This window comes from Hylobates moloch, unplaced genomic scaffold (assembly GCF_009828535.3).
Source record: "Hylobates moloch isolate HMO894 unplaced genomic scaffold, HMol_V3 SCAFFOLD_5, whole genome shotgun sequence".
Lineage (NCBI taxonomy): Eukaryota > Metazoa > Chordata > Mammalia > Primates > Hylobatidae > Hylobates > Hylobates moloch.
The window spans coordinates 20,409,217-20,481,305 of record NW_026652280.1 but is presented as its reverse complement, the minus strand read 5'-3'; the positions used below and the strand labels follow the sequence as shown (position 1 = coordinate 20,481,305).

Sequence of the window (72,089 nt, the reverse complement as noted above, 5' to 3'; positions counted from 1 at the left end):
TGGCAGAGCCAATGTCAATCAGACTCTGCTTTTCATGCATCTTTGGAAGAATAGGCTGATTAGAGCTAAGACCCTGTATTTGATATCACAGCACAACTGGAGATGGGAAAATGAAGAGCTAGGAACAGAGAACAGAGAGGGAGAGAGCTGATCCCCAGCAAAGGGTGGGGACTGTTTAGGCGTTTGATGAAACTGTGAGGCTTCACTTGACTTTACTGACTTCCTTTGTAAGAACAAGTCAAGAAGACAAAACTGGGGGCCCAGCAGCATCAATAATTGATCCAAGAGGCATCTTCAAGATCACATCTGTCACAGCCACATCCATGCTGAGGGACCGTATGGATGCTGAGAGTGTCCCCTTCCCTGTGAACAGGGCTGTGAGGTTGGAAGGATGGGTGGTTGGGTGTCACTGCTTCTGCTTTTTTGCCCCATCACTTGGGCCTCTTTTCCTGTGTTTAAGGGCTTACTGTTAAGGAGGTGCCATATGAACAGTGTTGAGGATAATTTTTAGTAAGTGCTTGTCCCTTGCTCGATTTTCACTAGTGAATTTAGGAGCTGTTCAGTAACATTTCAAGAGAGGTTCGAGGATTGCCTTGTCTTTTAGAGAAGATGCTGCTGTAGGTAGAAATTTGACCTTGATGGATTCTAAATCCCTTTGAAGCCTTAGATGTTATGATCCTAAAAAACAATTGGCCAACAGCTGGGTGATTTGGACTGCAAATTCACCCATGGCCAAGACACATAGATCATTTTGTTGGAAATATAGGGCTGTTGGAAGAGTGGTTATATTAAGAGTTGCCTCAGTTCTCCACTTTGCTTTGGGTCAGCAAGACTTAAATATTGAACCATTATTTTGAATGTAATTCCTTAAAGCCTAGTCCAACAATATAAGTTTCCCCCTGCCTTCCAGATTCAGTTATTTGTATGACATTGAAAAGTCATTTCTCTCTCTGAGCCTTAGCTCACCATCAGTTAGGTGAAAAAGTTTTACCCATGTGATTTCTATGGTACCTTCTAATTTGACATAGCTTGACTAAAATCTTTTTTTTTTTTTTTTTTTTTTTGAGATGGAGTCTTCCTCTGTCACCCAGGCTGGAGTGTAGTGGCGTGATCTTGGCTCACTGCAAGCTGTCTCTTGGGTCCAGGTGATTCTCCTGCCTCAGCCTCCCAAGTAGCTGGGATTACAGGCGCATGCCACTGTGCCTGGCTAATTTTTGTATTTTTAGTAGAAATGGAGTTTCACCATGTTGGCCAGGCTGGTCTCGAACTCCTGACCTCAAGTGATCTGCCCACCTCGGCCTCCCAAAGTGCTGGAATTACAGACATGGGCTGCTGCGACTGACTAAAATCTTATTGTGTGGGATTAGAATTTAGTTTAGCCTTTCTGGAGGGAAATTTAAAATTTAAATGTTAATGCTGTTTGGCTAAGTGATCCAATTTCTAGGAATTTTACTTACAAAACTACGAAGACACCCCCACCCGCCCCACACCATAACATTGTTTCAAAAGCAACAAGTAGAAACAAATTAATAAAAAGGGAGAGGGGCTAGATCTGGAAGGACACACAGCACACTTCCAACACTGGGAAGTAACTGGGATTGCATTGAGAGTGGAGTGGGGTGAAGGGAGATTTCATTTGTGTGTAATCTGGGTTTTCCATGGGAATATTTATGTGTTACTTGTGTGACTATATGAAAAAAACCCATCCAGCTTATTAAGTCAGTTATTGTATTTGGTGGTTGGAGCAGCTTCTTCAATGATTAGTTATACCAGTCAGGGTGCAGTCAAGAGACAAAGATCACACTAGTAATGTGAACAAAGAAAATTTACTATGTTAATAACTAGCAACTAATAACAGTGGATTAACTACTTAGGGAGTAAAGAGAACTCTAAAGAATACAGGACTAGCAGATACAGGGAGTAGCCACGACTTATAGGGCTGAGGCAGTATACCCAAGAAAAGAACAAACTTGAAAGAGGATCTGCCTCCTGATGTCTGAGATTAGATTTTGAAGCTGTGACTGTGTCCCCTAGATGGTAGAGCAGTTCTCTGAGGTGTGACGGGCTAGGATGGCAAGCAGGAAACTGCCCACGGAAGTGCCAGTGAGATGCACTGGAAGACCATCTGGGGCACTGGTGAAACTCAAAGGGCAGCCAACCTCTGTGCAAACATTGCGACTTGCTGGAGGGTGAGCAGCACTGGGAATCACACGTGCCACTGGTATCTAAATACCACAGGCATCTACATACCACAGGAACGCGGGAAAAGACACACAAGAGCGTGTCTTCCTCTGGTGTCCCCCAGTGCTCTCTATTGGCAAAGCTTAACATTGTGTCAGCTGGCAAAGGAGGAATGTTCACAGGGTTCAGCTCTGTATCACAAAGCAGGGCAAGGAAGGGTAGATTTGGAGAGAGGCCATAAATTGTTCAAAGGCACAGGTCGCTCATTTAGCTAATCAGCTTCCATACGCATCCTCCTATACATGCTTGAACTTCTGGAGAACAATTAAACAACTCTATATTTCCAATGAACAAGCAGCAGCTAACCTTTGAATAAGTGAAAAAGTTCTCACTTTCTCCAAAATGAGGACATATGCAGTCCCAGTCATTGTATCCTTGCTGGCCATATTAGTTATTTTTTAAATTCAGTCACAGTTCCACTGAACATTCTGTTACCTGAAGACTAAATTGTAAAGTTAACCTCCAAGAACTTGCATATAAATGGATAACAGGTAGGAGGAAGAAGAACAAAATGGTTATAACATGCAAATTAATATGTACATATAATAGGCAAAGAAAAAAATGCAGCTCTAATATAGCCCTTATTTCTATAATTGGCCACAAGGTCAATGTGATGATTTTATTCTACCACTACCCATTCTATAGTTCCCTTATTTTCAGCGTGCAACTTGGCTGATATGTATTGTTTATATGGTGAAGTAACCAAAAACTTTGTTTCTCAAAGATCTGAGTCCTCAATAGTTCTTTCTTTTAAAAAATTTTTGGCTGCCGTAGCCTTTTTTAAATTGATCATGAAAGAACTAAAAGACATCCTAGAGTACCCAGATTTCAGATAGAGCTCTCCTTGGCCCCATTTTGTAGTAGCAATCCGATTTTCTTTTGGTAATCAGAATCAATTATTCCAGCCATTTTTCTGCTTTCTGATTCAGTGTATAAGGAGCCCAAGGGGCTAGAGGGTAGTTTTATCCGCCAATTTGATGGAGCCATTGCTGTGTCCCTAGCAGGAGCATTTCCCCTTGGGGAATAAGATTTCCAATTAGCGGAGCTTAAGGTTGCCAAGATGGGAAGCAAATTTTTGAGAGTACATTACTGGGTATAATAGTGAGAGGAATCAATCTCACCTCCACTTTTTTATTTCTGGACTCACGTATTCTGGTTATGGAAACAGCACTACATAATTGTTATCAATTGAAAGCATACACTGCATGCTATAAGACAAAACTAAAATTTTTAGAATTGTCTCCAAATTGGTGTCATTATCAAAGCTTCAGGGAGCCCTCCGACTTTTCAATCAGGCCAGCTGCTTATGAGTGATGAGGTATGTAATAAAAGCAGTTTATTACATAGGCATGAACCAATGCTGAGTATGTTCTTTGCTGTGAAATTAGTTCCTTGACTGGAAGCAATAGTGATGCTGCATGTAATGCCATGAAGCTGGGTAAGGAATGCTGTGAGTCCACAGATGGTGGTGCTAGCAGAAGCATTCGATGCAGAGAAGGCATATCCATATTTGGATATATGTCTATTTCAGTGAGAACAAATCTCTTCCCTCTCCATGATAGAAAATATCCAATGTAATCAACACCTGTGGCCAGCTGGCTGGTTAGCTCAACCAAAAAATTTTGCCATATTGGGGCTCAATGTCAGTCTCTGCTATCTGCAGAGTAGGCAATCAGCAGTGGCATTATTCAGGTCAGCCTTGAGAAGGAAAGGCCATATTTTGGCCCATACATAACCTCTATCTTGATACCATGTCCAATTTAGTTACAGGCATATTGAGCAAGTTCTTGGATGGCTGAGGAAAGAGGCTGATTGATATCCATAGTGAATATAATTTTGTCCACCTGGTTATTAATAGCCTCCTTTGTATGATATGCATTGGATAAGAATTCACTTGGGACACAAATATCTTCATAATTTGCACCCATTTTGAGAGATTTGTCACATACCTTTTCCAAAGACATCCTCATCTTTGCAAACTGCATCCAATACAGTTCCTTCCACATCCCTGATGATCCAGTCAAATAATTAGCAAATGTCCACAGATAGCCGTAGACCCATGCTTCTGGCCCCCTCTCAACCCAATGTACTACTTGAAGTTTTGCCCACCGAGATGCTTTTCCTTCAGGTGTCCTTTGGAATCACCTCTATGTGGGGCTGTTAGGTGGCACAACTGTCCACTTTCAGCTGGTACCAGCATATCATGCAGACCCTATTGTAAACTAGGCTTGAGTGTTTTCTTTATCAGTTAACTGCAGATGGGAAAATTCCCAGAAGGGGACTGAAGGTATGGACTGGAGAGAATGCAATGCAGTAGTATTGAAGGAGTCTGAGCCACTTGCTTATTCAAATTATTCATTCCTTGTGGATCTGCCTAACTTGGTCTCTTATATACCATTTCCACTTGGTGGCAAATGCTGCTGCATACATCCATCCTAATGACTAGGTGGGTCATAAAATACTCAGTACATGATAAGAAGCTTGGGCTGCATGGTCATCTGAGGTTCCACATTTGGATTTTCAGTCCCTCCAAGGACCAATGGCAATACAGAAGCTGTTTCTTAAAGAGAAGAGTTATCTATAGAGAAGGTCATAGGTTTCCTCCAAAATCCTAAAAATCTGCTCTGCAATTTTCCTTTGGTGTTTGCTAGAGTTTTCATATAGCTTTCTTATTTGTCATCCACACTTTGAGTTATTATTGTATCTGTTGGATAATGAGATCTAAGTGGTACAGCAGCTTTCACAGGAGCTGGATTTGCTGCAGAGTCTTCTCTTTTTATGGTCCTTTCTTAAAACAGAGGCTTCACTTTTTATTTTCCCCTCTTAAAACTGGCAGCCTTATGGGTCACTGGCAGCCTATGAGTCACAGATGGGTTAAAGTAACACACTCAAAGTGGTCTATGTTGTCTCCAAATTCCAAAAAGACCTACCAACTGTTGTGCATCTTTACTTGCAGTAGTTGTTTAGAGATGTAACAACTCGTCTTTCACCTTGGAAGTAATACCTCAACATTACCGAGACCATTGAACCACCAGAACCATCACTAAGATGGCAGATGTGAAATTTTTGTGTGTTTTTTTTTTCTCACGCCTTTTAGTTTGCATATTTCTTACTAAGGCATCTAGTGCACTTTCTAGTTCCAATTCATCAGCTCCAATCAGTATAATTTTATCAATGTAGTAGAAGAATGTGATGTTTTTCAGAGTGTCAAGATGATAAAGATTTCTGTAACTATATTATAGCAGATGGCAGGAAAGTTGACATAGTCCCAAAATAAGACTGTGTGGGTGTACTACTGGCCCTGCCAGGTATAAGCAAATTGGTTCTGCTGGTTCTTACAAACTGATATGAGGGGGAAAAGCATTATTTAAGTCAACAGCTGCATACCAAGTGCCAGGGGCTGTGTTGCTCAAATACAGATCTGGAATAGCAACACAATTAGAATCACCATTTGATTAAGTTTATAATAATCCATAGCCATTCTCTAATATTTACCCATATTCTGTACGGGCCAAACAGGTGAGTTAAGTGGGAATATGATGGATATCACAAACTCTATCATTTTGTCCATTAATAGTGGCCGTGATTTCTGCAATTCCCTGGCCCTCCACCCCCAGGGATGCAGTATTACTTCTGGTTTACTATCTCGGGGAAGAGGGAACTTTCTATGGGCTTCTACTTAGTCCCTCCTACCATAATGGCCCTTACCTATGGGTCAGAGAAAGAACTTGGGGATTCTGAGAGTGACAAGTATATCAACTCCAAATATACATCCAAGAGGTGAGGAAAAAAACCACTGGGGGAAGGGGAGCATAGACCAATTGGTCCCACTGTGAGTCAGATTTGGGCTAAGGCTTAATCTGCCACCTGACTGCTATAAGCCTTCACTTTGACTTGTGAGCACAGTCATATTTGAGGTCTCTAGGAGTTAGTCAATACAGAGACAATGTCTGCTAATTGCCAAAATATCTGTATAGTTCCTTTTCCCCAGTGTATAGTCACTGTTATAAATAACTACATGTTCCATTGGGAAAGCTTAGGAAAAAAGCTAAGGTATACACTACCTGACTATTAGTTATCTGAGCTGTGACAGACTGGGACTGGCAAAGCGGAAACTGCCTACTTTGGTGCTGATGAGACTCCCTGGGAAGCCACCCCCTGAGGTAAAATTTACACTTGCTAGTAAGCCACTCTCAGTGGTACTGGGAAAACTTGCTGAAAAGCATGTACCCCTGGGTGTCCCACAGGCCACTGGAACTAGAAACAGAAGCCCCTTCCTCCTCTAGTGTCTTTCCAGCACCATCTACTGAGAAAGCTTAACAACATTTAAAGTTATTCCAGCTGACAATGGATAAATGTTTCCAGTATCACAAAGCAGAATGAAGAAGGATGGATTTGGAACTGAGAGGCAAGAAATTGATTAGGCTATTTATTGTATCAGTTTTTTAAAAATTGAGCACCTGTTACCTGCCAGGCATGGTATTTGCTGCCAGGCATGCAGAATTTAGGAGATCCAATTGATGGCAGCAGCTGCCATCACACTAGCTGTAGCAGGGAGGTGTGGCTGGGGCTGCACACTCCATGGAGCTGGTGGGAGCCCTGCTTCTTCTGAATTGGGGGAGGAGCTCCCTGCTTGTTGCTGCAGCCACCCAAACTGTGGCTGGTGGTTTGGGTGGTTTGGTTCTGGTGGTTCTTATAAATTGATATGAGGGGGAAAAACATTATTTAAGTCAACAGCTGTATACCAAGTGCCAGGGGCTGTGCTGCTCAAATACAGATCTGGAATAGCAACACACAGACGTGCAGGACCTGGGCATCTCTCCGGCCTGTACCCTGGGGGGCCTGAGAATCCCCTCCCCTACTCCCACAGGCTCAGAGGTGTCTGCTCCTGCTGCCTGGCCTCTCTTCACTCCCTGTGCTGGCTCTGCTCTCAGAGTGGGCAGTTGGGGTGGAGCCCTGGGGCCATGAATGGCAGGGTTCAGGCCACGGCCTGAAGGCCGGGGGCTGGGCTGCCAGTCCTGCAGACCAGAGTAGGGACTCATGGTGCCTCTTCCAGGCCTGACCATGGCTCCTCATGGACCAATCAGCAAATACTTCCTCCCCTCTGAGGTTCATAAAAGCCCTGGGCTCAGCCCGAGTAAGGCTCAGCCAGAGCAGGAGAGAGGACAATCAGAGCAGGGCAGAGGATGGAGAGATGATGGGCTGACCACATCAGAGAGGAGCTATCCTCTTTGCTGAGATCTTCAGAGACATGCAGAGATGTCTGAAGAACCTGCCTGGGAGAGAAGCCATGCTCTCCAGGGTTGCTCCTCTCTGCTAAGAGTAGCAGACATCCAGGGTTTCCTCTCTGCTAAGAGCAGCAGATGTCAGGATAACCAGCGGGCAGAGACAAGCTACCCTCTTCAGGGCTTCTCTCTGCTGAGAGACGAACACATGACAGGACGACCTGCCTAGAGAGAGGACCTAGTTACCCCACTGTGGGTCTCCTCTGAGCTGTTCTAAAACCAAATAAAGCTCCTCCTTGTCTTCTTCACCCTTCACTTGTCTGTGAACCTCATTCTTCCTGGACGCAGGACAAGAACTTGGGCAAAGGCACCACCAGTCACAGAGGTTTCCGGGAAGAAAACTGACAACCCAAAGATCTCGTAACACAATCTCTACCCTAGGGAATCACATAGATCCATGAGAAGATAGGAAATATACAGAACAACTATAAGAAAAGGGGTGTCTAATGTACAGCAGGGGAAATAGGAGAAGGGATATCTGAGTGTACCAGGGAAATGGCTTCCCGCAAAGAAGTAGGGTTGGGCCTTTTTTCTTCCGGGGTGTGGAGGAGTCTTCTAGACAGAGAACTGGGACAAAGGGAGGGCATTATAAAAAGGGACTCCAGCAGGAAAAAAGGCAGGGAGGCATGATCACATATGGTGTTCAGAGCATCATGAGTAATTCAACAATGATGCAGTACAAATTTCAAGAAGGGAAAGATTAAAGATGAAGCTGGTATCATTCTATGTGTACATGTTTAGGACTCTCCTCTGTCATGCAAAGGAGTTGGATAAATTCCACAAAGTCACATGGCATGGGCTAAGACACAGGCTTTGTTGGGAAATGCGCAAACTCACAAAGCCAAGGTCTGCAAGCAGAGGTGCATGTAGTTCTCCAGTCTTCTCTTTTTCCCCATGGAGAAGTCTGCTAGGGTATGTGATAAACATGGCATAGGTTCTACTCCAGTGGATGGAGCCTTAGCCTATCGGGGTTTTTATGGATGAAGTGAGAGAAAACGTTTTTGTCAGCAGGAGAATACACAGGCTGCTTAGCACCAGGCTGGATTTGAGAAAGCCAGCTGCCCTGCACCCTGGGAAGTTTGGAGCAGTGAGATGTTAAAAGTTTTTCTTCTAGAAAGAGGAAGGCTGTGGTCATGTAGGAAACTAGGCTTGGTTGTTACCCTCTTGTGGAACCAGAGGATCCCCTGGTCTCAGCTAGCTGCCTGTTTGGGCAACTCATGGTGGACCCTCAGTCTCATTTCCAGACAATGTTGCCCTTTGCATATTAGACAAGCATGTAAAGGCCAAATAATCAGGGTTTTATTGCCATGTTAAGTAGTTTTGCTTTTAACTGGTTAGGCAATAGAGATCACTAAAAAATTTCGAGTGGCAACTTGCTCAACATGATTGGACTTGCAGATTAAAAAGAACAGTCCAGTAGCAGTGTGGAGGTTAGACTGGAGGGGTGTGAGACCAGAAGCAGAGAAATGAATAAGGCTAAAGAAAAAGAAGAGGAACCTTGAGCCAGGGCATTGACAGAACATGGAAAGGAAAAGATATGAGAGATATTTGGAAGTAGAATCGACAGGCTTTCTGGCTAACAATTGGATGTGGGATAAAAGTTACAGGAGATTGCAGGAGAAATCAAGGATAACTCCCAGGTTTCTAGCTTAGAAATCTTGGTAGATAGAAGTGCCATTAATCAAGAAGAGGATACAGGAATGAAGGAGAATAGCTGAAGATTCAGAAGGGAAGACAATGATGAATTCCATCCTGGAAATGTTGAGTTTGATGTCCTTGGGACACCCATGAGGTGGTGTCCATATGCAGTTGGACTTATGGGTTCAGGTCTCTGGAGGAAGACCTTGCCTGGAATATGGATTTGAGAATCTCCAGAATATAAATGTAGGCTGAAGATTATGATGGGGGAAGAAACTGTACATTAATATAAGCATGAGGCCCCCCCCAAAACTGCCAGAATACTGACATTGAGTTATTATGGCAGCCCCAACCCAAGGTCAAGAAGAGCAACTCAGTGCATCTTAGGAAAAAGCTTAGAAGCCTCTAGAGTTTGTGGGGAAAAGTACTTCATTTGGGAAGGGACCACCAGTGACAGAACAATGAAGAGAATGCTCTAGTTCTCTAAATTACTTATCATGGATTAAGAAAAAAATAGTAATGACAATTCTTCCTACTGCTTCTGAGAGTCTATTTTGAGTCAGGTAGGTGCTTTTCACATATTATCTCACTTGATTCTCACAACATCCTGTTAGGTAGTTTCATTAGCTTCATTTTATTGATGAAGATACTGACATTCAGAGAGATTACTTCACTTGTCTGAAGTGACCAGTTAGTAAATGGTAGAGCTGGGATTTGCATCCAGAACCCCATCAATAGTGCACCTTTCACTATGGTCTAACCATGGGGTAAAAATTCATCCCTGAAATGCTTTGGGTCAATTTCATGGTGGAGAAAGCACCAGCCCGAAGACCTGGCGTAAAGTCTTGGCAGTGCCCAGGCTGGCTCTTTGTCATTGGGTGTACCCCTTACCCTCTCTGAGAGGGGCAGTTCTCAGAAAATGATTGCAAGGAGCATAGGGCAGGGGTTGACACCTAAAGTCACAATAAGGTCAGGTAAAGAGAGGGAATATGGCCAAACCAGGAGCTGAAAAAGAGGCCTGCAGGGCAGCACACTTATCCCAGAGCCATCTACCCATGTCAGGAAATTCAGATTGAAGTTACTATTAGGGCAGCCTCAGGGAGGAAAAGAATGCACCAAAGAGCAGCCTTCTATGTGCCAGGGGATGGGTGGGTATTAATGTCTCCCTCCTCGTCCCCCAGCTGTGTAGAGCTGGATGGAGTGGACATCTTGATAAAAGATTCCCCACCTAGCACTGCCCCATGAGCCTTGCTTCATCACGGTGCTGGATGCAGGGCAGGGAGAGCGTACTTTCCTCGCTGTGGCCCCTGGGCTGGTGCTGGCTTACATCTTAGTGGTGGTAGCCTGTCTCTGTTTCATGTAGTCCTCAGTGGCCTCCCTGTCCTTCACATCCCATTTTCTGATGACTGTCTCTGGGTTCACTGCAAATGAGTTCATGGTTTTCCAAAGGCAAAACAAACACAGGAACAGCTCAGTAGTTAGAGGAACTGATGAGTGTTAAAATGTAACTTTACAACACGTCTCTCCGGTCAGGAAAGCACCAGGTGTATGTGAGTTACACTAAGAACAAGCTGCACCTGCCATTAGAATGTCTGTAATACATGCAGAGAGATGGTAAACACTTCAGCTATGAACCCGAATGGTGGTGATCATCATTGTGCTGCTCATTGGTAGTAATTAATGATGATGATGATGATGTCTAACATTTAATGAGCACTACGTGTCACACGCTGTTCTATGTGCCTTACATATAAAAGTGACTCTTCATAACCTACTCCTGTGAGGTAGGTGTAACCATTATCACTGTAAAAAGAGGCACAGAAAGGTAAGATAACTTACTCAGGGCCGCACAGCTAGTAAGTTTTAGAACCTGGATTGGTACTCAAGACTGTCTTTTGCTAGAGCTTAGGCTCTAAACCTCTCTGCTAAGCTATTATTCCAATATACAAACTGCATGTTATGGGCTGAATTGTGTCCTCCAAGAAGACGTTTTCAAGTCCTAACACCTGGTACCTGTGACTGTGACCTTATTTGGATACAGTGTCTTTTATTGCAGATGTAATCAAGTTACAATGAGGTCACATTAGAGTAGGGTGGGTTCTAACAAATATGACCATTAACCTTAGAAGAGAAGAGGAAAGACACAGACACAGAGTGAAGACAGCCATGGGAAGATGGAGGCAGAGACTGGAGTTATGCTGTAGAAGCCGACGAATGCCTGGGGCTACCAGAATCTGGAAGAGGCAAGCAAAGATCCTTCTTTAGAGGATTTGGGGGAAGCAAGTCTCAGCAAAACCTCCAGAATGTCAGAAAGCAAATTTCCGTTGTTTTAAGCCACCTGACTTTGGCATTTTGTTATGGTAGCCCTAAGAAACAAATTCAGCGCGTATCAGTCACAAAAGTGGGGAAGACATCTTCGCAGGGCCCATGCTCCAATGGATCTGTGCAGGCCAATGTGGTTTATACCTCCACTTACAGGGGCTAATTCTCTCCATGACATATGCTTGCATCTAACATTTATAAAATTTACAGTCTACAAAGCATTTTTACATATCCTACCTGTGATTGTCATAACCATCAGAGCAGATACTACCAACAGTTGAAAAACTTTTTAAAACTAGACTTTATTTTTATTATTTATTTATTTATATTTCAATAGTTTTTGGGATACAGATGGTTTTTGGTTACATGAATGAGTTCTTTAGTGGTGAATTCTGAGATCTTAGTGTACTCATCACCCGAGCAGTGTATGCTGTATCCAAAATGTTTAGGCTTTATTTTTTTGGAGTAGTTTTAGGTTTACAGCAAAAATGAGTGGAAAGTATAGAGAGATACCCATCTACTCCTGCCCCCACATATGCACAGCCTCCTCCACTATCAACTTCCCCTGCCAGAGTAGTACATTTGTTACAATTGGTAAATCTACACTGACACATCCCTATCACCCAAAGTCCACAGTTTACATCAGGAGTCACTTTGGGGTTGTACAGTCTATGTTTTGACAAATATATAATGATATGTACTCATCATTATAGTATCATACTCTCCCCGCTACCCCTGGCAACCACTGATCATTTTACTGTCTCCATAGTCTTGCCTCTAGAGTTCATAGGAAGGAGTACTTCATGGGGGAAGAGGCCACCAGTGACAGAACAATGAAGTGAACACTCTAGTTCTGTTAATTACTTATGTCCTGGCTTAAGAAAAAAATATTGATAGTAGCCATAATTCCTCCTACTGGTTCTGAGAGTCTATTTTGAGTCAGGTGGGAGTTTTTTTTGCATATTATTAATACCTCACTTGACCCTCACAACATCCCTTGCCTTTTTCAGCATGCCATGTAGTTGGGATCATATAGTATGTAGCCATTTCAGATAGGCTTCTTTCACTTAGTAATATGCAGTTAAGCTTCCCTCCTGTCTTTTCATGGCTTGATATTACATTTCTTCTTTGCACTGAATAGTATTTTATTGCCTGGATATCCTGCAGTTTATTTATCCATTTACCCACTAAAGGACATCTTGGTTGCTTCCAAGTGTTGACAATTATGAATAAAGATGCTAAAAACATCCGTGTACGGGTTTTTGTGTGGACATCCGTTTTCAAGCTGGTATTTGGGTAAATACCAAGGAGTGCAATTGCTGCATCATATAGTGAGAGGATGCTTAGTTTTGGAAGAAATTGCCAAACTGTCTTCCAAAGTGGCTGTAACAAATACAGTTTTTATTTGGTGGATGAGCAAAGGGTTCATGGAGGTGAATAAATTAGTCTAAGACTGGACAATATGCAGAGACTTCTACCCAATGTCTTCCTGTGTTGCTTCTCACCCAGTGCTCAACCTAAGCAGGAACCTGGAGGCTGGGCCAAAGGTTCTGACCTGAAGATATCACACTGGGTTCTAGGTTTACTGGTCACATTTTGGACCCTTACTCTATTCCCACAAACCTGTTCCACCCACAGCTTTCCTCATTGAAGTTGAGGGGAACTCTACTCTTCTAGTTCCATAGGTTAAAAACCCTGGAGTCAGCCTCAATCTCTTTTCTTCTTTCACGCCCTATATTTATTCTTTCAAAAAATCCTGAAGACTCTTTCTTCAAAATGTATCCAGATTCTCAACCTTTAGTACTGCCACCTTAGTTCCAGCAATTATTAGTGACAGGGTTAACTATCACCATATCTTCCTATGTACTAAGCACTGTGTCTTCCACTTACAATTTTATACATCTGATATTTGGAAGAATTTTACACAGACTAGCTTCTGGATCTGTCCATTTCAAACCTTGTTTTTTCTCTCCTACCCACATATTTCCAAGGCCAGGTGCAGCAGAACACTTTCATATCAGATGCCACTTCCAGTGCGACTTCCTGCCACGGTGCCAGATGCATTGGCACTGTGGATGGCAGTATTCCCAGAAGCCATTTTTTACACGAGGATGGCAGGAAAGACCATGAACCACATAAATATATTCACTAAACTCAAACTAAATGTATCTCCATCTCGTTTCCTCCTTAGCTGGATCTCCAAAATTCTCCTTGTCCCTCCAACAGGAGGGGAAATGTAATGCAGGTGAAGTTGCAATGCAAAGAAACAGAACTCTTAACCAATAGCAATTGCAATATCTTGCTTTTGAAAATTTTACACATTCTATGGTTAAGTTTCTCCCACACCTTGGGAAACACCTTTGCAATTGAAGGGTCCCAGAACTTACCTTTCATTAGCTTCATGGTAAGTCAGCTTCTGGTATATTTTAAATTGCAACCTGATCCTTTCCCCCAGACCTCCCCATTCAACTTATCTGCTCTTCCTGTTGTCATAGCACCTCCATCCTTTAGGTACTGTATAAATTATCTATTATGTCTGCCTTCGGTAGAATATAAGCTTCATGAGGGCAAGAATCTTTGCTTGTTTTGTTCACTGATGTTTCTCAAGTGCCTACAACAAGGCCAGGTACATGGTAGGTGCTCCATAAAGATTTGTGGATAAATAAATACAATAAATAATGCATAATGCATACACGAGTGAGTGAATGAACCAAAGGTAATCTAGGATCAGAACTGTGATGATCTAGGACTTCTAAATTTAAAACTTTGAGTTATATTCCACTCATTTCCACTTAACCTTGGCCATGTCAATGAACCTTTCTGGGCCTTTGCTTTCTCGTGTATGAAATTAGGTGGTTATGTATCCATTTAATTAATATCCATTGCAACCCAACTATGGTCAAGGCATTCAAAGATACTTCCTTGCATTCAAGTGGTACCACTCAAAATGCAGAATTCAGCGGCCTCAAAAGTCCCGCCTCTTCCCAGCCCCGCCCACCGCAGTCCATCTTTAGGCCCCGCCCCGATTCGGCTCAGCCCGCCCCCAACGTAGAGGCACCACATTTTCTCACTGCAGTCATCCAATAGCCAAGATACACGGCTAGGTGATTTGCGAGCGGGAGTTAGGTGTCCTCTTGGCGCCTGACCAGAGTCGGGAAATTCAGCTCCTCTTGAGTAGTCCCGTACCCGAGTTGCCCCCGAGGTATGCGGGGTCACCCGCTACTCGATGTTCCCTCCGAAGGGTCGGACAAGGCTCCGAAGCCCCGTAGCTGCCCTCCCTAGGAGCCCCGGGTCTTCACTGGCCGAGGTGCCCACCCCGCAGCATTCTGGGAGTGGTAGTTTTCTTCCTTCAGGTTCACTCCTGGCTGGCCAGTGCCCAAGACTAGCGAGACTACGATTCCCAGACGCCCAAGCGAGTCGCCGGTCACGTGGCCGCAAGGACGCTGGGCCGGTGGGCGGGTGCCGGCAAGTGCTCTGCAGCCGTCTGTGACACCCAGAGCCGGCGGGCCGCTAGGTCCCCGGAGACCCTGCTATGGTACGGGCGGGCGCCGTGGGGGCGCATCTTCCCGCGTCTGGCTTGGATCTCTTCGGGGACCTGAAGAAGATGAACAAGCGCCAGGTGACGGAGGAGGGTGGTGAGCGCGCCCTGGCCGGGACCGGCTGTGCTAGCGGGGAGTCGGGGCTTCCCGGGCAGGGCTCCAGCAAGGGCAGCTCCCAATGACTGCGGCCGGGCGGCCACCCGAAGCTCCCGCGTTGGGCTCTCAGGCCCTGGGTTCTACGCCCACGTGTGGGCATGGGTGTGCACTTCCTTACCCTGACAAGAGCACAATTAGGGGAGGGTGCAGGAAAGGGGAGAATAGAAACCCCGTGCCATGGAATGTCAAATGTGGTTGAGAAAGCCACAGCCACGCTTGTGGGAGAGATGACTCGGTGAGCGACAGCTCTCTGCGCGTATTTGAAGGGCCACCCGGTAAAGTGGGAACCGATTTCTCTGTGGGGCTTCAGAGGCCTGACTGCCCGCAGGTGGAAGAGGCAGAAAGGTAGGCGAGAGGGAAGAACTTTCCTACAATGGGAGCTGTCCAGCGATGCCTCCAAAAGCAGTTTCTTCCCAGCCTGGGCAGTTGTTTTTCCCCGGACCGTGGGTCGGGACTAAATAATGCCCCTTGTGCCTAGAGAGCTCACAAGCGGTGCGCAATCATTGTGGACTCAACCAGTGTTCCCAGCGGGATTCCAGAAGGCTTCTCTAACTTCTGAGATGGCTGCACTCTGAATATAGGAGGCAGTGTAGGGTCTTTGGGCACCTGGGTGGTTGAATTCCCTCTCCTTTGTGAGAGGACCTCAGAGGAAAACGTTCCTCTTGCTCTCTCCTTAGCCACTTATTGGCCATCATCACTGTCTTTGGGTCCTTATCTCTTCACTATAAGGTTAAGAGTGAGTAGGGATTGGAAAGAAAGCCCTCTAGTCAGGAAAAATACGATTATGTAAGCTTCTAGGTAGAGAATTTGGGGGACCTGTAGGGCCTAAACATCACGGTGGATACTAATGCCACTATTGCTACTAATAAATTGTGCTAAGAAAAATGGGACCTTCCAACCAGGGGGGTTGGATTGTCTTTGAAAATGGTATTAATCTTCATTATTTTGATGGCATCCAGTTTCATTTGCTCCATCATGTTGAGATGTGGGGTGGTGCCCATGGGAGGTCACAACTTACTCCTTTAGGCATATGTGTTTTTTTCCCTCTCACTCTCCTCCCCCTTCCCCAAGTAGAATTTCAGACTAGTGCAGTAGTGTGGGAAAGTGTGATAATTTCTATTTCATCAACCGTGTTTAGGATGTGGTAGTGTCTAGGTGTGCAAAGCTGATAACTCCTGTTTCTGGAAGATGAGTTATAGTAGAAATTATTACCAGCTTAAAAAAGTAACTGCTAATGGCCTGAGCATTGATGCTGTTCACAAGAATATCCTCCAGGAAGTAGAGCTTTGTTTAAAAATCTAGACTTAATGGCTGGGTTTTTAAAGTGTCTCTAAAATTGGTACTGATTACTGATGGCTATAATTGCAGACTGTCAGAAAAGGCCCTCTGATGAGTGTATTGATCCCTAAACCAGTTTGCCCTTTGAAAGATCAGCTTGTTTTTGCTCTCAGCGATAAGGCCTGCCAGTAGCTGGCTGTATTGCCTGTTTTGCTAGTCTTCTAATTAAAATTCAGCAAGCTCAAATCTACTGCTTCTTGGTACTTTTTAAAAAAGCTTTGTCTTTTTGCTTTCTTTTTTCTCTTCTTCCCTCCAAAATAGCATCTTATGACACTTTGTCAGGCCTACATGCTCCACCAGTCTTGAAAGCAGGACCTTCTTTCTCTGCTGCCCCTGCTTACTATTAAAGCAGGACCCACATGCAAGACAAGGGCTCTTTGTTTCTGCAGTGAGGAAGAGAGGAAGAAATACAGCTACTGGCAGTGCTGCTGCTGTCAGCCAGAATATTTGGTCTGAAATGTTTGCTTAAAACTCTTAGACATTGGCTGTTTCATCTTTGGTTGACAATGACTGAGTATGGACTTAGTTCTACACTCTGTTGTGAACATTAAGTGCTGAGCATACAAAGTTGGTAGGAAAAGGTGAACAACAGCAAAAGCACCCGTGAAACATGGTGGTTGTTTTTTTTCTCAGACCGCAGTCAGCTTGTCAGTAGTTCAATCAAAATCACTTTTCTGGATTCCAGGATTTTAAGCCTAGAATCTCATTAGTAGGTTTCTTAACGTATTTGGGCATTTCCTTAGCAGGTAGATGGCTTGCTCAAAGGAAGTTTTTTTGAGGAATTGATTTTGCTTCCCCTTAATGAACTTTTCAAGCATGGGAAATTATACTGGAAAATATATTCTTGGTATGAGGTCTTTACTGGATAAGTGGCAAAATTTTATAATTTGCTTTTATCAGGGTGGAGCCATATGGCTTGAAAACTTGTCTAAAAATGGCAATCTTTGTTTAAAACCATGGTTTGGGGCTTTCCTAATCAGATCTGTAATTCATAATGAAACAGCGGTTATTTATCAAGTCCTTTAAGTCAGGCAGAGCAGGTGGGGAGGTTTTTGAATGTAAATTCCAGTGAACAACTTCTGCTTTAGAGTGACGTGACTTGTAAGGCTGATTTTACTTTAGAAGCAGTGTTTTGTTGTTGTTGTTGGAACCTCAATATTTATTGAATGAAGACATGAATGTTTTATCTCTTCTAACGGCTCACTTCTTTGCATTCTTAAATATTTGCTTTGTGATCTTTTTTTTCGTTATGCTCTTTGAGCTTATGGTGAAATGGTGTAAAGACTGATTGTTTCATGGCAACTTTCTGGTAAATATTCTTCATTTGATGAGGGATAAAAGACTACATTTGGGTACAGTGTACACTGCTCCGGTGACAGGTGCACTAAAATCTTAGAAATCACCACTAAATAACTTAATCCATGTAACCAGAAAAAGCAATGGTTTAACGTATGATAGCCCAACACTTTGACAACGTCTGCTTAGCACTCCAGTTTCCTTTTTCACTCTCCTGGGAATACAATGATAGTTTCATAATTTGCTATTGACACAGTAGCCAAGTCGCTTTTAAAAATGATGTGTAGGCGGAGTGTGGTGGCTCACGCTTGTAATCCTAGCACTTTGGGAGGCCGAGACGGGTGGATCATTTGAGGTCAGGAGTTCAAAACCATCCTGGCCAACATGGTGAAACCCCGTCTCTACTAAAAATATAAAAATTAGCCAGGTGTGGTGGCGCACACCTGTTATCCCAGCTACTCGGGAGGCTGAGGCAGGAGAATCGCTTGAGTCCGGGAGGCGGAGGTTGCAGTGAGCAGAGATTGCGCCATTGCACTCCAGCCTGGGCAACAGAGTGAGACTCCATCTCAAAAAGAAAAAAAAAAGTGTGTAACTTTAATGTTGAATTATATTTATTTTCCTATTTTGATTTATTGCACCAAAATACATTAACAATTATCTTAATTCACTTATGTCCTCACTTTCAGTTGTATCCTTCATTATTGCCTCAAATTACCTATTTTTACAGTTTTAACATTAGCAAGAGACAGTTTTGAGCTCTGCTTTTCCTACCTTACGTCAGTCAGAGTTTGTTTTCAGAATAGAGAATAGTTTAAAGAAGAAAAGTCAATGACTCATAATTTCACTATCCTAAAATAGCCTCCCTTAGCGTCTTGGGGCATCTCTTTGTGTTTGTTTGATCATTTGGTGAGATCCTACTGCAGCTTACATTTTTCACTCAACATACTGTGTTTGGTCATGCCATTAAAGTTCCTTTTTATTTTCCTCCCCCAACCCAACCTGCTTTCTCCTCCACTCCCATTAAGTTCTTTATGCATTGTTTTAAATAGTGGAGTAATCTGCCATTTTCTTTTTCTCTCTTTTTTTTTTTTGAGGCGGAGTCTTGCTCTGTCACCCAGGCTGGAGTGCAGTGGCGCGATCTCGGCTCATTGCAACCTCCGCCTCCCGGGTTCAAGCGATTCTTGTGCCTCAGCCTCCTGAGTAGCTGGGATTACAGGTGCATGCGCCACCATGCCCAGCTAATTTTTGCATCTTTAGTAGAGATGGGGTTTCACCATGTTGGCCAGGCTGGTCTTGAACTCCTGAGCTCAGGTTATCCGCCCACCTCGGCCTCTCAAAGTGCTGGGATTACAGGCGCAAGCCATACCGCACCTGGCCCCATTTTCTACTCAGTTATTTCCATACTGTTGCTCGTTTATTTCCTTTTCCACATTATTAGAATTAAGACTGTAATGAATGTCTTCAGGCCATAATTCTCAACCTGCCTTTGGTTTAGACTGAATTCCTAGAAGTAGGATTACGGGCCAAGAGTAACCTCTTAATACTAATGCCAAATAGCTTTCAGAATGGTTTATCAATTTGTATCCCCATCACAGTGTATTCTTGCCAGCACTAAATATTAGTATTAACAACAACAACAAAAAACCAGACACTTTAAATTTCTTAGGCAAAGGCTAGGTGTGGTGGCTTACGCCTGTAGTCCCAGCACTTTGGGAGGATTGCTTGAGGCTAGGATGTTCAAGACCAGCCTGAGCAACATAAAAAGACCCCATTTCTACCAACGAAAAAAATTTAGAACTACCCAGGCATGCCAGGACTTGCCTGTAGTCCAGCCACTTGGGAGGCTGAGGTGGGAGTGTCCACTGAGCCCAGGAGTTTGAGGCTGCAGTAAGCTATGATTGCACCACTGCACTCTAGCCTAGGCGACCGGGTGAAATCCTGTATCTTAAAAAAAAAAAAAGTTGCTAAAAACAAAAAAAAATGGAAGGGGTTGCAAGGAGGGTAGAGGCAGGATTATTGGTTTGAACATTTTTTATGTTTATTTACTACTTGTATTTTCTCTTTGGAAAATTATAGTTTTAAGCTTTTACCTTTTTCTGTTGGAATTTTAGTGTTTTTCTTATTGCTGATTTGTTTGCACTCACCATTAAAGATGTTTATTTTATCACTATTTATTCAACAAATTGAATACTTAACTTTTTGCCAAACCCATGTTGAATCTTGAGGATACAGCTATGAGCAAGACTGAAATGATCCCTACCTTTGTGGAATGTAAGGTCTAGTGCAAAAGGCACATTAGGTAATTATATGCTTAATTATGATGCTGATGAACAATAAAAAGAAATACAGGATGCAGTGAGAATATATAGTAGGAAGACCTAGGCTGGCCAGAGTGGAGGTTGGCAAACCCCATTGCACCACCTGTTTTTGTAAAGTTTTATTGGCACACAGCCATGCTCTTTCTTTTACATATTGTCTATGGCTGCTTTCCTGCTACATTGGCGGGCTGAGTAGTTTCAATGAGACTATGTGACCCGTAAACATAAAATATTTACTGTCTAGCCCTTTACACAAAAATTGCTGATTTCTGGTCTAGCCAGTCAGGGCAGGGCAGGGTTCTGTTGGACACTGACATTTAAAGGTGGTTGTAAAGGTGAGTGTTTGGTAAACTAAGGGGTCCAGGGAGGGAGCCTTCTGGGTAAAGGCCCTGGGATGAAAAGAAGCATGTGAGGTGGAAGCATGGACAGATACTACCAGTGCAGCTGGGGTGAGGCGAGCTTCACGAGCTGAAGCGGGGCTGCGGGGTTATATCAGATAGGGCCTTAGAGGTCATATTGTAGTTTAGTCTTCATCCTCAGAGTAGTGGGATGCAATCAAAGGGCTTTAGGCAGGGCATAGACAACCAGGTGACCAGATGTGCATTTGAAAACCAGTACAGTCAAGCACCATATAATGACGTTTCCATCAATGGTGGGCCACATACACGATGGTGGTCCCATAAAATTATACCATATTTTTACTGTGCCTTTTCTATGTTTAGTTACATAAATACTTACCAGTGTGTTACAGTCGCCTGTAGTATTCAATACAGTAGCATGCTGTACAGGTTTCTAGCCTAGGAGCAATATGCTACATCGTATAGCTTAGGGGTATAGTAAGCCACACCATCTGGGTTTGTGTAAGTACACTCTATGATGTTCCGACAACAATAAAATCACCTAACAACGCATTTTTCAGAATGTGTCTGTCATAAAGTGGCTCATGGCCTCCCTGAGTGTAGCACAGAGAATGGATCGGAAGAGGTGTGCATGGGCATTAGGAGACCTGTCATGAGGCTCTCACAGCAGCCTGATGGGCCCCGTTGGTGATATGATGAGAATGGCGGCAGTGGGAATAGAGAGACCTGGACAAACTCCAGACATGTTTGGAAAGCCAGAATGTATAGAATGAATGGGTAGGGGGTGGCTCCCAACAGCAGGGTGATAATAATGTCATTTACTGAGAGAAGGATCCCTAGCACTGAAAGCTTTTGGAGAAGTTAAGTTTAATTTTGACATGTTGAGGATGGGGTATCTTTAAAGACATGTAAGTGGAAACGTCAGGTAGGCAGTTGGAAGTCTCTGAATTGGGAGTAGTTAGCATGATGGGACCAATGCCAGCATTCAGGTAGAGGAGGAGGTTCAGGTAGAGGAGGAGCAACTGGCAGGAAGACAAGAAAGTGGTGAGAAGTGGATGGCATGCCGTCCTGGAAGGCAGGGGCCGAGGGTTTGAAGAAATGATCATGTGTGTTGAGAGCTGCTGGAAGGTCAGGTAAGGTGAGGGCCGACAGTTACCGTTCGGATTTAGTGAGCATGTGACTGACTATGTAGGTTGAGGACTGAATATAGATGGTGAAGAAGGGGAGCAACTTGGGGTAGACACTGTTTTGAGAAGAGCTGTGAAGGAGAAGGGAGAGTGTGAAAGCTGGAGGAGGATGTGAGGTGGAGGAAGGGCTTGCGATGGGAGAGTCTTTAGCCGATGGGAGAAGGAGGTATAGAGCCGTGATTCAACTTTCACTGCACCTCAGAATCACCCCACCCCTCCCAGTGATCCAGCTGGTCTGGGATGGACTTTCCGGGGCTTCCCCGATGATTCTGAGGTGCAGCCAAGGTTGAGAACCAATGGTATAGAGCAGTGGTTCTCAGCTGTGATTCCCACGCCAGCAGCTTTCGTGTCACCTGGGAATGTGTCTGAAGTGCAGTCCTCAGGCATCGCCAGCTGATCCTAGTGCATGCTGATGCTTGCGCTGCTGCTAAAGAACGGTGCACACACCGAGAAGTCAGAACCACATAGAACCACCTGGCAAGTCTCTATTTGGACTTCCTGGGTGTCTTTCAGTCCGACTTTTCCAGGCCTCGTGTATTTTAAACTGTATTTAAACTGTGTTTAAAACTGTATTTTAAGTTGTACTTAATGCTCAAAAAGAGTTCATACCACCACATTCCATCTCAGTTAATATTAAATTTGGATAGTTGAGGAAAATGATGTTGCCCAGAGCCACGTGATCCAGGTCCTCACTCCAAACTCAATTCAAAAGGATGTTCTGGAAAGCTGGTAGGGAGCTAAGGTGGGATCTAACCTGTCTAACGTCACTGCCTCCAAAACACTAAAACTATATTAATAGCAAGGAGAGTTTAGAAGGTATCAGTTACTCCAGGATACGCCCGGGAAAGGAAACAAGATCAGCCAAATACTAGAAGCTGGAAAACAGATGGAAGAATGGGAATTGGCACAGCCAGAGAAAGCCAGGATGTGAGCGGCACTGGGGGAGGCTGTGGCTCTTCAGGTTTGTGAGGCAGAGAGAGTCCTTAGAGACCCAGGAATTGGTGTCGCCAGAACTGAAGGCGAAGGGGAGGTTAGGGTTGAAATAAATTTGATTGGGTAGAAAAGCAGAGAAGCAGTGAGACCCCTCGCTCTCCTGTGTCTTCCACCCAGAGGCCTCACCCTCCTCAGCAGAGGTCTGGGAGTTCATTTCCTGGAGAGAGGAACAGAAATCTCTGGAGGAAGGGCTGCCAGGCCTGGTGGGGGTTGTGGCTCCCACCCTATAAGTGACTGTGCACACTGCATGCTGAGGGTAGAAGAACAGAAGTGAGGGGTGAAGGACCTGACAGAACATGGGTCCTCAGGTGTACACAGAAGTGAGCACAGATGCCAGGAGAATAGGCACCTGCAGCCCGGTGGAAGGGGGTCATTGAACCAGAGACCCACGTGGGGATAGAGCCATTTTGGTTCCAGGGTGTGTTGCTGAGAGTGGGTGGTCCCAGTGGAGGGAAGATCTTTGGAGATGTGGATGGAGGCCCAGGAATTGAGACAGCACAGTGTTGATGGACCACCCACGTGGCTCTGCAGATCATCCCAACAACTGCAGGGTTGTGAAGAGGAAGATTGAGGCAGGTACTAAAGTAAGGAGCCTCCCTGGAGGGTGGTGCTGGCAATGCCGTGAGGGGCTTTGATTTTGAGTGGTACTAGCCACAGCAGCATTAGTCCCTGTTGTGCCTGGAAGGAAGGTGGATGTTTGGGCTGACAGGTCGGCTCCAGCCTGACAGGGTGTTGGCACATGGGCAGGTGTTGTTTTCTCCTTTAGTCACCAGGAGTTGGCAGGTGCAGCAGGCAGCTGTCAGCAAGGAAGAGCCTGTGCTTCAGCCTGTGCCATGCTGCAGGGAGCAAGGCAAGCCCCGTGGGTCTAAACGCAGTGGTCTGAGGTGGAGCGGGTGGGCTTCCACCTCCTTCTCTGAGCTGATGTAACTAGTGCTTATGCATCAACTCATGTGACCCTCCCATCTGTGCTCTTTTTTTTTTTTTTTGAGACGGAGTCTCACTCTGTTGCCCAGGCTGGAGTGCAGTGGCGCGATCGCAGCTCACTGCAAGCAAGCTCTGCCTCCCAGGTTCACGCCATTCTCCTGCCTCAGCCTCCCGAGTAGTTGGGACTACAGGTGGCCGCCACCATGCCTGGCTAATTTTTTTGTGTGTTTTTTAGTAGAGATGGAGTTTCACCGGTGGCCAGAATGGTCTTGATCTCCTAACCTTGTGATCTGCCTGCCTTGGCCTCCCAAAATGCTGGGATTACAGGCGTGAGCCACTGTGCCCAGCCCCACTTGTGCTCTTTTTTTTATTTTATTTTTTTTGAGATGGAGTCTCACTCTGTGGCCCAGGCTGGAGTGCAGTGGCGCAATCTCGGCTCACTGCAAGCTCTGCCTCCCGGGTTCACGCCATTCTCCTGCCTCAATCTCCCAAGTAGCTGGGACTACAGGTGCCTGCCACCACACCCTGCTAATTTTTTTGTATTTTTTTTAGTAGAGATGAGGTTTCACCATGTTAGCCAGGATGGTCTCCATCTGACCTCATGATCCACCCGCCTCGGCCTCCCAAAGTGCTGGGATTACAGACGTGAGCCACCGCGCCCGGCCCCCACTTGTGCTCTTAACCAAATATTTGTTATTTACCTTTTAAAACATTTATGAAAAATTTAAACATCCAGGTGTTTAGAGTTTCTGTTCACTGGTTTTAAAATGTCATTTTTAGAGCAGGATGGCCTCATTGCCAAGCACTATAGGACTCCGAAGCTTCCATTTGAGGCTAAAGGTAGTTCTAGGTGAATCCACAGTGTGTGGATCCGGGTTAGACCTGTGCTCACCATGCTGCGCTGTGTCTGGGACTGGTCTGCTTCGGGAGGCTCTGGTGGCAGGCCTTGAGTAGTGGAACTCTCTAGGGTATAAGGTGCTGGGAAATCCCAAAGAGGTGATTAGGGCCTCCTTGAGGCTTTAACAAGACAAGCCTCACAGATTGCTCTTTTTTTTCTCCCTTCTCTCTCACTTAAGGAGAGATGATATTTGCAAGGCTCTTTCCAGGGACAGTTGAAATACTGCAGAATTTTGTACGTTGTGTTAGTTTCCTGTCCTAAAATTGTGTCTTTGAAAAAGTTTGATAAGTGTATCTCCAACTTCACAGGTTGGTGGATCTTCTGCTATTGGTTTTCATCGTGGTTTCCTCTTTTTTCATTCCAGCTCTATTACCAGGTTTTAAACTTCGCCATGATCGTGTCTTCTGCACTCATGATATGGAAAGGCTTGATCGTGCTCACGGGCAGTGAGAGCCCCATCGTGGTGGTGCTGAGGTAGGTCCCCAAGGCTGGCCTCCAGCTTCCAGCCTCCATCACAAGGCTGCCTTGGGCCTGAGGAGCAGGGCAGCCTTAAGTAAAAACCTGCATGACGGCTAAAATGCAAGATTTTAATTGGATAAATTATTAGTCTTTATTAATATCTATTTTGAAAATGTTTCATTTTTTTTTCTGGCTTTTGAAAAATCTTATCTTTCTTAGTAGACATTTTAGAGCTTTAACCATGTTGATGCTCGTGTACCTAATCCATTTCAAATGTCAATTTAATAATATGTGGTATTCATGCATTATTTCTATACAAATTGATTTTTAAACATAACTAAAAATGTTACTTCATTTTCTTCGTACCACAGGCAGAGGGAGTCTGTATCCCCAGCACGTAGCGTTGTGTCTAGTATTTTTTTCAAGCTTCTTCAGTAATACTGGTGTATTGATGGCTACTATCTTCTTGAGACTATGATGCTTATAAAAGTACAGCATGTTTATTTTGGAGAAGTTAACACTAGAGTTAACTTCACACAGCCATAAAGCCATCCAAGGGGAAAAACTTAACATCAATTTGAAATCAAATGGCCGTGTTTGGGAACTGATAGGTGCTTCAAGACGCTGTCTGTCTGGCGTGTCTTAGGCCATCAAATCTGTTGTTTTCAAGGTGGCATGGTGGGCTATGGCAGCAACTTGGGCAGAGTCACAGCCTATCAGTGCAGGAGCTGAGGCCAGAACACAGGGCTCTTAGCTCCCAAACCAGTGCCCTTTCCCTCCACCAGGCCTTGCCACCACCTCGTGGGGCCATAGCCGTGATCCACGCCTCACCAGGCCGCCCTCATGTGGTTGGCCAAGGGGCACACTTCTAGAGATCGAGTTTTCATGAATTTCGTGAATTTAGAAGCCTGAGGACAGCCTAGCTCACAGCAGAGCTGTGGGACCTCCGACCCACTCGTGTTCACACAAAGCACTCGTGTGCTTTGGGGAGGCCCCTGGGGTTGGGGTGGGTAGATTAGGAGTGGGGAGAAGGGGAGCACACTCATGGATTCAGGAAGCCTTAGCCTTGCTTCACCTGCAACAGCTCCACCTTTATGTGTTTTATGTGGTTATACTTCCTGGTAAGATTTCATTTGAAGGAAGGATTTTAAGGCTCTTTTTTTTTTTTTTTTTTTTTTTTTAAAGAAGAGGGAATTTAAAACCTCAAATTTAGATGGACCCTCTCCCTTAACAGATAAGGAACCTGAGGCCCAGTGAGGCCAAGCCTCAAGCATCTCCCGGTAACTTTTGGCAGAGCCAACATTAGATCTGAGATTTCCTGGCCCTCCTCAAATCTCACAGACACATTTGCATACAGAAGGTAGTGTGATATTGCTGCACTTAGGGACTTTTTTTTTTTTTTTTTAAAGCATCCTTCGTAATGTTAAAGCAATTTGGTTTGTCAGCATAAACCAATGACATCCCTAAGGGATGTGTGGTTTTTGGGAGAATCTGGCCCATGAGGAAAGCAAGTAGACAATGGTATTAGTGAAACATTGAAAAGAACTCCTCTCCTGATAGGACATGATAGTGGTCCTTGATGTCCAACTTCAGGACACCTGTGGCCCCTGCAGTCTGTGCAGGGATCTTTTCCTAGCTGCAGTTCCCTTAACCATTACTTTTCTATCAACGTCTTCCCGCTGTATCTTCAGGAATTTTGTTGAAGGAGTAAAGATGAAGCCACAGGTGAAGAAATTATCTCAAGCATTTTAGCTTTTTTTTTTTTTTTAACCCTGAAACAATTATGTTTTATTTTCAGTAGAAGACAAAATAGAATTTCATATTGGGGGGCAGAAAAAACTCAATCGTTTTGACTGTGATGTTTTCTCTTAAGTCGGTTGTATTTCCAGCCCTTTTCCTCCGTCATTCAGATTGGCTGATTTTGAATGCTTCATCCATGACCATACTTAGTGGCACTGGTTTCACTTAAATGTAAACCTATCAGAAGGTACTTGGTGACAGGCTGCATTTCTCCTTGCCACCTTCTGCACCTGCTGAGATGTTCAAGGTGGGCCAGGCTGGAGGGGAAGGAGGGCCAGCTTCCCGAAGTCCTGTTGGGAGCCATGGTTTTCTTTGTTTCTGCTAGAGCACCGTGGAGCTTCAGCGGTTCATTCTCCTCACGTTCTTCCTGCTCAGCAGCCGTTACTCATCCTTGGTTGCACAACCCCCGTCAAGCTGTGTTTCTAGGTCTTATTTTCTCACGTATTAAAACAAAGCATGAGCAAATATATATAATGAATTTTTAAAATTTCAGCTTCCAGCATATTGCAATTTACTTTGAATCCACCAAAGATTTTGGCACAGGTTTAAATCGGTATCATGTGGAATTATTTATTGACTTCCGCAATAACCCAGTCAATGTTTGTTAGCATTGGGCTTTTGTAGAATATGGTGGAAAAGATGCTGGTGCAGGAGGCGAAAGACTTGGGTTCCAGTTTTGTCCCAGCCCTGAGTTTGGCATCAGGGCGGGTCCTGCTCCCCAAGTGCACTCATGTGTTCCTCATTTCTTAAGTAAGTATTGCAGTATCCTAAGTGCTGGGGATCTGCTCTAAAATGAAAGGATTTCCCTAGGGTGATTAGCTGTAAGCCTGCAGTTCTAGAGGAAAACACTACTATATTTGTAGGCGCAGGACTTTTTTTAAAGCTAAAAATTGGTAGCTTTTACTTCAGAGTTGACAATAATCCTGGTTTCTTTTCTACCTGATACAAACTGCAGAGGGTCCTGTCAGTGCTCATGACACGTTAAGCTCAGTAGAATTCATTTCCTTTCGCACACGTTACCACCTTGAGCAGTGAAGAAGGAAGCCACATTGGCTCGTTTTATAGCTCCTGAGACCTACTTGACTATTGAGTTTCACCTCTGACATGTTTATTCTGATCGCCTTTTGGACACAGGGTAATGCCGATACTGACTTTGTGCTTCTTTCCAGTGGCAGTATGGAGCCGGCCTTTCACAGAGGAGACCTCCTGTTCCTCACAAATTTCCGGGAAGACCCAATCAGAGCTGGTGAAATAGTTGTTTTTAAAGTTGAAGGACGAGACATTCCAATAGTTCACAGAGTAATCAAAGTTCATGAAAAGTAAAGAGGCTTTATTTCTTTTTGGTTTTGTTTTGTAAATTTTTGGTAGATTCGTGGCTAATTAGAAACTAGTAAAAGCACTGGATTATGTTCTGAGTTCTGCCATTGACTCACTGGGTGACTTTGGACCAAATGCTTAACTCTTTCTGTAGGATGGGAGTTGTAGTAGTTAAACCCGTAGTAACTCACAGAGTGATTATGAGAATTAAACGAACTAATGTTTACTCAAGCAATTCAGAAACTTAAATTGCTGCACAAATATAAGGTGTGATGTATTATGACATGTTAGTTATTTGAAGGAGCTGAAAGAAAATCAAGTCACATTGCAACAGAGGATGGTTTTGATATGAAAATTATTTTCTGAAATGCCAAAAAACCTAGCTGTTTTTCTATGTTACTTTGGCCAAAGTGGCATTTTCAGCAGTAATATTAGTCCTGGATGGATAAAAATTCCTTTTCCAACTCATCTCATGATTTGGTCATTGCATATTCTGCATTAATTTTCCACCACCCCATCCCCCACTCCCCAAACAGCCTTGCTGTTAATACCAGCCATGACTTACTTATTAAGACCCTTTTCTGGAACCGGAAACATTTACTTCTTGCTCAAAAATATAAAGTTCCCATGAGAGAGTACTTCACATGATTGGTAAAAAAATGTTACATTTCATATACTTGGTTATTCATTTACCTTTATGCAGCTTAGTATGGATTTTTATCTGTATGAGTCATAGAATTAAATTTAGGTATGCGTAGGTATGTTTTTAAATAATGGAGCATTTCTCACTGTGTATGTGTGTGTGTGTGTGTTTGAGTTTGAGAGAGAGGTAACTACTTGTACATATCTGGTATTAGATTCCCATTCCATTCACTGCTTCTTTTTTTGAGACGGAGTCTCACTCTGTCACTTAGGCTGGAGTGCTATGGTGCGATCTCTGCTCACTGCAACTTCCACCTCCCGGGTTCAAGCGACTCTTCTGCCCCAGCCTCCCGAGTAGCTGGGACTACAAGCATGCACCATCATGCCTGGCTAATTTTTTTTTTTTTTTTTTTTTTGAGGCTCTGTCTCCTAGGCTGGAATGCAATGGCGTGATCTCAGCTCACTGCAACCTCAGTCTCCTGGGTTCAAGCAGTTCTCCTCCCTCAGCCTCTCAAATAGCTGGAATTACAGGCATGTGCCACCACACCCGGCTAATTTTTGTATTTTTAGTAGAGATGGGGTTTCACCATGTTGGCCAGGCTGATCTCGAACTCCTGACCTCAGGTGATCCACCCGCCTTGGCCTCCCAAAGTGCTAGGATTACAGTTGTGAGCAATCGTGCCCGGCCCATTTACTGCTTCTTCACAGGTGTACCCCACAGATATTGATACTTATTCACTTCACATTACTCTAAACATGAGAACAATCCAGTTTCAACCTGTGCTGATACACTGGTCCTGTACTAACAGTTACTTGATGCCTACCTGTTAGATTCCTGAGGAAGAAGCATCCTCAGTCATGATGTGACAGTACTCGCACTGACTTACAATTAATTTCTAAAGATGATCATTTGTTCCAAGTTGAGGAAATGATGATTATGTGCTCTAATTTGCATGAATTATGAGAGACTGTCAGGATTTTTATCCTGATTTCCTTTATAACCATGGCTGCAAATCAGCTTGCTCTTTTTGATATGGTTTCAAATCTTTGGGGGCTTTTGGCATTTTATCTCATTATACTAGTGCATTCTTTTTTCATCTGTCTTATTGAAAGAAGACCCTCTTTACAGCTCCATAATACTACAATATTATGTTTCTAGAGTCACGGCTATCTGAGCACCAGTTTAGAATGCTTAAAATGAGTCCCACATGTCTCTTTAACACACTGGTGTTGTGCCATTTGTGAGTCTTGTTTCCTTGCAAAACTTTATACTACCGTGGTCAGTGGTGAAGGAAATAATGCAGTAACAAATTCTGCATTTGGCAAGGAAAAGGAAATCTGAGGACAGCCTAGAGCACACTTGCATTTAAATTACCTTGTGCTCAAATCTGTGTGATCTAGGATCAAGTTTATATCTAGAGTGAAGAGGAATATCATCCATGTTAACAAATTGTTCTATGAGGCTGGGCGCGGTGGCTTATGCCTGTAATCCCAGCACTTTGGGAGGCCGAGGGGGGTGGATCACTTGAGGTCAGGAGTTCTAGACCAGCCTGGCCAACATGGCGAAACCCCATCTCTACTAAAAATACAAAAATTACCTCAGTGTGGTGGCTCACACCTGTAATCCCAGCTACTCAGAGACTGAGGCAGGAGAATCGCTTGAATCTGGGAGGCAGAGGTTGCAGTGAGCTGAGATCACACCATGGCACTCCAGTTTGGGTGACAGAGCAAGACTCCATCTCAAACAAACAAACAAATAAACAAAAAACCAAATTGTTCCATGAGGTCTAAGAATGAAAACAGTTCAAGTCCAACACAGGTTGTTAAACCAGCTTCATGTCCTGACTTCTGACCTATTCTGACTTGAGGTGAATGAAGTGAGCCTGGCAAAGCTCCTTGTCAGCAGTGTTTTTGTGTGTTATGAATCTGGACTTGAAAGAATTGCACAGTGGTGATTCACATGATTTTGCCCACTGATGAATGACACTAATACACTTGTTTACAGGTTAAAAAATGTCAGGTCCTAGTTTATTCGTCATTCCCAGAAGCCATGTGGTAAGAAGGAATTCTTCATTGTGTGCTGTGCTGGAAGCAAATTGTTGCCCTTGTGCTTGGTCATGCTTTTTGTTGTCAAGGTTACTTGAGTGTTTTGGAATTTAGGTCTACAAAACTGTCATTAGATTTGTGCTTCAGTTGAATGGTTGTCTTAAGCAGTCATCTCAGACTAAAGGAAGGTCAGGTTATCTTTGACTGTTTTTCTGAATGCTCCTGTCTGACAGTAAAGTCTTGGGTGGACTAATATTTTTGTTAATGATGCTGTGCTGAAAATAATTTTTGAGAGGACATTATTTTGCTTTCCAGAGATAATGGAGACATCAAATTTCTGACTAAAGGAGATAATAATGAAGTTGACGATAGAGGCTTGTACAAAGAAGGCCAGAACTGGCTGGAAAAGAAGGACGTGGTGGGAAGAGCAAGAGGGTGAGGATTCACCTTTAAATTATATAGAAGTTTATGAAAAACACTTAGAAATGAAGAAATTAAATCAATAGGCTAATGAGTCATTAATTACAAATATGACATATCAGGAGAGTTCTAAGCAGTTCTAGTTTATCCTGTGAAGACTAAATACAACTTAGAAATTCCTAAAGACCTAAAATCTAAAACCGAACCCAATTACATTATCTATATGATGGGTTCAAATCTGTTTAAAAATAAATCCAGCCAGGCACAGCGGCTCACACCTGTAATCCCAGCACCTTTGGGAGGCCAAGGCAGGAGGATCACTTGAGCCCAGGAGTTCAAGACCAGCCTGAGTAATATAGGGATGCCCCATCTCTATTAATAAAAATTAAAAACAATTTGTTCTAAAAAAAGAAGAAAAATAAATCCTCACTGAGAGATTAGTTATTTGCAGATTTTAAATAACCATTACAAGAAAGCCTCCCAGAGATAACCACTGTTTAACATTTCAGGGAATGCTGTAGATACTCTCTGGGCTGGTACAGATGTGTGTTATGCATATATATAATTTTACTTAGAATTTGATTGTTTTTGACCCAACAGGAAGTTGGAAATAGCTTTTCGTGTCAAATCTACATCTGTATCTTTTTAAGTGGCTACAAGCTGTTTTATTGTGAATAATTATTTATTTAACCAATCCCCTTTTGGTGGACACTTAGATTATTTCCTATTTTTCACAACTAAGAACATTTCTGTGATACATCTTTTAGTATTCATCTTTGTATAGTTGTCCAGCAATGAGTTCTGCTTCTGATTGACATAACAGAGAATGCATCCTCATTAAAAACCACAAAAGGGAATTCTTCCCCTCTCTTGGCAACCCTTTTTATGTTTAACAGCCATTAGAAATGTTTTTTTATCTTACCTAAATCTCTAGCTTTTTAAGGCTGGAGAGACTGGCTCCCATTTTGTCAGATTTAGCGTTATTAGTCAGATTGTGGCTTACGGCTTCTTCCTACTCCTTTAACCATTTTTCTTTGTTGCATTTTCACTTGAATATCTCCGGGGGATCAGGAGGGCTTCAGTTAGTTCATCCTGTCTTTCTAGACACTCTGGCGAAAGGCTTTGGATAAGAGAGAGGATGGAACTACTGATTTATAAAAGACTGGAGGGTACCTATGGGTGTGTTACCTTGTTTCCCATGAGCAGAAATGATTGAGACCTGGGTCAATCTGATTACATATTGCTGTTAATTTTGTGAGCATAATCGTTGGCTGGTTTATGTACTGAACCTCCTCTCTCTGGGATCATAATCATATTTGAGTATAAGTTATGGTATTCACATTTGTATTTGCTACCCAATACATTTATTTGTTATATCTGACAAGCACTGGGAAATGAAAATAATTATTTGCATTACAAACTCATTATTCATGTACTTTGAAAGCTTTATCTAACAGTAGTTTTTATATGGGCTATCTGAATCTTCTCTTCTAAATAAAAACTAGATTTGTGAAAGTTGCCTATTCTTTTTGTACAAGCGACTTAACTATTTTAATTGTAGCAAGTGAAGACAACCAGCATCACTATCTCAACCCAAGTGCCTACTTAGAAAACTTGTCCTGGCTGCCAGTGCTGACGCTCCTTACTAATAAAGCTGTTTGAGACAGGGCTGAATACATCCTTACAGCCCCGGTCAGTGGCATTCCCTCGTACAATTCATTTCTTAAGACTGATTTATAGTGTTTTCAGATGTTGCCATCATCATGTTATATAAGCAACTTTTATATCTCTTGCTTTTTATCCCACAATTTAGGTTTTTACCATATGTTGGTATGGTCACCATAATAATGAATGACTATCCAAAATTCAAGGTAGGCATTTATGTGTGTCTGTATTTATTTACTTCATTAAATATTGGAGCTTTTACTTGTGCAACTGTAAACAGGCAGTCTTCTTAAAACATGTTGCCATTAATAGGCCTGCAGAGTATCTGTAGTTAACTACATATTAATGTAGTCATTTAAAGTAGCAACACTTAAATTAGTTATTTAAAATAGCTACTTTCCCCTTGTATGTTCAGTGTTCTAAAATGGCATTTATCTAATTGTTGCTTTTTATTATGGAAATTTTCATACACACACAAAAGTAGTACCATAAACCAGTAATGCTTACCTCTCAACGTCAACAAAAATGGTATCTCTCTCTCTCTCTCTCTCTCTAAATAGATATATATATACACACACATATACGTATGTATATATATATATATATATATATATATATATATATATATTTGGACGTAATCTGGCTCTGTTGCCCAGGCTGGAGAGCAGTGGCACGATTTCGACTCACCACAACCTCCGCCTCCCGGGTTCAAGTGATTCTTCTGCCTCAGCCTCCCTAGTGGCTGGGATTACAGGTGCCCGCCACCACGCCCAGCTCATTTTTGTATTTTTAGTAGAGATGGGGTTTTGCCATGTTGGACAGACTGGTCTCGAACTCCTGACCTCAGGTGATCTGCCCACCTTGGCCTCCCAAAGTGCTGGGATTACAGGCGTGTATCTGTATTTTTTTAAAAAATCACTTGACAAACAGTGGGAAACCTGCGTAGGAGTAAGCACTGCATTTGCTGTGTTTGTTCATTGTCTGATCTTTAGTCCATCAGTATATTTTTGGGTTTTTGACCATAATGTAGCATTGAACAGCTCATTTAGAGAACAAGGCATGGGGGGAAGAGGTAATCTTTTGATTCTGTCCTCAGCTCAGTATTTAATGGACTTCATCTGAATACATTTACAGACCAAATTTCTTTGTAGACCTCACAGTGATTTTCCATTGTGTTTTCTTTCCAGTATGCTCTTTTGGCTGTAATGGGTGCATATGTGTTACTAAAACGTGAATCCTAAAATGAGAAGCAGTTCCTGGGACCAGATTGAAATGAATTCTGTTGAAAAAGAGAAAAACTAATATATTTGAGATGTTCCATTTTCTGTATAAAAGGGAACAGTGTGGAGATGTTTTTGTCTTGTCCAAATAAAAGATTCACCAGTAAAGATGGTTTTCTTTTGTGGACTCTGATTCGAATCTGCTGAATCTCTCTGCCAACTGTGGGAGACTCTACACTGAGTGTGAGAGTCTGCACCACTTCAAGAACCAGGCAGGCTATTTAGGGCCTGGCCTGCTAGTGGGGCAAGGCATGGTCCACATGTATAGTTGCAATGTCTGAGTTTCAAAAGTAAAATTCTTAATATAATGACATTTCTGGGGGGAAACAAAGAGGCCCTTAAAAGGACATAGTTTCTTATTAAAGTGTAATCTGAGAAACTAAGAAAGTCAAAACGTTTTAGAAGGAAGGGAGGTAATCTGCTTTGTTTTGTGGTATGATATATCTTGAGATAGTTTGTTAAATTATTTGAAAAGTGTTTAATAAATTATTAAAAATGGTGCATACTCCTTTGAAAAATTACAAAAACTCCAGAAGGGTAAAAGTTGAAAATTGCAAAAACTACAAAAGGTCTCTTTCGTCAGTCTTCCCTTTCTACTTCCCAGGGATACCCACCATTAAATTAGATATTTGCACTATATATAGTCCTGCCGAGAAAGTAGACCCTCTTTCAAGTATTTATCAAGCACTTTTACCCAGCCACTGTCTGATGTGCTAGAGGTACAAAGTCCCAGCCCTGACGGAGCTCACACTGGAGTAGGAGGAACAGATAACACACGAGCCTAAGATTTCGGGTACTGGTCATTGCTATGAAGAGAGATAAAGCATGTTAAGCAGATAGAGGGTGACAGAGGACACTGCTTTTCAGATGGAAGTCAGAGGAGACCTCTCTAAGGAGGTGACATTAAGCAGAGTTCAAAGAAATAAGAGGGAGTGGAGCCCGTAAATCCCGGGAAGCACATTATAGCCAAGTGCAGAGGCCCTGAAAAGGGAGCGCTGTTGGCGGGCTAGAGGGTTCTCACACTTTAAGGAGTACACAGCCACCTGTCTTGTTCACTGCTGATGTGGACTCAGGAGGTTTGGGGTGAGCCTGACTACAGACTTGTAACACGCTCCCAGAGGATGCTCATGCTGCTGGTGCCCACTTTGCATAGTGACATGTTAGAGGAATCAAAAGGAGGCCAGTGATGTTTTAAAACGCACTCTTCAGTTTTACAAAAATGTTCTCTTTTTCATCAAATACAATGATGTTGACATCCTTTCAATCAGGACTTACCAATCTACCTCATTCTTTTACGTTTGTTCAATTCTGATCTAAGAATTTAGTGGCCCTAAAAGTCACTTAACCACCTATGTGGCCTCCGGTGAGTTACTTAACTTCCCTCAGCCTCGGAGGATAAGAACTGCACTTACCAAATGGGGCTGTCATGAGCAATAAGGCGCGTGGTCCTTGACATGTCCACAGTGTCCGCTTGATACACGTTCCCTGTTGTTGCCCATGTTTTCCCTTTCACTGTAAACCTGTGTCACACCTGTATGGTTAATTTTCCTGAGTGAGCGCCTGGCTTGGTAAGGACCAGCAGGAGTGATCCGTTGGGAACAGCTTGCCCTTTAATCCTTTCTCTCTACTAAAATAGGCTATTGCAACAATAATGGACCTCATCCTGTTGAAATCAGCAAAGTGAAAGAAAAAAAGATTTACAGAATACTTTCTAAAAACATTCTTCTCTTGTGCCCTTTAATAAATTGTTTTCTTGAGAAAAAGTGGATTTTTTTTCCCTTACCTAAAACTGGTATTTTAAAATGTTGGGTCAAAATCATATTATTTTATCATCTTGGGCTTCCGTAGTTAAATTTTTAAAAAACTTTTATCATGGCTAAGCTTTTTGGTAATTCTTTGAACATGCCTAACATTCTGAAACGAGCTTTGCAAAGACACCTAAGAACCCTGACGGGGCTCAGCCAGTGCCACTGAATTGTGGATTTTAGCGACAAACATGTCTTTTGACCTCCCTGATGCTGTTGGTCCTTATAAAATGGGAGTGATGGCAATTAATGTTGGATTGAAGTTCTTTTATTTGGGGATCTCAGTTGTAGCCTCAGTATCTGGAACATATCAACACGAACCAAGGATGTGTCTGAGCAGACAAAATCAGCACTAGAACATCCAAGCTGCTTGCAGTTTATTCATCAGGTAGAACCTCTTATTGCGAGCTTTTCAGTGTTCATGTGACACATTTCTCACGTGGTTACACAACTGCTTTTCCACTTTGCAACAGCTTAGAAGCATCAGAGTAGAGGGTTTCTGGTAGACAATGGCCAGACAGGTAATACCCACTGAGGAAGAAGAATACAAACTATAAAACACAGATGCAAGGATTTCAGGATGCTCCCTGGTGTATCCACAAAGGCGACACTGTGCTATAAGAAGACACTTAGGAAGAAGTTAAATGGCGTTTGCCATACTGCATTTGAGATCAATTTAGGTTTTCATCCAGACTGGCAAATTCCTACTATGGGGTAGGGTGAGCTTCAGTTTTTTCAAGAGGTGAGTGGTGGAACCTCTGGTTGATTTCCTAAGCCACAGGCCTGAGTCCTGCTCTTCTACCCCTTTACCCCTTGACAATTAATATGTTAACATTATGCAAATACTAGAAAAATAGAGCTCCTGCAGACATGCACAAACACTCCAACAACCAGATTGTGGACACTAAACCGCTCCTCTATTGAGATTTTGGACCTGCCACTGTCCCTGCAAGTCTGGGCAAACGAAGCACTGTTGGGAAGAGGAAGAAGCCTAACCTTTCTAAGTTGGCAAGGCAGGAGAATCTCTAATTTAGAGGAAGCAAACTTGGGCATCTGTTCTTTAAAAAAACCTCCCTAGGTGACTAATGTGTGGTCAGTATTGGGAACCACCGAGAAACAGACGTCTGCACACATTAGTTGAGAATAAATGTGATTAGGATGCTTGACTGTTCACATCTTCCTTCTCAGCTTCATGAAGTTATTTTCAGATTGCATAAGGAAAAAACAGAAACACACTGCATCTATGTGTCATCCTCTCACCACCATTTCCCCCACTAAGGTGATGCTAACCTCTGAATGGTCACTTGATTTCTAGGTGAGCCCTCATCTTACAAAGTAGCCGTTGGCCCAGGGCACTGGGCGATCAACTTAGTCTCATCCTGAGATTCTGGGCTGAGATCCATCCTGTACCACTTGTGTTCATCAGGTTCTCTTCATTTCTTTTTTTTTTTTTTTTTGAGTCAGAGTCTCGCTCTGTTGCCCAGGCTGGAGTGCAGTGGCGAGATCTCGGCTCACTGCAAGCTCCACCTCCTGGGTTCACGCCCATTCTCCTGCCTCAGCCTCCCGAGTAGCTGGGACTACAGGCACCCGCCACCATGCCTGGCTAATTTTTTATATTTTTAGTAGAGATGGGTTTTCACCGTGTTAGCCAGGATGGTCTTGATCTCCTGACCTCGTGATCCACCCACCTCGGCCTCCCAAAGTGCTGGGATTACAGGCATGAGCCACTGCGCCCGGCCAGGTTCTCTTCATTTCAAATGAGGAGTATGGGGTAGGGTAGGATAGAAGGAGGAGTTGGGAGTCACACCGTGATTTAAGCCCTGCCTCAACCTACCAAACAGGGACTCTTTAACAAATTCAGACTCAGTTTCCCTATCTCCAGAATTAGCATCAGGGCAAGTCAAGAGTTTATTGGATGCCTGGATTTAATCAAACAGAGCTTTACTATTTCTTCTTCAAGATCACTTGAGTTTGAGTACTTAGAATTAATTAAAGCCTCCAAATCCTCTTGAACACTCTTCTCTATTGTCTGTGGCCATAAAATTCTACCCATATTTTCTCTGAATTTTAAATCTGCCCGCCTAGATTGTTACAGACATATCCTATGGCAGGGACATTTTTTCCCAGGGATCTTGCTTTTAGCTGCATGAAGCTTCAGGATGGTGTAGGGGGACAGAAACCTCTTTTACACCGAGTCTTGTTTCTGCACCAGTTCTGTTCCAGGAGGGGAACAAACGCTACCCACACGTGCTGTGGCCAGGCCTTCTTCTGTGGGATTCCCTCTGGCCTCCCTCTCTTCTTCATTCCATCACCCAAACATTGTCTGTCATTTGCCTCTTCTCAGGTTTAATGATTTCCCTACTAGTGTTTAGCTTCTGCCATACTGCAGGATATTTTCTTTAATAGGCCTTATTTTTGAGAGCAGTTTTAGGTTCATAGCAAAATTGAATGGAAAGTATAGAGGTTTCCCATATACCTCCTACCCCTACATAGGCACAGCCTCTACTACTACTTACCACCCACCAGAGTGATTCATTTGTTACAATCAATGAACCTATACTGATGCATCATTATCACCCAAAGTCCACAGTTAACATTGAGATCCACTCTTCGTGCTGTACATTCTATGGATTGAGACAAATGTGTAATGACGTCTATCCTCCATCATAGCACCATACAGAATAGTGTCACGGCTGTAAAAAATTCCCTATGCTTCACCTATTCAGCCCTCCCTACCTTCAACCACTGATTATTTTACTGTCTCCAGAGTTTTCCCTTTTCCAGTATGTCATATAGTTGGAATCATGGTATGTAGCCTTTTCAGGTAGGCTTTTTTTTTTTTTTCACTTGGTAATGTACATTTCAGTTTTCTCTATGTATTTTTTTTTTTTTTTTTTTTTGAGGCGGAGTCTTGCTCTCTCACCCAGGCTGGAGTGGAGTGGCGCAACCTCAGTGGTGCAGGTTTTTGTATGGACATCAGTTTTCAGACTCACTTGGGTGAATACCAAGAAACAATCCACGACTGGTGGATCATATGGTGACTGTGTCTAGTTTTGTAAGAAACGGCCACACTGTCTTCCCAAGCAGGTGTACCATTTTGCATTCCCACCAGCGATGAATCAGCTTTTGTTGCTCTACATCCTTTCCATAATTTGGTGTTCTCAGTGTTTTGGATTTTGGCCATTCTAATAGGTATGTCATGGTAGCTCATTGTTTTAATTTGCAATTCCCTAATGACATATGATATTGAACATCTTTTCATATTTATTTGCCATCTGCATACCTTGTTTGGTGAGGTGTTTGTTCACGTCTTTTGCCCTTTTTTTTGAGACAAAGTCTCGCTCAGGCTGGAGTGCAGTGGTATGATCTTGGCTCACTGCAACATCCGCCTCCTGGGTTCAAGACATTCTCCTGCCTCAGCCTCCCAAGTAGCTGGGATTACAGGCGCCTTCCACCACGCCTGGCTAATATTTGTATTTTTAGTAGAGACAGCGTTTCACTATGTTGGCCAAGCTGGCCTCAAACCCCTGACCTCAAGTGATCTGCCTGCCTCGGCCTCCCAAAGTGCTGGGATAATAGGCATGAGCCACCATGCCTGGCCCCATTTTTAAATAGGGTAATTTTTTTACTGTTGAATTTTAAGAGTTCCTTGTATATTTGAAATAATAGTCCTTTTTCAGATGTGTCTTTTGCATATATATTCTCCCAGTCTGTTGCTAGTCTCATTCTCTCAACATTGTCTTTTGCAGAGCAGAGGTTTTTTAATTTTAATGGAGTCTTGCTTACCAATTATCTCTTTAGTGGACCATACCTTTAGGGTTATATCTAAAAAGTCATCACCATGTCCAAGGTTACCTAGATTTTCTCCTATGTTATCTTCTAGGAGTTTATAATTTTGCGTTTTACACTTAGGACTGTGATCTATTTTGAGTTAATTTTTATAGGTGTAAGATCTGTGTCTAGATTGTTTTTGCATGTGGACGTCTAGTTCTTCCAACACCATTTGTTAAAAAGACTATCTTTTCTCCACTGTATTGCTTTTGCTCCTTTGTCAAAGATTAGTTGGTTATATTTATGTGAATTTCTTGGCTGTCTATTCTGTTCTATTGATCAATTTGTCCATGCTTTTACCAGTACTACTCCGTCTTGATTACTGTAGCTTTATAGTAAGTCCTCAAGTTGGGTAGTGTCAGTCTTCCAGCTTGGATTTTTTCCTTAAATATTGTATTGGCTATTCTAGGTCTTTTGCCTCTCTCTATAAACTTTAGAATTTGTTTGTCTATACCCACATCGTAGCATTTTTATTAAGTGTTTATGTCTGGAGAAAACATGCAACCTTCTGTTGCCATATTCCTTTGTAAGTCTCATTTCTCAAGCCCATCTATGAGGTAGAATTCCTCTCTTTTTAAAAATCTCAATTTAATTTTTATCTGCTTTCCCTGATTTGTGCAATGGTATAGAAATGCCTGAGTTTCTTCCTCTCCTTGAGAATTATTGGGAGCTTCCTCTGTTATTTCTCTGTTTCACTGGACATGCCTGATATCCTTTCCAGCATCTGGTTAATTTCTTGTGTCTGGGTATACATTCCCCCTCCCTCTTGGTTATCAGTTTCAAGCTCTCTTGATTCAATCAGTGGATTTAAAGGCAGATGGATTGATTTTGACTTCTCACTAAAGAAGGAACAGAGCCTGACAGAATCAGCCTGCCATTTAGAGCTCCTCCTACCTGGTGGCACAAGGAACAGTCAACTGGAGCTTGATAGTGGATTAAAGACCCAAGGGCAGTCCTGTGATTCATTCTCAAATTTCACAAATCATCCTTAAGATGGTACATTTTAGTCCCTCATACCTCATGGTCTCACTTCATACATGGTTCATAGGCCAGATGCGTTTTCAATTGACATGGAAAACAAACATGAAAAAGAGCACTGAAATACCATTTTTCCTATTTTTATCCCAAAAATGTTATGTTTTCTACTCTGATTTTTAGTGGCTAAGTGAATAAATAAAATGCTGTGAAATATTTTTTAAACTCAACAATGGCCTATACAAAAGCTTCCTGACACTTGTGTAGAAAGTCATAGTTTACAAAGGGCTGGCTTCTTATTTGCTCCCTGGCCATCAGGAGTAAGGCAGGCTGCTGCACTCAAAGGCATTGAAAGTAATGTCGACTATAAGACACTAAGTGGAAAAACACTTCCCATGGAAAATGCCCACTTCTGTGTTTTTAAATTTTCTTTTCTTTTCCTGTTTGAGATGGAGTCTCCTTCTGTCGCCCAGCCTGGAGTGCAGTGGTGCGATCTCAGCTCACTGCAACCTCTGTCCCCGGGGTTCAAGCAGTTTCTGCCTCAGCCTCCCGAGTAGCTGAGACTACAGGCACCCACCACCACACCCGGAAAATTTTTGTATTTTTAGTAGAGAAGGGGTTTTGCCATGTTGGCCAGGATGGTCTTGAACTTCTGATCTCAGGTGATCCACCTGCCTCGGCCTCCCAAAGTGCTGGGATTACAGGTGCGAACCACCGCACCTGGCTTTAAATTTTCTTTTCTTTTCTTTTTTCGAGACCAAGTTTTACTCTGTTGCCCAGGCTGAGTGCAGTGGCATGATCTTGGCTCACTGCAACCTCCACCTCCTGGGTTCAACCCATTCTTGTGTCTCAGCCTCCTGAGTAGCTGGGACTACAGGAATGCACCACCACACCTGGCTAATTTTTGTATTTTTAGTAGAGATGGGGTTTCGCCATGTTGGCCAGGCTGGTCTCGAACTCCTGACCTCAGGTGATCTGCCCACCTTGGCCTCCCAAAGTGTTGGGATTACAGGCGTGAGCCACTGCAGCTGGCCTAAATTTTATTTTCAAAGAACCTCTTCAGTCTGTTGCTTCCAAGATTACCTCTCTGACCACATGCTTCTCATGAGAAGAGAAGAAGCTTCTCTTACACATTTCTAGACTTCCTCCCAGACTGAATAAGATCCTCAAGGTGGAAAATTTAGATGAGAGAATCCTTATAAAGTCCAAAGAAGTGATGGAACTTCTAGGGAGTTGTGAATGCCTGATGTTTAATATGTAACGCCTTCTCACTTTCCAAATGATACAGGAATCTGTTAGGTTCAGTTAGCAGAACCACCCAGAACACTCCTCAAGGTATTAGACTAGAGAATGACCTGGGGTTATCCACAATAATTTCCTGTTTCTCAGAAGCAAAGAAGACAGAACTTTGGGGAGCACCAACATTGAAAGGGTGAGTGGAGAAGTCCACAAAGGAGCATGACAAGAAGTGGCTGAACTGCAGGAGGAATCCAGGAGAGAGGGGTGGTATGGACTCCTCCATCAGACGGGTGATATGGACTCATCAACATCCTCCATATCACCCAGGGAGGGAGAGATCTAGGTATGTGGCCATGAGATCATGGAAAAGAGAAAAAGCATCTCACTGGTGACCGGGGGAGAGTTGGTTTAATGGAAGGGCAGAAGTCAGATTTGGGTGGGGTGAAGAGTGAATGATGTCAGAGGCTGATCAACATCAACATTTTGTTGAGCCTTATATGCAAGGCGCTAAAGCCACCAGCCTTGGTTTTGATCCTACATATACTCATGGCAGCAATTTTCTGTTTTATTTTGATAGTCCAGACACCTGATGCATTTTTCTTACTAAACAATCATAGTCACAAACTGTCAGTGTACTTGGAGTATTGACATTAATCCAAAGTTGCATGTTGTATGATGGCATTCAGGATCTGGGGAGCCGTCCAAAGGGCTGGATCTTCCCACTTTGTTGTTCTCAAAGAGTTCTGCTTTGGTGACAACTATCATAACTCCCCCAGGAACATATATGCAGTCACTGGCTGAAGTGTTCTCTTTCATGTTACATTTCACAGGTGTGTTTTTGCTACTGAGTTACCCCAGAGAGCACGTAGCAAGGGCTCTCAAACTTTAATGAGCATAAATAACACTAAAAAATGCAGATTCACCTTTGATGTACATAGATGCAAAAATCCTTGACAAAATACTAGCAAACAATTCGATAATACATTAACAATGCTAGGCTCCATTCCCAAAGATTCTGACAAGGCAGAAAGTCCAGAGCTGCTCATGGGAAGAAAAAAAAAATCATTGCCGTGAAAGAAGTGGCCTTCACACACATTTGTTTTGTTGTCGTTGTTGTAAGCTAGGGACCAGCAGAGGCTAAATGCGATTGTCTCTAAAGTCAAGGTCATTTTATAATTATGAAGATATCAATTCAGCAAGAGGATGTGACAATTATAAACATATATGCACCCAACACTGGAGCATCCAGATATATGAAACAAATATGATTAGAGCCAAAAAGAGAGACAGACCCCGATACAATAATAGTTAGGGACTTCATACTCCACTTTCAGCATTGGAAAGATCATCTATGTAGAAAATCAACAAAGAAAGATCGAACCTGATCTGCACTACAGACCAATTGAACCTAATAGACATGTGCAGAACATTTTTATCCAACAGCTGCAGAATACACATTTTTCTCCTCAGCACACGGAACTTTCTCGAGGCTAGACCATATGTTAGGTCCCAAAACAAATCTCAAATAATTTTAAAAAATTAAAATTATATCAAATATCTTTTCTGACCACAATGGAATAAAAGTAGAAACCCATAACTAGAGGAACTTTGAAAACCACACAAATACATGGAAATTAAACATGCTCCTGAATGGCCACTGGTCACGAAATGAAAAAGGAAATTTAAAAATTTCCTGAAACAAATGAAAATGGAAACACACCATACCCAAACCTGTGATACAGCAAAAGCAATATAAAGAGGAACATTTATAGCAATAAACACCTACATCAAAAATATAGAAAGACTTCACATAAATAACCTAACTAGAAAAGCAAGAGCAAACCAAAGGCAAAATTACTAGAAAAATTTATGATCAAAGCAGAAATTTAAAAATTGAGACTAAAGAAAATTACAAAAGATCAATGAAAAAAAGTTTTTTTTTTTTTTTTTTTAAAATAGGTAAACAAGGTTGCTGTTTGAACTCTTGTGAAGATGGCTTGCACTGCCGTGCAGTTCCCGGCCAAGCAGGACAGGTTTATTTGTATCTATCCTGCTTATTTAAATAATAAGAACACCATCACAGAGGGAAGGTGAATCCCCATAAGTACGGCTATTGAAAATCCTACAGCTACAGAGATTCAAGATGTAGGTTCAGAAGTTGGCTTAACGTATTTCTTGAGAAAAATAAAATGTACTCCAGAAAATGGAATCGTGATGTCCAATACAGAGGCAGAGTCCGGGTCCATCTCAAACAGGAAGATGGCAGCCTCTGCCTCGTACAGTTCCCATCATGTAAGTCAGTAATGTTGTATGCAGCAGAAATAATACCTAAACTAAAAAGAAGGACACAAAAAATAGGAGGAGGTGACCAAAGTCTTCAACAAGGAGAGGGAAGTAAAAAAGGGAAAAGAAAGAAAAAGAAGTAACCTCGTATCAGCATCAAGTTTGTGGTACTACTGTCAGAGACATGAATGGAGGCTTCGAATTTGTATTGGAGGAAAACAGAAGCTTTTTGTTTGTGTCATTTAACTGAGCTGTGAACCCTTGTGCCTCTCGTCTTTATCATCGAAGTTGACGGTGAAACAAATTTACATCAGAAGTTTGCATCTCGCTTTCATGCAGTACAAAAGAAATTTTTAGTTTTTCAATGCAGTTTTTTGGAAGAAAAAATATTTTAAAATGGACAATGGACTGTACAATAAGTTACTTGAAATAAGTTACTTGTTTCAGATAAATTTCCATTAGATTTGAAATAAACATTTTGTCTACCTTTTAAGTTAATGAAATAAAATTTGAAACTGAAAAAAACAATAGGTAAACAAAATTGGCAAACCTTTAGCCATACTAAGAAAAAAAAAAGAGAGAAGGCCCAAATAGACAAAAGGAGACATTACAACTGTTACCACAGGAATATACCTCAACACAACACGGACCATATTTGACAAACCCACAGCTAATATAATACTGAACAGGGAAAACTGAAAACCTTCCTTAAGATCTAGAACAAGGAAAGGATGTCCAGTTTCACCACTTTTATTCAACATAGTACTAGAACTACGTACTAGAAGTCTTAGCCAGAGCAATTAAATAAGAGAGAAATAAAGGACATCCAAATTAGAAAAGCAGACATCAAGTTATCCTTGTTTCAGATGACATGATATTATATTTAGAAAAACCTAAAGATTCCACCAAAAAAACTATTAGAACTGTAAATTCAATAAAATTGCAGGATACAAAATTAACATACAAAAATCAGTAGCATTTCTATATGCCAACAGTGAACTATCTGTAGAAGAAACCGAGAACGCAATTCCATTTACCACAGCTACACATAAAATAAAAGAGCCAGACCCATAGACTGTACCTGTAATCCTAGCCACTCAGGAGGCTGAGGCAAAAGGATCGCTTGAGCCCAGGAGTTCAAGGTTGCAGCTACATGTGATCAACCCACTGCACTCCAGCCTGGGTGACAGAGTGAGATCCACATCTCTAAAAAAAAAATAATAATAATGATAATAAAATAAAATATCTAGGAATAAACTTAATCAAAGAAGTGAAAGATCTCTACAATGAAAACTATAAAACATCGATGAAAGAAACTGAAGCGGATACCAAAAAAATGGAAAGATTCTATGTTCATGGATTGGAAGAAACAATATTGTTAAAATGTCCATAGTACCCAAAGCAATTTGTAGACTCAACGCAATCCCTATCAAGATACCAATGACATTCTTCACATAAGGAAAAAACAATCCTAACATTTATAGGGAACTGTAGAAGACCCCAAGTAGTGAAAGGAATCCTGATTTAAAAAAAGAACAAAGCAGCCAGGCGCAGTGGCTCACGCCTGTAATCCCAGCACTTCGGGAGGCCGAGACGGGCGGATCACAAGGTCAGGAAATCGAGACCATCCTGGCTAACATGATGAAACTCCGTCTCTACTAAAAATACAAAAAAATTAACCGGGCATGGTGGCGGGCACCTGTAGTCCCAGCCACTCGGGGGGCTGAGGCAGGAGAATGGCGTGAACCCAGGAGGCGGAGCTTGCAGTGAGCCGAGATCTCGCCGCTGCACTGCAGCCTGAGACTCCCTCTCAAAAAAAAAAAAAAAAAAAAAAAAAGAACAAAGCTGGGATATCATGTTACCTACATAATACAAAGCTGTACTAACTAAAACAGCAGAGTGCTGGCATAAAGTCAGACACATAGACCCATGGTACAGAATAGAGAACCCAGAAATAAATCCACATATTTACAGCCAATTAATTTTTGACAAAGGTGCCAGGAACGTACATTGGGGAAAGGACAGGCTCTTCAATCAATGGTGCTGGGGAAACTGGATGTCCATATGCAGAAGAATAAAACTAGACCCCTCTATTTCTCAATATATACAAAAAATAAAATCAAAATGGATTAAAAAGTTAAATCTAAGACCTGAAACTATGAAACTCCTAGGAGAAAACATTGGGGTAATTCTCCAGGACGTTGGTCTGGGCAAAGATTTCATGAGTAAAACCTCATAAGCACAGGCAACCAAAGCAGAAATGGACAAATGAGGTCACATAAAGCTAAAAAGCTTCCACACAGCAAAGGAAACAATTGACCAAGTAAAGAGACAACCTACAGAATGGGAGAAAATATTTGGAAGTTATTCAATTGAAAAGGGAACAATAACCAGAATATATAAGGAACTCAATTGCAAAAAAAAAATCATATATAAAATGGGCAAAAGATATGGACAGACATTTCTCAAAAGACAACTTACAAATGGCCAATAGGTATATTTAAAAAATGGTCAACATTACTAATCATCAGGGAAATGAAAATCAAAACCGCAATGAGGTGTCATCTCACCTCAGTTAAAATGGCTTTTAGCCAAAACACAAAAGACATCAGATGCTGGTGAAGATGTGAAGAAAAAGGAATGCTCATGCACTGTTGGTGAGAATGTAAATTATTACAGCCACTGTGAAAAACAGTATGGAGGTCCCTCAAAAAACTAAAAGTAGAACTATTAATTGATTCAGCAATTCCACTGCTGAGTATGTAGCCAAAATAAAATAACTCGGTATGTCAAGGACATATCTATGCCCTGTGTTTATTGCAGCACTATTCACAATAGCCAAGATATGGAATCAACTTAAGTGTCTACAATAGATGAATTAAAAAAAGGTACATATACAAAATGGAATATTACTTAGCCATAAAAAGAATTAAATCCTGTCATTTGCAACAACATGGATAGAATGGGAGGACATGAGGTTGAGTGAAATAAGCCAGGTACAGAAAGACAAATATTATATATTCTCACTTATGTGTGAGAGCTAAAAAAATTGATTTTGTGGAGGTAAAAAGTAGATTGATGGTCACAAGAGGCTGGGAAAGGCAGTGAGGAGATAAAGAGGGCTTTGTTAATGGGTACAAAAATACAGTTATATAGAAGGAATAAGAGCTATTGTTTGATATTACAATAGGGTGAATATGGTTAATAATAACATTGTATATTTCAAAATAACTAGAGGATTGGAACTGGATGCTTCTAACAAAAAGCAAAGGTAAATATTTGAGGTGATGGATATCCCTATTACCCTGTTCATTACACATCATATGCTTATATCAAAATATCACGTGCTCCCTAAATATGTATGACTATTATGTATCCATAAAATTTTTTTTAAAATAAAAATAAGTGGTCAGATTCAGGATATACTTTGAAGGGTTTTTGGCCTGAGAAACTTCAAGGATAATGTTGTCATTTATCCAGATGGTGAAGATTGTGGGTGGAAATTAGATATTCAGTCTGGGACACAGTGAGTCTGTGATGCTATTAAACACTCAAGTTGAGATGTTGAGCAGGCAGTTGTATGTATGTATGTTCAGGGATGAGTTTGAGGCTGGAGATATAAACTTAGCAGTTGTTAGGTTAATGATACTATTTAAAAGCCATAAAACTGGATGAGATTATCAAAGGAATGAATGTAGATATTTCTTTATTCCTGAAAAACTTCAACTATTTTTATAGTGCAGGCCTGCTTACAGTGAGTTCTTTCAGCTTCTATTTGCTGAAAAAGTCTTCATTTGCTTTGAGTTTGAAGAATATTTTTGCTGGATAAAGAAACCTAGCTTGACAGGTATGGGGTTTTTTTTTTGTTTGTTTTTAAAAAATGAACTTCCATTTTATTATGGCTTACATAATTTTGAACATAAAGTCTGCTGTTATTCTTATCTTTGTTCCACTGACCATAATGCATCTTTTTTCCCCTGGCTACTTAAAAATTTTTCTGTTTATTACTAATATTCATCAGTTTGCATGTGATGATCTCTGACATGGGTTTATTTCTTTCATTGGAGTTCACTGGGTTTCTTGAACCTGTGGGTTTTAGTCAAGTTTGGACCATTTTGGGCCATTATTTTTTCCAATTTTTCCTGTCTCGTTGTCTGTCCTCTCTCCAATCACACATATGCCAAACATCCTACAGGTAACAGATGCTTTATTAATTTTTTTGTCTTTTTTTCCTGTGCTTCATTTTGAGTAATTTATATATTATGTTTTCAAGACTACTGGATCTTTTCCTCTGCAGTGTGTAATCTACTGGTAATCTCATCCAATGTGTTTTTTACTTCAGTTTTTTTTTTTGTACCTCTAGATATATTTTTAAACGTGTTTTATTTCTGTCATCATTATGGCAAAGTTTTCCTCTACCTTCTTGAATATAAGGAACAGATTCATAAAAGCTCTTTTAACGTCCTTGACATCCATTATGTCTGTCATTTGGGGGCCTGTGATATTGAATTTTTTCTTCTCATTTTCAATTATAATTTTCTGATGCTTTGCATACCTGGGAATTTTTTATTTGGTACCAGACATTTTGAATTTGTTTCTGGGCACCAGACTTTGTTGTATTCTTTTGAATATTTTTTTTCTTTTGAGACTTGCTCTTAAGCTCCGTTAGGGTGGTTTTAGTCTATCTTTTGGCCCAGGGCTAATGTAACCCCACTGCTAAGATGGTACCCTTCTGAGGATTCTAAATGATGACCCACATTTACAAGGTCCGACCCACATTTACTCTGGCTGGAGGGAGTGCAAGCTATTCCAGTCCTGCCTGCACTTCATTGTTTTGTGTGCTCATTTTAGGTGGTTCTTTCCCTGGTCTTTTTCTCATGTATATTCAGGTTAGTTCTCAAAAATTTAAAAGGACCCCTCTACAGATTTCCAGAGCTCTCTCTGTGCAGCTCTCTTCTCTCTAGTACTCTGTCCCACAAATTCTAGCCATCTTGACCTCTGAATTGTCAGCCCTATCTTCTCTAGTCTTCAAGATTATTGGGCTCTTTCTGGGTTTCTCCTCCATATGCTGTGGTCTGGAAACTGCCTCTAGGCAATAAGCTTGTGCAATAACAGGGCTCATCTTGCTCCTTTTCTGAGATTACAGGCTTGTACTGCCTGCTGTCTAGTGTGCAAATATATTGCTTCATTATTTTATCCAGTTTTCTAGTTGCTTAAAGTGAGAGGATAAATCTTGCTCCTATTCACTTTGCTTTGTTCAGAAGTAGAAATTATTTTTTAAAATCCTAGTTTTATCACCACCTAATATTTTTTAACTTGTTGTATTTTATGTGATATATCTATCCAGCCTAAGTTGCAAATAACAGAAACTAATTCTCATCCGACCAGAAAAACAATTTTCTGGAAGGGTTTTTAGTAACTCACCAAATTGCCATGGAAGCAAGAGATCCAGTCTCAGAAAATGGAGGAAGAGAGGGAGGTTAAATTTTCAAAACCTTATTAAAAAAAAAAAAAAGGTCAGGCTACTAACAGTCCTATGAATATACTGTGTCTGCCACTTTAGATCACATGATTCTGGTACTTTTATCAGTAACCACGAGCTCTGGACAGTGGGTGCAGTCAGAAGCATGGCAGCCACAGTGTCTCTGGAGATGAGATATGGGTGTCTTGGCCATCTTTTTTCTCTGCTTCTTCAGAGACAAAAAGTCCAGATGGGTTACATTTGATTGACTGAGACTTGTTGACATGCTTATGCCCTGAAGAACGGAAGGCTGAGAAATAAAATATCTCAGATTTTCAGTGTTTGTAGTGGGAGGAAGTCTCTACCTCCCACTATATGGTATAACTCATATGGTAGAGTTAGAGTTAGAGGAAGGCATAGAAACAGGTTCCAATAATGAGGCACATGGCACATACATACACATGTGACCTGTTCTTCCAGATAATGAGAGTGTAATCAAAACATCATATTTGTGACTATTTTATGAAGGGTCATGGATATGCACAAAAGGAGGATACTGCTTTCCATTCTATTGTCTTGTGACCTCTGTGCAGTCTAATTGTACCCGTGTACCCAATTTCCTTTTCAGTGGCTTTCTTCCTCTAGCTAGAGAAACTATTAGCTGTGAAGGTCAGAGAACACGACTGAGTCTTTCTTTGTGTCCCTGAGGATAGCCCAGAACTTTGTTGATGGGCTTCAGGTTGCTAACCCAGGAAATGGAGGATACATTCATACTATGCTTGAATCTGTCTGGCTTGGTTTTGGTAGAAAAGACAAAGTCCAGAGGACAAGGATGGACTCCAGGTAGTTTGCCTTACTTTGCTGGACATTCTGAGGGACCCACACCCTTCAGTATGGGGCTCAGAATAACTCTAGGGTAGTAATGCCTACAGGCCCTTTGCACATTTGTCCAGGGACCTGGGAACAAACCTGTGAAATAGAGAGGCTCCCAGGGCACAGAGGTCACATTACCTCCCTCTGCTCTCTTCTAGGCTTCCCCACAATTCAGGAACATCAAAGAAATGCCCTCGACTGCCAGACTGCGGGGCATCTCAGGCTGTCCTCTCATGCCCTCTGTGACTATAAATGTATGTCTGGTAGAAGAGCAGTCATTGGGACCACCTCCTTAGGATGACAGCCCAAGTCCCTTCTCTCATGACCAGCATCCTCTGTAGTGAGTTCTCAGCAGCTTCCCACTCAGGCCTGCTCTTGAGAGCAAAATAAAATGCTTTATCTCAAGCATGCAAATTCTTAGGCAGCAGAGATGTAACCACCCCAGCCTGGGCCCACATAAGATCATGGCTCCCCTCTCTTCTCCATGTACAAGGCTTCCTTTGCTTAAAGCTCATAGATCCATATTTTGCAACTGTGCTTTCATCAATGAGAATAGATACCAGATCAATTCCATGCCAGAGCAATTCTATTCTTAAAGATGTTTTATGGGCCGGGTGCGGTGGCTCACGCCTGTAATCCCAGCACCTTGGGAGGCCGAGGTGGGCCGAACACGAGGTCAGGAGATCGAGACCATCCTGGCCAACATGGTGAAACCCCGTTGTCTCTACTAAAAATACAAAAATTAGCTGGGCGTGCTGACATGCATCTGTAGTCCCAGCTGCTCGGAAGGCTGAGGCTGGAGAATTGCTTGAACCCGGGAGGTGGAGGTTGCAGTGAGCCGAGATCACGCCATTGCACTCCAGCCTGGCGACAGATCGAGACTCTGTCTCAAAAAAAAAAAAAAAAGTTTTATCTTCTTGACACTTTAAATTATTAATCTCCAAAGTCTACTATCTGGTAGTAGATAGTAGTTTGAAACACAGTTTTCCTGGGAGCCCTCTGCAGATCTTTGAAAGCAGCATCTGCAGAATCCTAAATGATTTCACTACGGAGGGAAGACAAACCACCTACATCTGTGTAACTGCAGCACCCAGCTTCACTCCTCCAGTAGAAACTTGGAGATTTCTAGATCCTGGGTTCCTGTGTCTTGACCCAGATCCCGCTCTCAGATATTCTCTGTTGTTCTTGTTCCTTTTGTCCCACAGCATGTCTGAGGTCCTTCCTCTGCTTCCTAAGAAAGCCAGGCAGCCCTGGTTCCTAAGAAAACAAGCTCCTTCTGTCGTGTTGAATAAATAGTAAGAAGGCCTGAAAGATAAAATCCTCTAGCTCAGCCTGCCCTTGCCCCTTCTTTTCCCAGAAGCATTTCCTAAAACATTTAAGCCGTATTGACACAGGTGGCCTCAGTTCTTAGTCCATTTAAATAAAATTTTTTATCATTTTTATTTTTTATATATATTTTTTAGCAACAGAGTCTAACTCTGTTTCCCAGGATGGAGTGCAGTGGCATGATCACACTTCACTACAGCTTCAAACACCCTGGGTCAAGCAATCCTTTCACCTCAGCCTCCTAAGTAGCTGGGACTACAAGTGTGCGCTACCAGGCCTGGCTAATTTTACAATTTTCTTTTGTGGAGACAGGGTCTCCCTATCTTGCTTAGGCTGTCTCAGTCCTGATAATTAAGTGATATGGGCACAGGGTGTCAAGTCTCAATGCACAGCTGTGACAAGCCTGGGCAGATCAGCCTGGAGGTGGAAAGGGTGGAGGAGGGGTCGGGAGGCTTTCCCTGGTGTTTGCACCCACAAGGTGCTGTCTAGAGTCTGGGAGGAGGTGCATGCGGGGCGGTGTCAGCCAGAGGCTTCAAACACTGGGACACTGCTCCACATCTGTACTGTGCGTAACTGTCCATTTATTCTTGACCAGTTATTCACTTGCCCTTTATGTTCTCAGTATTCTGCTGGGGCTGTGGGGATTGATCCAGGGTCAGTCCTAAAAAAAAGCCAAAAAAAAAAAAAAAAATCCTTGGGCACCCTCTCCATCCACCTCTAGATGTCTTTTGGTCCTCACAGGTCCTGTGGGGCTTCCCCAGGTTGCCTCTTCTGGGTCTCATACCTTGAAGGCATAGCTCCTAACCAAATAGGCAAAAACGTAGTCACGAATAGGGGCTTCATGTCTGCCTCCAATCTCCACGGGAGGTAACACAGATGGGGTCAGTGCAGATACTTTGATAGCTAAAAGTAGGGAAATTTGGGATGCAGGGGCTGTAAATTCTCTAAGTCCATTAAGTCACACATTTACGTTTATTGAACACAGGGATGTGTCTAATTAACTGAGTTTAGACAGCATCTTGCACAGTGGCCCATGCTGACAAGCTCGGCTTCCCACACCCACTGGAAATTGACATGATATGAAAATGGCTTGGATCCCATCCATGCTGTGGCTGCACCGTCACACACACACATACCCTACGTATGTGCACATATGTGGCTTTTGATGCATGGGTTAGCTTAAAATCTCAGTCCAAATTGGTCAAATAAAAAAATCAAAATAACAAATTTGTGTCATTCAGGCAACTGCTAGGAACTTACAAAATGAGAAATCACTGCAAGGACTATGACAGTAAGGTGTAAAATGGAGATTAAGGGGTTTAAGAGGAAATTTGAAAAACAAGCAGCCGAAGATAAAGAGGTGAGTAACAAATTGTCTGGGAGTGGAGCTCCAGACAGTTCCTGTAATTCTCCCTGGCTAAAAATTGAGCAACCCGGGGCCCAGCACTGGCAGAGTATACACCACAGCAGGTCTCCCAGTGAGCTGGGATGGGCTTTCCCATAGGAAGCGCCTCTCACCTGCAGCCATGGTAAACAGCTGCTAGGACCTTGAGTGGTGGACACTCCTTTGCACTTGGGGTCATCCTGCCCCTCTCCCATCTCTTGTCATTTCCAGCTTTTGCCAGGTGGAGAGTTAGGGGAGAGAAAGGAAAAGAGGCTGGAAGTGGGAAGGAAGCAGCTAGAGTAGACCCAGGATTTTCTAACAGCTATCATTTTCTAAGAGTTTCCTGTCCTCAGTGGTTTTCAGCCCTGGCCCATTAGAATCATCTGGGTGCTTTGGGAGGCTGAGGAGGAAGAATCACTTGAGGCCAAGAGGTCGAAACCAACATGGCAACAAAGTGAGACCCCCATCTCCACAAAAAAATACAAAAATTAGCTGGGCTTGGTGTAGCACACCTGTAGTCCCAGCTATTCAGGAGGCTGAGGTGGGAGGATCACTTGAGCCTGGGAGTTCCATGCTGCAGTGAGCCGTGATCATACCACTGTACTCCAGCCTGGGCAACAAAGAGAGACCCTGTCTCAATAATAATAATAATAATCATCATCATCATCATCATCATCATCAGGGTTTCTGCCCCCAACCAGTTTATTTGAAAGAGTCTTTGCAGGGCGGACCAGGCATTGTATCTTTTCAAGCTTCCCAGTGGCTGTCATGGGCAGCCAGGGTTGAACATCACAACGTAAAAACAGCTTCCTTATCTCTGGTGGAGGAGAAGTGGTCTCCATTAAGCAGGTCAGGGATTCCTCTTCCAGGGGATATTACTAGAACAAGTGATCCCTGCATCTCCAGCCCTGTCAACTGCAAGAATTTCTAGATGGTGTTCTACCCACCTCACCTTTGCCATGGAGCAAAGGTCCCCTCAGAGGCAGCCCCTCCCTGAGAGCCATCTGCTTCACTCACTTCCTCCTTGCGGCATTCTCTTCAAATCCCTCTCTCCTTACAGCAAGGCAATATCTGAGAATCTAAGAAGGGCACCTCAGTGTTATGTGTATGAAGTTGAGGAAGGTAGTATCTTAGTTCATTGAGCTGCTATAGCAATACCATACAATCGGTAGATTATAAACAACAGAAACTGATTTCTCAGCCAGGCTTAGTGGCTCATGCCTGTAATCCGAGCACTTTGAAAGGCCAAGATGGGAGGATCTCTTGAGCTCAGGAGTTCAAGACCAGCCTGGGCAACATAGTAAGACCCAATCTATACAAAAATAAAAAAAATTAGCCGGGTCTGGTGGTGCACACGTGTGGTCCTAGCTACTTGGGAGGCTAAGGTAAGAGGGTTGCTTGATCCAGGGAGTTGAAGGCTGCAGTGAGCTGTGATCACACCACTGCACTCCAGCCTGGGTGACAGAGTAAGACCCTGTCAGAAAAGAAAAGAGAGAAAGAAAAAGAAAAGATTGATTACTCACAGTTGTAGATAGGAGGTCCAAGATGAAAGCACCTGCAGGTTCAGTGTCTGGTGAGGTGTCTTCCTGATCCTAGATGGCCATCCTCTCCCTATGTCCTCACAGGGTAGAAGGGGCTGGGGAAGCTCTCTGGGGTTCCTTTTACAAGAGCACTAATCCCACTCATGAAGGCTCAGTCCTCATGACTTAATCACCTCCCAAAAGCCCCACTTCCTAATACCATCACACTGGGGCTTAGATTTCAACATACGAATTTGGGGAGACACAGACATTCAGCCTTTAGCAGGTAGGAAGATTAGCACTTTGGTTCCCACACATATAAATGACCCTAAGTCAGTGCTTCTCAGAACTTCACTGTGCATAGGAATCACTTGGGGATCTTGTTAAAGCGCAGATTCTGCTTCAGAAGTTCTGGGATGGGGCTGCAGGTCTGCATTTCTAACAAGCTCCCAGGCGGTGCTGCTGCCGTTGGTCAGTGGACCCACGTGGAATAGTCAGGCTCTAGGATGCTATTACCTTCCAGCTTTTCCTCTGGAGGTTTTGGGGTTTCCACTTGAACCGACTGGGTCAGACAGCCTCATAGGCAAGGGTACCAGAATGAGAGAAACCTGAGATCCTCACTGGTGGTAGGATGTGCTGCATTGATTTAGCTCAGAATACGCTGAGAAAAGAGCCCAGGTGAAAAGTGTTTCTTCTCCTCGCTGGGTAACAGAGCCATGAGGCTCATCCACAGAAAATCAACCACGACCTAAAGGCAATATGGAAAGACAGTGTCTCCTGTCCATGCCCTTCTGTGACTGCCCAGTCAAGACCATCCTCTGTACCCGTGCTCACCTGATCATACTGGAATCATCTGCTGTGATCAGCCCTTCCACTGCATGCCAGTTCTTACCTTGTTTCCTTGGAGCTCCAGGGTACAATCTCTGTTAGTTTGGAGCTGAGAGGGTGCTCACTAATTACATTTATTGGGTGAGCGTGGATAAAACAATCTGCTTGAATCTTGCACTCTATGTTTCTGTTAGCACCAGCCCCAGGACAGGGTGTGTCATTTAACAGGAGGTACTAAGCAGGACTCCATATTGAAAACACTCCATGACAGCTACCACTAAAGGAATTTTAAAATTTCATTTCTTCCCCAAACACTGCCTTTCTTAGCTGCTGAGTTTTCTGTCTCTCATCTGCATGAAGCCTCTTCCCCCGAAAAAGGGATTAGGCAGGGCCTGGGCGACCCTCCAAGGAAGGTGGAGGCTATTTGCATCTCTAACCACAAGGAAATTACTCCTGACAGCCCAAAGTAAAGCAGAAGTATTAAGAATGATGGAGTGACATTCCTGTACCAGAAGAAAAATGGAAGATTAATAAAAAGTTTTAGAGGCCAGAGCACAGCAGTAAATTGTAGATTATGAATATATATTTAAAGTCTGCATGAAAGTCAGTGGCCTTTTTTCCTCAGAATTTGCAAAAGTATGTTTTCGATGTGCTGTTTCAGAATTTTTTGATAATGATAGCTTAACATATGACATTTCTAATTTCCTTATGTTATTGTCCTTCAGAAACACTGGCTCTATCTCCATTTTAAAATTCCACAAAAAAAAAAAGACAGGTAAGTAGCACATTTAGGAATTTATTACCCAGTTTATAAATGGTCCAGACGTTTGAGTTTTCCTGATACCTGCTTCTGGCTAATGTATGCAAAAGAAGAAGAGTGAAGAGAGATAAAATTCAAATCAATATACTTTGTACCCACCTATGAAAAGCTCTGGTGAAAAATATGTGGACCTGAAAGAATGCTGAGGTGCCTCTCTATTGCTACTCACCCTGAGGCCTTGGGGTTCTCGGTGATGGATTCAGGGCTTCTTCTCTGGCCACTGTTGGGTGATGTTTGTGATATATACACATGAGGTTAATTTGTTGGAGCCAAAAACTACTCATGAGTACAACAATAATAAATATTACCTTAAGTTCAAAAATGAATCTGGGCCAGGCACGGTGGCTCCTGCCTGTAATCCCAGCACTTTGGGAGGCCGAGGTGGGTGGATCACCTGAGGTCGGGAGTTAGAGACCAGCCTGACCAACATGGTGAATCCCTGTCTCTACTAAAAATACAAAACTAGCTGGGTGTGATGGCGCATGTCTGTAATCCCAGCTACTCAGGAGGCTGAGGCAGGAGAATTGCTTGAACCTGGGAGGCAGAGGTTGTTGTGAGCCGAGATCGCACCATTGCACTCCAGCCTGGGCAACAAAAGTGAAACTCTGTCTCAAAAAGTGAAAAAATGAAATGAATCCGTCTGGCATGGTGGCTCACCCCTGTAATCCTAGCACTTTGGGAGGCCGAGGCGGGCAGATCACTTGAGGTCAGGAGTTCGAAACCAGCCTGGCCAACATGGTAAAATCCCATCTCCACTAAAAATACAAAAAAAAATTAGCTGGGTGTGATGGTGGGTGCCTATAATCCCAGCTACTTGGGTAGCTGAGGCAGGAGAATTGCTTGAACCCAGGAAGCGGAGGTTGCAGTGAGCCAAGATTGTACCATTGCACTCCAGCCTGGGTGACAGAGACTCCATCTCAAAAAAAAAAAAATCTATCCATAACACCTCATTTTTACTGTCCAGTACCAAGGCGTTTTGGTGGTTTTCCTGTGTGAGCCTATGAATTAATTATGGGTCAGCATGCACTAGAACACTATTCTGGTTCGTGCAATATGTGAAAGTAAAACCTCCCCTGTGTGGGAATTTAAGTCGATCTTTGCTTGCTGAAAGGGTAGCAGTGACTTTAATAAACAACTCCTTTTTTTGAGATGGAGTCTCGCTCTGTTTTCCAGGCTGGAATGCTCATTGCCAGCCTCAAACTCGTAGACTCAAGTGATCCTCCCTGCTCAGTACCTGTGACTATGGGCGTGTGCCACCATGCCTGGCTAATTAAAAAAAATTTTTTTTTGTAAACACAAGGTCTGGCTTTGTTGCCCAGGCTGTCTTGAACTCCTGGTTTCACGTGATCCTCCTGCCTCGGCCTCCCAAAATACTGGGATTACAGGGGTGAGCCACCATGTCTGTCCCAAACTTTTTGAGACCAATGAATATCTTGCCAAAACGTGTAAGTATTAAATCACATGAATTAATGAATGTAATCCTTTAATTTCCCAGTCTTACACAAAGCCTGGTGTCTTTAGCTATTACATTTAAGTAGCTGAAATCAAATATATAATTAAATTCTGCAAGAAAATAAAATGGAAACTCAGATACCTTGGAATAATTACACTGAAGATGTTAGCAATTCTCTGTCTCATTATTATTGGAGTTGGCCCTTAGGAATGCTTTCCTCCAGCTGGGAATACCAGCTGCAAACATAAAATCTCACTTGGGACTACTCCTTCCCTTAAGGATAATTTGTCCCAGCTGTAATATGGGTAGCATTAGGGAAGTCAGTTTAACGTTTGCACAGAGGAGATTAAAGGCTCAGGATAATGATATATAGGATATAGATTTTGATGGAGGGTTGGGAAGATGTGGTATAAAGTGCACTTGGACCTGCTGCAATACCATCCTGAGTGCCTGGGGAGAGTGCCAAAATGGGGAGGTGATTGGATGCTGGTGGCAAGAATAACACTTTGAAGACATTCTGTCTCATAAGCGCCACCTCTGTACCAAACACTAGCAGATGCTGCCCTGCGGGGCTCTTGGTTATAACAGGCAGAGCTAGTCTGGGGTTCAGTTCCTGGGGAACTACAGGGATTAAGAATGCTATGAGAGGCTGGGTGTAGTGGCTCACACCTGTAACCCCAGCACTTTGGGAGGCCAAGGTGGGCAGATCACTTGAGGTCAGGAGTTTGAGACTAGCCTGGCCAACATGGCGAAAAGCTGTCTCTACTAAAAGTACAAAAATTAGCCAGGCATGGGGGTGTGCACCTGTAATCCCAGCTACTCAGGAGGCTGAGGCACAAGAATCACTTGAACCGGGAGGTGGAGGTTGCGGTGAGCCGAGATGGTACTACTGATCTTTAGCCTGGGTGAGAGAGTGAGTGAGAGTCCGTCTCAAAAAATAAAAAGAAGTATGCTATGAGATAGGGAAATGGAGCCAGGGTCTTGGACTGAATGCAAAGCAGGAGTGAGCTTCCCCCATGTGAATAAAAAGGCTGGAAAAAGCTGTAGCAACAGTTGATTAAGGTTCCGTTCTTTTTCATAGCTGCATGCCCAAAAAGGGAGGTAGGAGGACATTAACACATCCTTTCTCACAGGACCTTAGCTATGCTGCTGCCTGATTCTGTGTCTGGCTTTGCAGTATCTCAAGGCTTTTATAAAAGCTGGTTCTGGACTGTTTACTACGGGGACGTGGAGGGTAGGTGGGGACAGCAGCAAAGCCACCAGAGAGAGAAGCCTCCTAGAAAAGATGAACCTACAACCCAAAATTCGGAATTTGAACAGGAAAATAAATACCAGGAAGATCAATTTAATTAACTGACTCCCTTGGAAATTAAAATATTAATTAAAGATTTAAAGGATTTTAAGTCATTATGTTTAAGATTGTTAAAGGCAAATGAAGGAAAACCAACTATAAAAATCAACATCAAGTAGGCACAAATGGATGAAAAAGAGGAGTGTATGAAAAACAAGCAATTTGAAATCTAGGAAATAAAAATATGCTAATGATAATTAAAGACTCAAGGGATAGGATATACTAGACTAGATACAGGTAAAGAGATAAATAATAAATTCAAGGTAATACTGTGTAATGCTCCTGAATGCAGGCCAGAGAAACGAAGGAGACTTAGAAAGAAAAAAAAAGAAACAGGTAGACACAGAAGCTAGAGTGAGAGACTACAACATGCACCAATAAAGAGTCAAGAAAGTACAAAAGAGGAAATTCAGAGAAGCATTATTTGAAGATCTTCTTCCGGAATATTCCAGAACTGAATAAAGTCGTGAACCCTCACCATAAAGATATTCTGTATGTACTGAGAAAAGTAAATAAAATTAAATCTTTACCTAGACATATCTGTGAAACTGAAGAACATCAATGATAGAAAAATCTTTGGAGTCATCAGAGAGAAATGACTTGTTACCTACAAAGTGGCATTTAGGTTAAAAGATGACTTCTTGGCCAGGCACGGTGGCTCACGGCTGTAATCCCAGCACTTTGGGAGGCCAAGGCAGGTGGATCACGAGGTCGGGAGTTCAAGACCAGCCTGGCCAACATGGTGAAACCCTATCTCTACCAAAAATACAAAAATTAGCTGGACGTGGTGGCATGTGCCTGTAATTCCAGCTACTCGGGAGGTGGAGGCAGGAGAATCGCTTGAACCTGAGAGGCAGAGGTTGCCGTGAGCCAAGATCGCCCCACTGCACTCCAGCCTGAGCAAAAAGGGTGCAACTCCAACTAAAAAAAAAAGACTTATCCACAACAGTCTATTCTAGAAGTTCGTGAAGTAAAATTTTCAAAGAGCTGGAAAAATATCTGTTAGGGCTAGGGCCAGGCGTGGTGGCTCACACCTGTAATCCCAGCACTTTGGGAGGCCAAGGTGGGTGGATCAAAAGGTCAGGAGTTCAAGACCAGCCTGGCCAATATGGTGAAACCTTGTCTCTACTAAAAATACAAAAATCAGCTGGACGTGGTGGCAGGCACCTGTAATCCCAGCTACTGTGGAAGCTGAGGCAGGAGAATCGCTTGAACCCAGGAGGTGGAGTTTGCAGTGAGCTGAGATCATGCCATTGCACTTGAGCCTGGGTGACAAAGTGAGATTCCATCTCAAAAAAAGAAAAAGAAATATCTGTTAACCTGGAATTCTACCCAGCTTTACTATCACACATGAGTAGGAACACACTGATGAGCTTTGTAGACATAGGACGACGAAGGGCATTTTAATTAATTATTGAGTACTAAAAGACAAAAAAAAATAAGCAAAGTTTTATGCATTTTATTTTCTTTAAAGATGAAGCTCTGGACAACAACAAGAAGAAACAGCCATGCATATGTCAGTTCCCCATTGAGTATAAGCTCCCTAAGAGACAGGAGTTTTGCTATGTTCTCTGCTATCCCTTCACCTTCAATCCTTAGCACAGCCCCTATCACATAGGAGGTGTTTGGAAAGTATTTGTTGAATGAGTAGATGAATGAAGTAGGGTAGCAGCAGAGATTTAATGGGTAAGTATACCTAAGTATTTGTGTTGTTCTGGAAGGAACTAGAGATACTGATAAGCTTGACCCATTGTGAGAAATAAACAAGTTTAATGCTGCAAGAATGAAATATCAATAAGAGCTTCTGAAACAGGAGAGGAAAACAAAGAGAACATAAAAAACTTTATTAGCCCAACAGAAAGCAGAGAAGAAAGAGAAGTAAAAAGTTGATAAAGAGAAACCAGATGGTAGAAATAATTCAAATGCAACAATAATCACAGTAGATATAAATTGAATCAACCTACCTATTAAAGGACAGGGACCATCCAATTAGATTAACACAAAGAGCAATGATGATAATTACAATGAACCAAGTCCAGAGAATTTCTAAAACAAAGTTATCAGTGAAAGATTAAAACGAAAAGTTTTGGAAATGATATTCAAGGCACATATTTGTCAAAGGAAACTTTTACAATATTAGTATCAAATAAATAGAATTTAATTTAAAAAGATTATTAAGGATAAAGAAAGACACTACATCATACTACAAAACAATGCACGCAGCCAGCATAATCTTGTATGTATCTAACACACAACCCTGCAATATATCAAGTAAAAACTAAAAGAATTACAAGTTAACAAAACCAGAGTGGAAAATTTTAACAACCTTTATCAGAAATTGCCAGATGGGCCAAGCACGGTGGCTCATGCCTGTAATCCCAGCATTTTGGGAGGCCAAGGCGAGTGGATCACCTGAGTTCAGGAGTCTGAGACCAGCCTGGTCAACATGGTGAAACCCCAACTCTACTAAAAATACAAAAAAAAAAAAAAAAAGTTAGCCGGGTGTGGTGGTGCATGCCTGTGATCCCAACTACTTGGGAGGCTGAGGCAAGAGAATCGTTTGAATCCAGGAGGCAGAGGTTGCAGTGAGCTGAGATCACGCCACTGCACTCCAGCCCACGCCCTAGAGTGAGATTCCATGTCAAAAAAAGAAAAAAAATTAAAACATCCGTGGAAGATCTGTTCAAAGTGATGCATAATTAGAGAGATCTGCATCAAAAAAAAAAAAAAAAAGAAAAGGAAGAAAATATATACTCTTTTAAAGAACACCTGAAACATTAAGAAAAGGATCACATATCAGGACTCAATTTTCAAACAAGTTCCTATTATTTCTATTGTTAAAAGAAATTAACTGGAAAATCAAGTAAAGATGTCCACATATTTGGAAACTGAAGCATGTGCTCCTAAAGAACTCATGGCTTAAACATCATTCCCTGATGGTCAGGACAAGATCATTAGAACTGATGTCAGTAGCAGACTCACATATGGTGAACCACAATTGCAATATATACTGATGATACTTAGAGGTGAATTTATAGCCTTATACTTAATTTTTTTTAAAATTTTACTTTAAGTTCTGGGATACATGTGCTGAATGTGCAGGTTTATTATATACGTATACATGTGCCATGGTAGTTTGCTGCACCTATAAACCTGTCATCTAGGTTTTAAGCCCCACATGCGTTAGGTATTTGTCCTAATAGTTAGCCTCATACTTACATTAAGAAAATAAAGATGGGCCGGGCGCGGTGGCTCACGCCTGTAATCCCAGCACTTTGGGAGGCCGAGACAAGCGGATCATGAGGTCAGGAGATCGAGACCATCCTGGCTAACACGGTGAAACCCTGTGTCTACTAAAAATACAAAAAAAAAATTAGCTGGGCGTGGTGGTGGGTGCCTGTAGTCCCAGCAACTCAGGAGGCTGAGGCAGGAGAATGGCATGAACCTGGGAAGCGGAGCTTGCAGTGAGCCAAGATTGCGCCACTGCACTCCAGCCTGGGTGACAGAGCGAGACTCTGTCTCAAAAAAAAAAAAAGAAAAAAGAAAAGAAAGATGAAAAACATATGAATTGATAAATTTAAGAATCTAGGTAAAGGACAGCAGAGAAGACCCAAAGAACATTGAAGAAACATAATACTAAAATTGAGAGAAAATCAATAAAGTATAAAACAAACAGTAGAGAAGGTCAAACAAAATCAAAGTGGTTCTTTAAAAAGACACATAAAATAGAAAATATTTGGCAAGATTGAACAAAATTAACTGTATGACTGAAACAAAACTAGTAAGGGATAAAAACAGGTACAGCAGATTTTTAAAATAATTAGTAAATACTATGGGTAATTTTAGGTAAAAAAGTGAATATACAGGGAAGAATGATAATTTCCTAGAAATAAACAAATTATCAAAATTAACTTAAGAATAAATAGAAAGTCTAAATAACAACAAAAATCATTTTAAAAATTAAATAACCAGAGAAATACCTGTGCCCCCATAGATGCAGATAGTTTTATAAGTGCATTTTACATCATAGGAACAAATAATTTATATATTCTACAAACTTTTTCAGAAAATAGAAAAAGAGAATGAATTATTAGGTATAATAGTGAGAGAAGCCACTTCCATTCCTATTCCTTGATTCCTGGGCCCAAGAGTTCTGGATCTGGGAGAGTTAGACCTAATATTAGTCTCTGATTCAAAGTTTATACATATCCTTTAAGATAGAACACCATACTTTCCAGGTGCCATATTCCAATTGGTGCTGTAACTTAGTCTTCAAGAAAACATTCAGGGTTTCCATCAGGCCAGTCATCTCTAAGTTGTAGGGTATGTAGCAAGAGTAGTTGGTTCCATAGGCATGAGCCCATTGCTGTGAAATGTGTTCCTCCATCAGAGGCAATGCTGTTCCATAACAGTGAATAAGGCATCTGTGAGCATGGTGTGACAAAAACATGACAGGTTGAGAAGGCACATCCATATTCAGAACACTTGTTTGTTCAAGTTAGACAAATCCCTGCCCTCCCCATGTTAGGAGAGGTCCAGTGTACCAATGAATGGCACCATATTGAGTCAATGTAGTCTCTTCTGTTGGAAGATGAAGCACTCATCAGGAGCATTAGCCAGATCAGCCTTGGCAGAGGGAAGTCCCTATCATGAGCTTATGCAGAGCCTCCATACCTATTACCACAGCCACTTCGTTCATGGTCTCACTGAGTAAGCACTGGGGCGGCTAGGGAAAGAGACAGACTGATATCCTCAGAGCCCATCACTTTGCAGATTATTTTGAAGAGCCTCCTCTGCAGTAGATGCCTATATTAGTCTGTTCTCACACTGCTAATAAAAACATACCTGAGACTGGGTAATTTATAAAGGAAAGAGGTTTAAATGACTCACAGTTTCACATGGCTGGGGAGTCCTCACAATCATGGCTGAAGGCAAAGGGGGAGCAAAGTCACGTCTTGTGTGGTGGCAGAGAAGAGAGAGCGTGTGTGGGGGAACAGCTCTTTATAAAACTATCAGATCTCATGAGACTTATTCACTATCATGAGAACAGCACAGGAAAGACCTGACCCCATGATTCAATTACCTCCCACTGGGTCCCTCCCATGACATGTGGGAATTATGGGAGCTACAATTCAAGATAAGATTTGGGTGGGGACACAGCCAAACCATATCAATGCCCTTTGGTCAACATTCACGTGGGACACAAATATCTTCAGAATTTGTATCCACACATCTATTCTCCCAATTTCCTTGTCACCAGTCTTTCAATATTATTTCCTAGTGATGCAGAATTTTTGCTCCTTAGTTCAGCTAAATCCAGGTTCTTATCTCACGACCAGGAAGAATTAGGCATGCGGACACATTGAAGGATGAGGAGGGCAGAATTTATTAAGTGAAAGGAAAGCTCTCAGCAAAGAGAGAGGTCCTGCAAGCAGGTTTCCACCTCACCAGTGCCACCACACACTAGCTGAAGAGGCCAGGCTCTGACCCTGCATAAGGCATGAATTCCTGGTGGCTCCACCCCATTACCCCAGTGCACATGTGGGCATGCCCAGGCAAGCCGTAGATAGTATTGGAAAAGGCAACATTCGAGAGGCTAAAGGCATTATTCAGAAAGAATCAATCAGGAAAGGGAGGGCAAACAGGGGCAGAAGTCCTCCCTCTGTGTCATGGGTTTCATCTGGGACCAATAGTCCAGTCTTTCAGCCTTCAGGCTGTTTTGGCTTGAAGGTGAGGTTTCACCCAGGACCCTTCCCTATCTGCCTAGACATTTGTCTGCCTCTTCCCTCTATCACAAGTCACTTACTATCCAGCCAGACTATTAGCAACTCCCCATGAATTAGTACATGTCTGGCCATCTCTTGTTCCAAATCTACTGGGCAACCAAATGTACTGCAAAATGATTTTCCACTGGGAGGGTTTTCCTTACTGCTATCCTTCACAGTTGACCCCGAGTGAGCCTGCAGTGCCTAAGCTGTCTGCTGTTGGGTGGTACCAGCCCACCATACAGACCCATTTGTAAATAGGCTTGAGGGTTTTTTTTTTCTTTGCTTAATTCGTTATATGGCACTTCCCAGGAGGCAACAGATGTAGATTGATGGAGAGGAGGAAATACAACAAGAGTAAGTGTTGAAGGAATCACAGGTACCACCTCATGCCACTTACTTGTACTTTTCAGACCTGTTTGCACTTGGTCCCGCATATACCATTTCCACTACATGACTGACTGATGTTGCACATGCCAACTGTTAAAGCTGATGAATCAGACAATATGTAGTCATCACAGGAAGCTCAGGCCTAACCATGATTAAGTATTCAGTCTCTATCAAAGCAAAGCCAGTAACAGGGCAAAACTTTGCTACTGAGAATAGTAGCTGCAGAAGAGGGCATAGATTTGCTTCTAAATCACTGAGGTCTGCACCGTAATTGTCCTATTGGAGCCTGCCAAGTGCTTTATATAATATTCCCATTTGCCATGGACACTTCTAGCATCATCAGATTTGCAGGATGATAAGACTCAAATGGTAGGGAAGATTGCACTGCAGCCAGAACATGCTGCAATGCCTTAATTTTTTCTGGTCTCCACTCAAAACAAGCATCTTTGTGGGAGACTCTGTAGATTGGCCAAAGCAGCACACTCAGATGTGGTATGTGTTGCTTCTGAAACCCAAAAAGGATAATCAAGCATTATGCCTCTTTTTTTCATGGTAGATGGTGCAAAGTGCAGCAACTTATCTTTCATCTTGAAGGGAATAGCTTGACATGGCTCAAACCATTGAGCCCCCAGAATCATCAAGGAGGTGGTGGTCCCTTGAAATATGTAGGGTTTATTTCCCACCCTCTGGGTTATATATGACTTACTAGGGCATCTAAAGTAACTGTCTATTTCCTGCTCATCAGATTCAATCAGAATAATGTCGATACAGTGTATGGGTGTGATGTTTTGTGGACTGTAGAGATGACCACGCTGTCTATGGACTATATTAGGGCAGAGGGCAGCAGAGTTGACAAAGCCCTCAGGCAAGACTGTGAGGGTGAATTTTTGGCCCTGTCAGGTCAAACCAAATTGCTTCTGGAGATCCTCATAATTTTGAATAGAGAAAAAGATTTCATCTAGGTCAATAGCTGCATACCACATATGTTAATTTTCTCAAGTAAAATTATTAGGATGCATCTGGGATGGCAGGTGCAATTCGAGCTGCCACCTGATTAAGTTTATGGAAGTACCCAGTCATTCTATAAGATCCATTCAGCTTCTACAGGTCAAACAGGTAACCTAACTGGGGATGTGATGAATATAATTACCTCTGCATCTTTCAAGTCTTTGATGGTGTAATTTTGTAATTTTCTTAGGGATGTAATATTGTTTCTGGTTTACCACCTGTGTCAGGAAGGGAAGTTCCAAGGGCTTCCACTTAGCTTTTCCTGACATATTGGTTCTCATTCCATATGTCAGAGGGCCAGTATGGAGATTCTCCCAGTTTCCAAGATGTCTCTTCTAATTTTACATTCAATGACTTGAGAAATAACCACAGAGTGGTCTGTAGACTAACTAGGCCACTGTAAGTTGAACTTAAGATAAGGCTCCAAATATCTCTTGATTTCTGAAGGCTCTCGCTCTTGTTTGTGGGACACAGTGGCATTTTCTGTCTCTAAGAATTAGAATTAATTCAGAGCCAGTGTCTAGCAATTTCCAAAAAAGTCCAGGTAGTTTCCTTTACCCAATGCACTGCTCGTCAAGTAAATGGTCCCAAGTCTCTAGGTGGGGGAAATTTGAGGAAGATTTATAATATGTGCATCAAATATTTGTATATGTATTATGTAATTTTATGTATGTTTGTACATATGTACTTCCTCAAAGAGACCCAAGCTAGCTTCAATTAACGGATTGTGGGTCTGTTAATTGACTTATGTCTGGAAATTCAGTGAATAATCATGACTCTCCACTGTGGTGACTCAAGTCAGTTTTGGGGCTACCAGACTTACAGTCTTCCTGTTACATACACCAAGAAGCACTCTAGTAGGCTGTTTTCTTCCCATGGACACTATGATCAATTCACCGCCACTGAACATCTTTGAAAGTCTACAAACTCTTATTACCAGTGCGTCTCTGCATCCCTTTATAGTAGATGCACCCACCATGACTTTGGTGGTTAAATGTAGCCACTTGTCTTGTGCTTCTCTTATCCCCTTTGAAATCATGGAGCCCAACTCAATGGTGGTCTCCACCGTTGTCATAACTGCTCTACAAAGAAGAGCAACCACGAAACTTTTCAAGGATTCAGGTTCTCTCTTCACTTATGTATTTCTCAATGCTTTAGTTGAGGGAGTGTCTTCTGGGCCTTTTTGTGCAAGGTAGATGGGGGTGATTAGGGTGCAAATTGCCTATGATAAATCCAGTCCAACATTCCTAACTACAATGTGACAGACACTCATCCCATCAAGAGCTCAGGTCTATGTTTCCTCCCTTGAATCTGAGTGAGCAGTTGGAACCACACTGACCAACAGGGTAGAGAGGAAGTAATGCTATGTCTCTCTCTCTTTCTCTGTCTTCCTGTCTCTCTCTCTCTCTCTCTCTGTTGGACTGCCTGCTCTGGGAGAAGCCAGTTACCATGACACGAGGACACTCAAACAGCCCTGTGGAGAAGTCCATGTGAAAAGAAACTAAAACTTACTGCCGACAGCTAATACCAGCTTCCAGCCCTGTGAGTGAGCTGCCTGGGAAATGGCTCCTGTAGCCCCTATGGAGCCTTCAAATGGCTGCAGCACCAGCCAGCATTTGATTACAACTTTACAGAGACCTCAAGCCATAGTGGATCACTCAAGACGCTCTTGAATTCCCAAGCCACAGAAGCCAGGAGAAAAAGCTATTATTATTATTAAACTAGTATTTTAAGCCACTATGTTTTAGGGTGATTTATTACACAGTAATAGATAACTAATACATATACCTTACTTATGAATACATACATGTACAATAAAAATGGAGAAAAACATGCCTGGATGTTTTTATATCAGGATAGTTATTACTTGTAGACATAGAAAGGTGGGGTGGGATTGGGGAAGAGTCCAAAGTAAGCTTCAGAGGCATCAGCAATATATTTTTTTAAAGACCTAAAGCAAATATGACACAAAGTAAGATTTGTTAAGTCTGCATAGTATATGCATGGTATATAATCATATACAATAGTATTCTGTGCTTTTCTGTATCTTTAAAAAACTAAATTAAAACAGTAGTGGGGGTGGTGGGGGGTACTAAAAAGGACTTTTGTATAGATCACAATTTTGCCTAAGGTTAAGTCTGCCCCAAGTTCTCAATGGCCATTGACACCACACTTAATCTGTCTAGGCTTTAGCTTTTCAGTGGAAATCTCAGGAGACCTCAAGATTTCTATTTTTGCTATAGAAAATGTGGCAGAAGAATGTCCCCAGATTGCTTGGCAATCCTCCTAGAAGCAGAGCTGTGGGGGTTATTTTCTAGAGCCACACGTACACTGAAGGCGCTGTTCATAGCCCTCTAAGGGACTGCTTTTGTAGGTTTTATCTTTGTGAGTGAAAACATATAGGAGGGACTTAAAGGAACATCATATTATGGATCATAGAGGGTTTTGTTGTTGTTGTTGTTGTTTGTTTTTGAGATGGGGTCACTGTGTTGCCCAGGCTGGAGTGCAGTGGTGCGATCTTGGCTCACTACAACCTCTACACCCTAGGTTCAAGCAATTCTCCTGACTCAGCCTCCTGAGTACCTGGGATTACAGCCATGCGCCACTATGCCCAGCTAATTTTTGTATTTTTAGTAGAGATGGGGTTTTGCCATGTTGGCCAGGCTGGTCTCGAACCGATGACCTCAGGTGATCTCCCCCCCCCCCCCACCTCAGCCTCCCAAAGTGCTAGGATTACAGGTATAAGCCACCTCGCCCAGCCACAGAGCTTTAAAGTGGAACTCTTGTTCATCCTCTCTCTCATGGCAGGGATGTCTTTTACAATGTTCCTGACGGGCGGTGAATCAAGCCCTGCTTTAACACCTGATGGTGACAGGTGCTCATTCCATGGGGCAGTGTGTTCTGCAGATGGGCGTGGAAGGTGCTCAGCTCCTGCTGAGAGAAGCCCTGGTGGCTCTCACTCACTGCTTTTAGCTTCTAAAGCAACACATTAGAAGTCTACTCACTTCTACATGACAGCCCTTCAAATCAATGTTTGGAAACAAGAATCTGGCCCTTCTTCAGACATCCCCGCTCCTGGTAAAACATCCTCAGCTCTTTCAAAAAGAAAGACTCTGGCAATTCTTGAATACCTGTTATACATGGCCTGGTGCTTACACAGGGTTTTATATAATCTTCAAATTTTCTGTGATTATCTACAGAACAGATAGAGAAACGGAGGCCCAGGGCACGTGAGTGACTTCACCTAAGGTTAGAAGGCTGGAAAAGCAGCAAAGCCACATAACAAAGACTGACTGGGCCCACGGACCTTCTGCTACTCTGTGGGGCTTTTGAAACATGGAGGCTCATGGGACACCGAAGCCTTCTTTACTTCCTCCATGTTCTGCCATGCACCTCTTAAGATGTGATGCTGAGAAATGGACATGATATGATGCTTTTTAACATTACTTTAAAGTCAAAAACTGCAATTACTTTTGCACCAATTTAATATTTTAATTGGTGTTCTTCTTTCCAGCCCTTTGAGATATGCAGCAAAGGCATTAGAGGACTGGGCGCGGTGGTTCACGCCTCTAGTCTCAGCACTTTGGGAAGCCAGGGCGGGTGGGTCACCCGGGGTCAGGAGTTCAAGACCAGGCTGGCCAACATGATGAAACCCCATCTCTACTAAAAAAATACAAAAATTAGCTGGGCGTGGTGGTGTGTGCCTGTAATCCCAGCTACTTGGGAGGCTGAGGCAGGAGGATCACTCAAACCTGGGAGGCAGAAGTTGCAGTGAGCCGAGATCATGCCACTGCACTCCAGCTGGGAGACAGTGCAAGGCAAAAAAAAGAAGTCACATACAACAGACCAGGAAACTGAGACTCAGTGTGATGGATTGCCTAAAGAAACCAACCGACCCTTCGGTGAAGGATTGGGATGCAAACCCACGTCTTCACACTCCACATCAGTCCTTTCTGTTTCACTAAGACCACAATAATCTGGAATCTCATCAGCATGAAGAACTGGTCCCACCTGAATTAATCTGGATTTAAGTATTAATTAACACAGCCTAAAATGACTTTAGCCTCGTTGGCAATCATATGACACTATTGCCTTATATAGCTTCTGTTAGAAAGTACTCTCCCTACCCCCAAATCTCTTTTTTTGTTGTTGTTTTACAAAAAATTGCTGCGACATCATATCTTCTCCTTGTGCCACGGAGTTGCACTGATCCTTATCAAACTCCCTCTTCCTTCCCTCGCAATGTGCCCAATCCCACAGCTCCAGCCAGGTCAGGGGGTATTTTGAACTATTCCTGTGTCACTCAATGTAGTACCAACTCCCATAAGAACTAGACCACTCATACTTTTTATTTTTATTTTTTTGAGACAGAGTTTCACTCCTGTCACCCAGGTTGGAGTACAGTGGTGCGATCTTGGCTCACTGCAACCTCTGCCTCCCAGGCTCAAGTGATACTCCTGCCTTGGCCTCCCATGTAGCTGGGACTATAGGCACCTGCCACCACACCTGGCTAATTTTTATTTTTTATTTTTTGTAGAGATGGGGTTTTGCCATGTTGCCCAGGCTGTTCTCGAACTCCTGACCTCAAGTGATCCGCCTGCCTCAGCCTCCTAAAGTGCTGGGATTACAGGCATGAGCCACTTTTGCTATGCACGTGCTTGTTCTCATCATGGAGCTGTTGATCACACTGCTGGAAAGTACAGCACTGAGGACGGAGCCTTAGGGCACAGATTCCAAGTACAGTTTCCTGAGGAAATATGATGACAGAGTATATGTTCAGACGCCACCATTGCATCTTGACTGTGACAACCATGGGTGTCACCATGGGTGAGTGTCACCGTCGCTCCCCCACCCCACCCCGAGATATATCCCCTCCATACAGCAGTGGGAGGCTGATGAATTTGGAAGGAGAGAGACACATGTGGAGACATCTCCTACATCCTCCTGACATAAAATCATTATTCTATTTCATTACAGACCATGCTCAAGGTCACCATGAAGGTCATTCAATGCCATTGCTTTTCCCCACCTCTGCCTCACTGGTAGACTTCAAGTTGCTTGGAAAAGTCCTATCCCATCTTCCTCACTTTGGAGCTTCCTCTTAACTGAAGTAGACCCCCCCACCCCCACCCAACACACACACACACACACACACACACACACACACACACAGCTTGACTTTTTCTAATTACTTAGTACCCTCCCCTTTTCCTGTTATCATTTTCTCCCAAACAGATGGTGTTTATAGACAGAAAAGAAATGGGAGTTATTCAGCTGCAAGGCTGGTAATCGATACCCAGGAATCTACCCTCCAAAGACACCAGAAGAGGGGGGCTGTCATGGATGCAGCAACTAACATGACTTGGAGCAGAGACCGACTCACCTGGCCTGGGCCGTGTCCAAGGGGCAGGACAACAACCTAGTGTGCTCGAAGCCAGCTAGTGAGGTGTGTGTTCCTGGCTGGCTTTTTCCTGCTTCCCTTTGAACTTCCAGGGCTGTATGTGTGAGCTTTATGTTCATGCAGCTGGCAGCAAACAGAGACCTGCTTTTCCCTGAGCTGGTTGGCAGCCACACTGCCAGCAGCTATTTACTGAGTTTCTGTTCGATTCCTGTACTCTACTCTCCACTTGTTGCTGTGGGAGACCCAAGAGAAA

At 42.7% G+C, this 72,089-nt stretch overlaps 1 protein-coding gene and 1 pseudogene across 3 annotated transcripts; both read left to right on the top strand.

The window, feature by feature from the left end:
- Positions 1–14,921: 14,921 nt before the first annotated feature.
- On the top strand, positions 14,922–34,231 carry SEC11C (SEC11 homolog C, signal peptidase complex subunit). Of its 3 annotated transcripts, none has more exons than XM_032152136.2 (6): positions 14,922–15,105; positions 24,859–24,968; positions 27,923–28,072; positions 31,074–31,193; positions 32,992–33,049; positions 34,031–34,231. In XM_032152136.2, the coding sequence occupies exons 1-6, from the start codon at positions 15,019–15,021 to the stop codon at positions 34,082–34,084; spliced, it is 579 nt and encodes a 192-aa protein (XP_032008027.1). In that variant the 5' UTR covers positions 14,922–15,018; the 3' UTR covers positions 34,085–34,231. The 3 variants fall into 3 exon arrangements, with proteins under 3 accessions (XP_032008027.1, XP_032008028.1, XP_032008029.1); XM_032152138.2 differs by having other exon boundaries at positions 15,104–15,121; XM_032152137.2 differs by lacking the exons at positions 32,992–33,049; positions 34,031–34,231 and adding an exon at positions 32,740–32,982.
- An 8,041-nt stretch (positions 34,232–42,272) lies between these two features.
- On the top strand, positions 42,273–44,399 carry LOC116468071 (signal recognition particle 19 kDa protein-like; annotated as a pseudogene).
- Positions 44,400–72,089: the final 27,690 nt, after the last annotated feature.

Coding starts and splice junctions, on each gene's coding strand:
- SEC11C (XM_032152136.2), top strand. CDS start 15,019: ATGGTACGGGCGGGCGCCGTGGGGGCGCATCTTCCCGCGTCTGGCTTG. Junction 28,073..31,073: donor GTAATCAAAGTTCATGAAAA/GTAAAGAGGCTT, acceptor TTTGCTTTCCAG/AGATAATGGAGACATCAAAT. Junction 31,194..32,991: donor GTGGTGGGAAGAGCAAGAGG/GTGAGGATTCAC, acceptor CCCACAATTTAG/GTTTTTACCATATGTTGGTA.